Source organism: Anolis carolinensis, chromosome 2, assembly GCF_035594765.1.
Source record: "Anolis carolinensis isolate JA03-04 chromosome 2, rAnoCar3.1.pri, whole genome shotgun sequence".
Lineage (NCBI taxonomy): Eukaryota > Metazoa > Chordata > Lepidosauria > Squamata > Dactyloidae > Anolis > Anolis carolinensis.
Genome location: NC_085842.1, coordinates 197,371,781 through 197,443,869, shown reverse-complemented (window position 1 = coordinate 197,443,869; position 72,089 = coordinate 197,371,781). Strand labels below are relative to the sequence as shown.

The window sequence follows — 72,089 nt, the reverse complement described above, 5'->3', positions numbered from 1 at the left end:
AGTTGACAATTCGCCCATTGGGGTCTTTAACATGACAGGAGCCAATAACATCTGTGTAATAGCCTCCGGTGGCTCAGTGTGTAAAAGCGCTGAGCTGCTGAACTTGCGGACCAAAAGGTCCCAGGTTCAAATCCGGGGAGCAGAGTGAACGCCCACTGTTACCCCAACTTCTGCCAACCTAGCAGTTCGAAAACATGCCAATGTGAGTAGATCAATAGGTACTGCTCTGGCGGGAAGGTAACGGCGCTCCATGCAGTCATGCTGGCCACATGACCTTGGAGGTGTCTACGGACAACGCTGGCTCTTCAGCTTAGAAATGGAGATGAGCACCAACCCCCAGAGTCAGACATGACTGGAATTAACGTCAGGGGAAACCTTTACCTTTAATAACCCTAACGGCGCTAGATTCCACCTGATCTTGGAAGCTCAGAAAGGTCATCCCTGGTTCGTACTTGGATGGGAGACTGTCAATGACTACTAGGTACTGTAGGTGAGATCCACCAAACCATGTAGGTGCTTTTGTAGTACAAACAGGCACTTTGACTTTTATATAGAGAGATGGCGTTAGGTTGGTACAAAGTGATCTCTGGTCCATGAATGCTAATAATACAAGATGTATGCAGTCTTTCTCTTTTATGAGAGCAAACATCAGCCCCAGAAGGAGCCAAAAATTTTTTACTGAGGGAAACAAAACAGAGGGAAAGAGTTATATACAGCTTGCTCATTCTTCACCAAGATCCTGACCAACCTCCCTTGTCGGTTGCTATAAATTAATCTAGGGAAACCCAAGTTAAAAAGTCCCATTCTTTGCAATGGATCCATTCTAATGAGATGGCATGAACATTGGATTTAACTCTTGCATTCCAAAGAGCGATGCATGCACCCTGACCCCCAATTTGGTTGTGGTATGTCTGGCAATATGGCAAGGTCTGCTGACTTATCACTCCTCAAAAGCGAAGGTCAGTCATGTGCTCATCACTCATGGGTCAGGATTGCACACTTTTCCCGAGTCAATTGTCCCTCTGCGTGAGGATATAAAGTGCCAGACTACTCGCTAACATCACAGTTGCTTCTGATTTAACGGCACAGACCTTCCAGACTCCTCGCATCTGATTTGTCACCATGAGTACCAGAGGCTTATCCAAACTCACACCTGCTACTCCAGAAATTCAGGAGATGGTTGATCAGGTGAGTGAACAAGCCTACCAGAAGGTTGAAAAAAGCATAGTTAAATGAAACCGTATTTTAGGAAAACTGGCGAAGTCAGATTGCTGTAAGCCCATCCTAGTGAGTAGTGAGTAAAATGGCATTACTCCTTATAGGTGCTTCCTCTGGTTCAGTGAACCCATCCCTTCTGGAAGACCCTTATACCCCATAAACCTCAAAGGATAAGAGTCATAGCTTTGGAGGTGGTTCTGGATCCTGGTACCTTCTGAACAACTGGAATGCTAGTGCAGACCCTTTCTACACTGCCATGTTATTTATATATTTATATATTTATTTACTTATAGTATTTATATTATTCCCTTCTCACCACAAAGGCAAGTCAGGGTGGATTACAATGCACATATACATGGCAAACATTCAATGCCATTATCAGACATACCACATATACAAACAGACAATAGAGGCTAGTTAACATTTTCCAGCTTCCGGCTTCATGAGGGTATGCTCAATTCCGGCCACAGGGGGAGCTGCTGCTTCATCATCCACTGTGACGCCGATTCCTTTTTGATGGTAGTACTTCCTCAGGTTCTTCGCACACCGCCGCCAGTTTTATGGTGTCATAAATTAAGTTAAATTATTCTCTCCACATTAAGTGGTAGCTAGAATTCTCTACTTACAGACATTGCTGTTTTCGAGCTTCCTAGGTGGGCAGCAAGCTAGACTATTAGCGGTTGGGAGCTCAACCCCGACTTGGGCTTCGAACTAATAACCTCTTGGTCAGTGGTGATTTATTGCTGCTGGCTGGCTACTAACCAGCTGTGCCACAGCCTAGCCCCTGACAATGTGGATTATCAAAGCAGATAATCCACATTATCTACTTTGAACTGGATTATCTGAGTCTAGACTGCTATATAATCCAGTTCAAAGCAGATAATCTGCATTTTATATGGCAGTGTAGAAGGGGCCTCCAGGAAGGCCATTTCCATCATTTGCTTTGGCTAGAAATTATTTTGAGACATTAATGCATTTTGGGTGAGTGCCTTGAGTCCCTTCGGGTGAGTAGGGCAGGAGATAAATGTTGGAAATAATAATAATAAATTAATGTCCCCTGAGGTTTAATGAAATTCACCTTCTAACACTTACAAAAATGGGACAACATCTCACCTCTTTTCCTGACACTGTTCTGTTCTTTTCTGTACAGGAAGTAAAATGTGAAACTATTCTTGTTAATTTCAGACGAAAGGTGAAATAGAAAAGAAGGAAAACAAGACTTACTCAGTTTTCAAGGCTACTGAATACAGGTCACAGGTGGTTGATGGAATTAACTACTTCATTAAGGTTAGTGCTGCCAGTGCAGTTGAGATATCTTCTGAACAACACCTCCTACGATTCTAAAGTAATGAGCCATGGTAGTTAAAGAGGTGTCAAACTGCATGAATTCTAGTGTCGTTGCGCCCTGGGTACATTCATTCCACCTGAATTGCATATTGCTGAAGGTTTCCCTTTTGGTGACTTCAATAGCCTGTATGGCAGTGGTTCTCAACCTGTTGGGTCGTGTTTTGGCCTACAGCTCCTAGAAATCCCAGCCAGTTTACCAGCTGTTAGAATTTCTGGGAGTTGAAGGGCAAAAGATATGGAGGTCAACAGGTTGAGAACCACTTATGTATGGGATGTAAAAGGTGTGTGGGTCGGTCTGGATATGGTTTATGTGCCTGGATGCATCTGGGCTGTTTGGAGGTATATGGGGTGTAAATGTGTGGCACAGGCAAACGAGAAGTGTAGGTGGTAGCGTGTAGATTTGGGGTGTAGATCATAGAATCATAGAATCATAGAATCATAGAATAGTAGAGTTGGAAGAGACCTCATGGGCCATCCAGGCCAACCCCCCCCCCCCCCCCCCGCTAAGAAGCAGGAAATTGTATTCAAAGCACCCCCGACAGATGGCCATCCAGCCTCTGTTTAAAAGCCTCCAAAGAAGGAGCCTCCACCACACTCCGGGGCAGAGAGTTCCACTGTCGAACAGCTCTCACAGTGAGGAAGTTCTTCCTGATGTTCAGGTGGAATCTCCTTTCCTGTAGTTTGAAGCCATTGTTCCATGTCCTAGTCTCCAGGGCAGCAGAAAACAAGCTTGCTCCCTCCTCCCTATGACTTCCCTTCACGTAATTGTACATGGCCCTCATCATGTCTCCTCTCAGCCTTCTCTTCTGCAGGCTAAACATGCCCAGCTCTTTAAGCCGCTCCTCATAGGGCTTGTTCTCCAGACCCTTAATAATTTAGTCGCCCTCCTCTGGACGCTTTCCAGCTTGTCAACATCTCCCTAGATATGGGCTAAATGGGTGCCAGTGCCTGTAGTGTACTGGGTTTGGGTGCTTACAGTTAAAGGAATATGTTAAGAGTGTCTAGAGCCAAATATATCAGAGTTATGTGTGCTTGTGACGTGTGTATATGTGTGTAGTATATGTGGGGATGTGGGTTAGTGAGGGTATGTGTGTGTAAGGAATGGCTGAAGAAAGGGGACGTTACATGGGGTTGAGGGGAATGTACGGTACTTGGTTTAGTGTCCCTCCACTCCAAATGTATCCTTCTTGGAAATATTCATATGTCTTGGGGATCTCTTTCAGCTGAGTCCTAAGACTTGTGGTTGTGTATGCTATTAAGATTTATTGTCGAAGGCCTTCATAGCCAGAGTCACTGGGTTGCTGAGTCCTTCGGGCTGTATGGCCATGTTCCAAAAGCTTTCTCTCCTGATGTTTCGCCCACATCTGGTACCTCACAACCTCTGAGAATGGCTGCCATAGATGTGGGCGAAATGTCAGTAGAGAAAGCTTCTGGAACATGGCCTTACAGCCCGAAAAACTCACAGCAACCCTATGCTGTTAAGCTCAGTAGCTTTCCAGTCCCTGTCCAGTCGTCTGGTCTGGTGAGTGAAACCTAAAAGTAGAGAATCAAAAACACTTAAACAAGACAAATGCTATCAACATGTAGCCTGGCCACTGATAAGAAGATCAGATGAGATGGTCTCACATCACTACAGATTCTTTGTCCTCTAGAAGTTCTCCAAGACTGGGGCAGTCTCTACAGATTGGGGACGTATCTCTGTTTAGTGACTCTTGATTTTGACATTTGGTAACAAAAAAAGCAGTTTTCAGAGTGGCTGATTATTCCTTCATCCCTGCAGGTTGATGGTGGTGGTAAAGAATATCTGCACCTGCGCATCTATGAACCCCCGAAGTACGCGAATGCGGAAGGCGCCCGGTTCAGTGCCCAGATGGAGAGAGGGGCGGGCAGGGAGAGTAGGAGGCAGCAAGATCCAACCCCAAAGAGACCAGGCAAAGACATTTATACAGGAAGCGAAGATTGGCCTCGATTTCAAAAACTACAGGAAGCAAAGCAAGAGAGAGACAGAGAAGAGGGAGGCAAGCAAGAAAGGGAGGGAGGGAAGCCGGGCATTAGTTCTAGGTTTTGGAGATATACCGTATGTTTGTTCTGGATTGTCTTTAAAGGGGAAGGTGAGAAGCAGAAGTGAATGGACCTCAAAGTCGCCAAAGGAGAGAAGGGGAGCCAAGGCTGAGCCTGGGCTTCCAGAGTCGGAAGGGAAGGGAAGGGAGGTGATGCGGGGCCCGGCGAGGGGTGTCTCCTCGGACCATGTACCAGGACTTCCCCGGCCGCTTCGACACCTCCTCCAGGGCAGCCGCGGGTCGCCAGGCCATCCGGACGCCTATCCCAGCCTCACCACGCAACAGGTAGGACCAGCGCCCTCGCCTCCACCGCCTCTGCGGTTCACAATACAAGCGCCTCCTGCCTCCTTCCTTCCCTCCTTCCTTCCTTTCTCCGTTCCTTCTTTTTTTCCCTTCCTTCTTTACTCCCTTCCTTCCTTCCTTTTTCCCTTCCTTCCTTCCTTCCTCCCTTCCTCCCTCCCTCCTTGCCTCCCTTCCTTCATTCCTTCCTTTCTCCCTTCTTTCTTTTTTCACTTCCTTCCTTCTTTACTCCCTTCCTTCCTTCCTTTCTCCCTTCCTTTTCCCCTTCCTTCCTTCCTTCCTTCCTTCCTTCCTTCCTTCCTTCCTTCCTTCCTTCCTTCCTTCCTTCCTTCCTTCCTCCCTCCCTTCCTCCTTGCCTCCCTTCCTTCATTCCTTCCTTTCTCCCTTCTTTCTTTTTTCACTTCCTTCCTTCTTTACTCCCTTCCTTCCTTCCTTTCTCCCTTCCTTTTCCCCTTCCTTCCTTCCTTCCTTCCTTCCTTCCTTCCTTCCTTCCTTCCTTCCTTCCTTCCTTCCTTCCTTCCTTCCTTCCTTCCTTCCTCCCTCCCTCCCTTCCTCCTTGCCTCCCTTCCTTCATTCCTTCCTTTCTCCCTTCTTTCTTTTTTCACTTCCTTCCTTCTTTACTCCCTTCCTTCCTTCCTTTCTCCCTTCCTTTTCCCCTTCCTTCCTTCCTTCCTTCCTTCCTTCCTTCCTTCCTTCCTTCCTTCCTTCCTTCCTTCCTTCCTTCCGTCCTTCCTTCCTTCCTCCCTCCCTCCCGCCCTCCCTGCCTGACTGCCTTCCTTCCTCCCTCCCTCCCTTTCTCCCTTCCTTCCCTCCCTCCTTTCTTTTTCCCTTCTTTTTTCCCTCCCTCCCTCCTTCCTTCCCTCCCTCATTCCTTTCTCTCTTCCTTCGTTTCTCCCTTCTTTCCCTCTTTCTTGATTCCTTTGCTCTTTTCTCCCTTCCCTCTTCACCCCTGCCTTTCTTTCCCCTTTTCGTTTTCCTATCGATTCTCTTTCTTCCCTCTCCTCGCTCTCCCCTTCCTTTCCTCCTCTTCCCAGCTCTTAACTCCTTTGTGTTGTTCAAGGCTTCCAGGGCCGGAATCACTGGCTCGCTGTGAGTTTTCTGGGCTGTATGGCCATGTTCCAGAAGCATTCTCTCTTGATGTTTCGCCTGTATCTATGCCAGGCACCCTCAGAGGTTGTGAGGTCTGTTGGAAACTAGGCAAGTGGGGTTTATGTATCTGTGGAATTTCAACAGAAAGGAGGAAACCATGAAAATGAATAAAATATTTCTACTAGTACTGTATTTTTTTTAAAAAAACCCTCTAAAATCAGGACAGACCTTGCAAAACTTGAGTCCGGTGGGTTGCTGTGAGTTTTCTGGGCTCCATGGCCATGTTCCAGAAGCATTCCTTCCTCAAGTTTCGTCTGCATCTGTGGCAGGCATCCTCAGAGGTTGTGAAGTCAGTTGGATACTAGGCAGTTGAGGTTTAGATATCTGTGAAGCCACTGAAATCCACAAACATGTGGACAATGTCAACAGAAAGGAAGAAACCATGAAAATGAACAAAATCTGAGTGTTTTAAAAAAATCTAAAATTGGGACAGTAAAAAAGAACAACATTCAGAAGACAAGAAATAATCAGGGCCAGCTAACACCTCCAAACAAAGGGTTCCCTCAGGCAGGAACCAGCCAGACCTGTTTATTTACTGTCCTGGTTTTAGAGATTATATGGTTCTGCATTATTCTATCCCAGTAATTATTTCATATTAAAGTAGAATCTCACTTATCCAAGATTCGCTTATACAATGTTCTGGATTATCCAACGCAGTCTGCCTTTTCATAAGCAATGTTTTTGTAGTCAGTGTTTTAAATTCATTGTGATATTTTACTGGTAAATTTGTAAATACAGTACAGTAGAGTCTCACTTATCCAACATAAACGGGCCGGCAGAACGTTGGATAAGCGAATATGTTGGATAATAAGGAGGGATTAAGGATAACCCTATTAAACATCAAATTAAGTTATGATTTTAGAAATTAAGCACAAAACATCATGTTAGACAACAAATTTGGCAGAAAAAGTAGTTCAATACACAGTAATGCTATGTAGTAATTACTGTATTTATGAATTTAGCAGCAAAATATCAATGAAAGCATTGACTACAAAAATGCGTTGGATAATCCAGATAGTTGGATAAGCGAGTGTTGGATAAGTGAGACTCTGCTGTAATTACTACATAGCATTACTGCGCATGGAACTACTTTTTCTGTCAAATTTGTTGTATAATATGATGTTCTGGTGCTTAATTTGTTTAATCGGCTTTTCCTGAATCGCTTCTTTTTATCCAACATATTCACTTATCCTGCCGGCCTGTTTATGTTGGATAAGTGAGAGTCTACTTGATCATCTTATATTATCTGCTTAGAAGTGGATTATATGAGACCCCTTCTTCACAGCTGTATAAAATGCACACTGAAGTGGATTATATGGCAGTGTGGAGTCAAGATAATCCAGTGCAAAGCAGATAATATAAGATTATAAATGGGTTATATAGTTGTGTGGAAGGGCCTTGAGTCTACACTGCCATATAATCCAGTGCAAATTAGATAATCTGTGGAAGAAGCCTAAATTAGGCCTAAATCTGCCTGTCCCCTAACTGAACCCTGGCTGTCCCTTGGCTGACAGGCTGGTTGCTAGGCGACCAAGTGGGCAGAGATTAGCCCTCTAAACTGGCAGCAATTGGATAAAAAACAATTATTGCTCTCCCTCTAATTAGGACTTTATTTTTCTTTTCTTTTTGTTGTATCAACCTTGAGGCATGGATGATGGGTTGTGTTGTCAAATTTTGAGGTTGGGGGGCCTGTACTTTTGTTGTTTTGTGAGTCGCCGTGATGCAATCACTCTTTTATATATATAGACTTAATGTCAGGGGGAACCGTTTACCCTTTACCTTAACTACCACCAATTCCTCAATACTTTATTTCCTATACCACCATACTTCGCCACAGCAACGTGTGGCCGGGCACAGCTAGTAGTGGGGAAAGTAAGCTGGAGGAGAGGTAAGCAGAAGGCTTGCAGCTTCAAAGCCTGGGTGTTTCCTGCCTGAGGGAATCCTTTGTTGAAAGGTATTGATCAAGCCGGCCAATTTGAAACATTCACACTTGCCTCAGGCAGGCAAGCGTTCTTTCTCCCACCCTAAAGATTCCACAGATATATAAACCGGACTTGCCTAGATTCCAATAGACCTCACTACCTCTGAGGATGCCTGCCATAGATGTGGGTGAAACGTCAAGAGAGAATGTTTCTGGAACATGGCCAGACAGCCGGGAAAACTCACAGAAACTCCTTGGTTTCTTTCCTCATGACTATTTTCTTCCTTCCTTCCCACATCACTGTTGCCTTCCTTCCATCTTAACGCAAACTTCTTTCTTTCCCCTTAACTATTTCCTTTTTTTTTCTTTTGCTCCTCACTGTTGCTTTCCTTCCTTCTTAACCCTTTTCCCCTCCTTTCTTTCCTCTTGTTTCCTGATCCCCTCTCTAGTCTTCTCTTCTTTCTTAACACCTTCTTCCCGCTTAACTCTTTCTTCCCTTGCTTCCTTTGCACTTCCCTTCCCTTTAGAGCTGGCATGGGGTACATATATACATATGTGGTGGTCCTGTAAATATGTTCAAAAATTTTGGGAGAACGTTTTTAAAGAAATAAAGGGAATCACCAAAACAGAAATAATAGGAACGCCTGAAATAGCACTGTTGTCATTTATGGATAATATTCAAATATCAAAAGAGTTAAAGGAACTAATCGCCAACTTGGTAACAGCAGCAAGATTGTTAATAGCCAAAAAATGGAAAGGAAGGGAGGAGTGCCAATTGGAAGAATGGTATAAGGAGGTTTGGGATATTGCGATAAATGATAAATTGACATGTAATATTAAAATTAAAAGAGGGTTATTAAAAAAGGATGATTTTGGGAAGATATGGGGAAAATTTATAGAATTTGTATACTTAGAAGGAAAGGGGGAAAAACCTGTAAAAGAAACAATGGAATTTTGGAAATAAATATTGTAATTGGCTGGTCTGGGGTGAAGGGATAGCACTAGGTGAAGGGTCACAAAAGGTAAATAATATGAGTATGTAATATAGTTAGAGAGTGAAAATACCATAGGAGCTATGATATACATGACTCTGCATTGCAAATGGCTGGGAGAGTCTTAATTTTGTTGTTATTGTATTCTCTGTTAAGTGAATGCAGTCTGGCCACATTTTAGCTGGTAGAGATCCATACGATGGAATCCAGGGAGCTGTAGTTGTGCGAGACCTTCCCCAGCAGAGAAGATGATAGACAGGTTTTGCAAAACTAGAGTCTGATGCCGTTTGCTGAGAGTTTTCCGGGCTGTATGGCCATGCTCCAGAGGGAAACAAAGCAGAGGGAAAGAGTTATCTTCGCCAAGATCCTGACCAGTCCCCCTGTCGGTTGCTATAAATTAATCCAGGAAAAGCCATTGAAGTTAATGGTCACTAAAAAGTCTCATTATTTGCAATTGTAATGAATTATTTGCATTTTAATGAACTGGGATTAACATTGGATTCAGCTCTTGCATTTCAAAGAGCTATGCATGCAACCTGCCCCCAATTTGGTTGCGATATGTTTAACAAGATGGCAAGGTCTGCTGACTTATCACTCTCCAAAAGCGAAGGTGAGTCATGTGCTCATCACTCATTGGTCAGGATTGCACACTCTTCCTGAGTCAATTGTCCCTCTGTGTGAGGATATAAAGCGCCAAACTACTAGCTAACATCACAGTTGCTTCTGATTTAACGGCACAGACTATCCAGACTCCTCGCATCTGATGTGTCACCATGAGTGCCGGAGGCTTATCCGAAGTCAGACCTGCTACTACAGAAGTTCAGGAGGTAGTTGACCAGGTGAGTGAACGGGCCCATCAGAAGGCTGAAAAAGCATAGTTAAATGAAACTGTATTTTAGGAAGACTGGCAAAGACATATTGCTTTAAACCATCCTAGTGAGTAGTGAGTAAGGTGGCAGTACTCCTTGTGGGTGCTTCCTCCGGCTCAGTGAACCCATCTCTTCTGGAAGACATTTACACCCCATAAACCTCAACGGATAAGAATCATAGACTGGGAGGTGGTTCTGGATCCTGGTAGCTTCTGAACAATTGGAATGCTAACACAGACTCCTTCTACACTGCTATATAATCCAGATTATCAAATCAGATAATCCACAGTTTGCTTTGAACTGGATTATCTGAGTCTACACTGCCATATAATCCAGTTCAAAGCAGATAATCTGGATTTTATATGGCAGTGTAGAAGGGGCCTCCAGGAAGACGATTTCAATCATTTGCTTTGACTAGAAATTATTTTGAATAATTTATTTATTTACTGTATTTAAATTCCGCCCTTTTCACCCCAAAGGGGACTCAGGGTGAATCACAACGTACACATAATTGGCAAACATTCAATGCCATATACACAAAATGGGACATATACTTACAAAATGGGACAACTTCTCACCTTTTTCCTGACACTGTTCCATTCTTTTCTGTACAGGAAGTAAAATGTGAAACTCTTCATGTTAATTTCAGGTGAAAGGTGAAATAGAACAGAAGGAAAACAAGACTTATTCAATTTTCAAGGCTTTTGAATTCAAGTCACAGACGGTTGCTGGAGTTAACTACTTCATTTCGGTCAGTGTTGCCAATGCAGTCGAAATATCTTATGAACAATACCTCCTATGATTCCAAAGCATTGAGCCATGGTAGTTAAAGAGGTGTCAAACTGCATGAATTCTACAGTGTCGATGCACCCTCAGTGTATTCATTCCCCCTGAATTGCATATTTCTGAAGGCTTCCCTTTTGGTGACTTCCAGATTCTGTATGACAGTACTTCTCAATCTGTGAGTCCCCAGAAATCCCAGCCAGTTTACCAGGTGAAGGGCAAAACATCTGGGGACCCACAGGTTGAGAATCACTGTTGTGTGGGTTGCAAAAGGTGTGTGGATCGGTCTGGATGTGGTTTATGTGCCTGGGTGCATCTGGGCTGTTTGGAGGTATATGGGGTGTGAATGTACTGTATGGCATAAGCCAATGAGGAGCGTAGGTGGCGGCGTCTGGATTTGGGGTGTAAGATATGGGCTAAATGGGTGCTAGTGCCTGCAGTGTGCTGGGGTTGGGTGCTTACAATTAGAGTTAAAGGAAGTGTCTAGAGCCAAATATATAGGAGGTTATGTGTGCTTGTGACGTGTGTATATGTATGTAGTATATGTGGGGATATGGGTTAGTGAGGGTTTGTGTGTGTAAGGAGTGGCTGAAGAAAGGGGACATTACATGGGGTTGAGGGGAATGTAAGGTACAGTAGAGTTTCACTTATCCAAGCCTCGCTTATCTAAGCCTCTGGATAATCCAAGCCATTTTTGTAGTCAATGTTTTCAATATATCGTGATATTTTGGTGCTAAATTAGTAAATACAGTAATTACAACATAACATTACTGCGTATTGAACTACTTTTTCTGTCAAATTTGTTGTATAACATGAAGTTTTGGTGCTTAATTTGTAAAATCATAACCTAATTTGATGTTGAATAGGCTTTTCCTTAATCCCTCCTTATTATCCAAGATATTCGCTTATCCAAGCTTCTGCCAGCCCGTTTAGCTTGGATAAGTGAGACTCTACTGTACTTGGTTTGGTATGAAGATACCAAACGTTCCTCTGCTCCAAATGTATCCTTTTTGGAAATATTCATATGTTTTGGGGGTCCCTTTCAGCTGAGCCCTAAGACTTGTGGTTGTGTACGCTGTTAAGATATATTGTCGAAGGCCTTCTGGTCAGAATCACTGGGGTGCTGTGAGTCTTTTGGGCTGTAAGGCCATGTTCCAAAAGCTTTCTCTCCTGATGTTTCGCCCACATCTGGTACCTCACAACCCCTGAGAATGCCTGCCACAGATGTGGGTGAAACGCCAGGAGAGAAAGCTTTCGGAACATGGCCTTACAGCCCGAAAGACTCATAGCCTCCCTATGCTGTTAAGTTCAGTACCTTTGAACCTCTGGTCTGGTGAGTGAGACCTAAAAGTAGACAAACAAAAACACTTAAGCAAGCCAAATGCTATCAACATGTACCCTGGCCACAGATAAGAAGATCAAGTGAGATGGTCTCATATCTCTTTTAGAAGATTCCATCTCAAGATGGGTTATTCTTTGTCCTCTAGAAGTTCTCCAAGACTGGGGCAGTCTGTACAGATTTGGGAGGAGGTACCTCTGTTTAGTGATTGTGGCATCTGGTAACAACAAAGGCAACGTTTTCAGAGTGGCTGGTTATTCCCTCTTCCCTGCAGGTTGATGTTGGTCATGGAGAATATCTCCACCTGCGTGTCTTCAAACCCCTTTCTCATACCGGTGAAAAGGTCTCTTTGACTAGTTACCAGACGGGGAAGACAGCAAGTGATCCACTGACCTACTTCTAAGAGCCTTCTACTGCCTTGCTCTTTTGCTGTGAACCAGTCGGCTGCAGATCAACAAATGAAGAAAACTAGAAAATGGCCTGAAATACTGTGGGAAATTTGCAGTTTAGTTTTGCGTTCCATGGCACTCAAGGCATTTACATTAGGAGAAGAAACATGTATGCTTAAGTATAATACTGGCAATTGAATAAAACCAGACAATTTTAATACCATTTGCCTCTAGATCTGATTTTAAGCATGGGAGGGATGGATACAGCTCCATGGGTTTTGGAGAACGTTTCCTATTCCATTCTTATCCACCTCAGAGATACCCTCCTCTTTCTTTCCTTTCCTTATCCTTGGCATCTCGTTTTTAAAAACATTCCCAGTGGTTTATTAAATTCTTCCAATGACAAAAAGCTCCCTGGAAAGCTGCACCATGCCCACCCTTGGCATAGGATGAAGATGAGGAAGGCGGGACAAACATTTAAGGAGCATCACTTCTACATCACACTTAAACAAGCATTGTCTTCTATATTTTCAAAAGGAAGGACATTGGTCCAGCATGTCTTGCTACATCCTGTGCTTTTCTTGCATAGGGTGTAGACCTTGAAAAACTATAACTCCCAGGATTGCATAGTATAGAGCTGCCTTTCTTTCTCGCTTCTTTCCTTCTTTTCTCCCTTCCTTTTTTCTCCCTTCCTTCTTTCCGTTCTCCCTTCCTTCCTTCCTTCCTTCCTTCCTTTCTCCCTCCCTCCCTCCCTCCCTCCCTCCCTCCCTCCCTCCCTTCCTTCCTTCCTCCCTTTCTTCCCTCCTTCCTTCCTTTCTCCCTTCCTTCTCTCCTTCCTTCCTTCCCTCCCTCCGTCCTTTTCTCCCTTCCTTCCTTCCTTCCTTCCTTCCTTCCTTCCTTCCTTCCTTCCTTCCTTCCTTCCTTCCTTCCTTCCTTCCTTCCTTCCTTCCTTCCTTCCCTCCATCTTTTCCCCCTTCCTTCCTTTCTCCCTTCTTTCCCTCTTTCTTGATTCCTTCGCTCTTTTTTCCCTTCCCTCTTCACTTCCCTTTATTTCCCCTTTTCGTTTTCCTATCGACTCCTTTCTTTCTTCCCTCTCCTCGCTCTCCTCAAAGGTTGTGAAGTCAGTTGGATACTAGACAGTTGGGGTTTAGATATCCATGAAGCCACTGAAATTCACAAACATGTGGACAATGTCAACAGAAAGAAACCATGAAAATGAACAAAATCTGAGTATTTTTAAAAAAATCTAATATCGGGGCAGTAAAAAAAGAACAACACTTAGAAGACAAGAAATAATTAGGACTAGCCAACATCTCCAAACAAAGGATTCCCCCAGGCAGGAAGCAGCCAGACCTTGAAGCTGAAAGGCTTTTCCATGCTAATCAAGGTGGCCAATTCAAACATTCACACCTGCCTCAAACAGAGAAGAGTTATTCCTCCCACCCTAACAACAGTACTCTGGGGAAGACCCAAATGTTTTAAAAGTTGATGGGCGAAAAGGGGTAGAAACGCCCTCTGTGCGTGGCGATTTTCACCCCTCTAGCCCAAAAACCGAGTGGGGGAGAGGAGGGGTGAGCATCAGAAGCCATTGCACCCAATGGTCCGAAAAATTTCATTTTTTTATAAGGTAAAAGGTAAAGGTTTCCCCTGACGTTAAGTCCAGTCATGTCTGACTCTGGGGGTTGGTGCTCATCTCCATTTCTAAGCCGAAGAGCCGGCGTTGTCCGTAGACACCTCCAAGGTCATGTGGCCAGCATGACTGCATGGAGCGCCGTTACCTTCCCGCCGGAGCGGTACCTATTGATCTACTCACATTGGCATGTTTTCGAACTGCTAGGTTGGCAGAACCTGGAGCTAACAGCGGCCGCTCCCGCCGCTCCCGGGGTTTGAACCTGGGACCTTTTGGTCTGCAAGTTCAGCAGCTCAGTGCTTTAACACACTTCGCCATCGGGACTCCCATTTTTTTTATAAGCGAGACTTAAATTCTATTCATATAGGCGCCCCATTTTTGGAAATGGGGACAAATACAAAACTGATACAAAACGAATCAAACTAAACAAAACGAACAATGATTTCATACAAATGCACTCCATTATTTTACCTCTCAATTAGATTTCGGTAATGCACTCTACAAGGCGCTGCCCTTGGAAAATGCTTGGAAACTGAAGCTAGTACAAAATGTAGAAGCCCGAGTGGTGTCAGGTGTGCATTTTAGACCCATAACATCATCATCATCATCATCATCATCATCATCATCATCATTTCCCACATTTGTAACCCATCCTTCTCACCCCAAAGGGGACTCAGGGTGGCTTCACAGCAGGCAACAATTTGATGCCAACACGTATAAATCTGAAAATAAACAGATACAATTGAAATCCATACAATTGAAACATCAATGATTAAAACACCAATTAAAATCACGCAAATTCAAATCGTAGTCCAAGGCTCGTCCATTTGTTGATCACATTAATTCATTATCATTATTGCACTGCTACAAATTACTGGTTGAATGTTTGGTCCCATAGCCACGTCTTCAGTTTTTCCCTGAAGGATAGGAGGAGGGGGATGACCTGATTTCATTGGGGAGGGAGTTCCACAGACGAGGGGCCACTAGTGACAAGGCCCTGCCTCTCGTCCCCACTAGTTGTGCTTGCGAAGGTGGTGGGACTGAGAGCAGGGGCTCCCCGATGATCTTAACCTCCGAGGTGGGTCATAGAGGTAGATACGTTTGGACAGATAAGCTGGAACTGTTTAGCAAGAACTGCATTGGATTCCAATTTGCTTCTCTTCTCAACTCACTGCAAGTCTTGACCTATAGAACCCTAAACTCATTGGAGCCCAGATGCATGAAGGACCATAGGAGCCTTCCAGAAATCTGAGATCTTGGAGGAGGCTCTGTTGTGTGTCCCAACACTATAGATTGAAGAGTGTGCGTTGGAGGTAGGAAAATCATCCATTTAATTTCAAAACGGAGGGCCCTTCCAGACAGGCTTTATATCCTAGGACAGTGATGGGCAACCTTTTGAGCTTGGTGTGTCAAAATTCGCCAAAAAATCAAACATAACTTAGGTGGTGTGTCACTTCACTATTTCTAATGGCAGGAAACGGCACCCATAACACAGGCCTTCGCCTCTCCCAGCCTCCCTCTCACTTATCTTAGTAATGATGGTCAATTAGAAATCTACGACACTCCAGAACAGTAGATTTGATGGTGGTTGCTGTGGTTTTGTGGTTGCTGGTAATGGCGATCACAAGGCCCCCAGAGATGCGTCTCCTGCGCCATTCCATTGCTCCCTGCTCCACTGGCTAGAAGTGAGGTCAAATATCCCCTAAAGGTCTAACCGGGCCGGGCTGTGGCGCAGCTGGTTAGTAGCCAGCTGCAATAAATCACTACTGATCGAAAGGTCATGACTTCGAAGCTAGCCTGGTGAGCTCCCGACCATTAATAGCCTAGCTTGCTGTTGACCTATGCTGCTCGAAAGACAGTTACATCTGTTGAGTAGAAAATTTAGGTACCGCTTTATGTGGGGAGGCCAATTTAACTAATCTATGACACCATAAAAACTTCCAGCAGCGTGCGGAAAGGAATAAGGAAGTACTCCATCAAGGACTCGGTGAAGCGGCAGCTCCCCCTGTGGCCGGAATCAAGCATACCCTCATGAAGCCGGAAGCTGGAAAATGTTAAATTGCCTCTGTGTCTGTCTATATATGTCATATGTCTAATGGCATTGAATGTTTGCCATATACATGTGTATTGTGATCCGCCCTGAGTCCACTTTGGGGTGAGAAGGGTGGAATATAAATACTGTAAATAAATAAATAACCAGAAGTCCCAGAACTAGACGCTCCGTTGTTTTGGCCTACAGACCTCCAGCACAAAGTATCAACACTACAGCAAATGTTTTACCCTCTGGTACTGAACCTGGCTATGCAAGAGCTGAGGATGAAATATCTTTCTCAGTATGCAGCCCCATACTTCTCTGTATGCAGCTGCATGCGGCCGTGTGTCATCAAAAATGGCTGCGCGTGTCAGTGCTGACAAGTGTGTCATAGGTTTGCCATCAGGGTCCTAGGATCTGATCCCAGGTTTTCTGCTTCAAACTGGATTATATGAGTCCCCATTGCCAGATAATCTAGGATAAGCAGAAAACCTGGGATATAGGGCCTGTCTGGAAGGGCCCTAAGCTGAATGGTAAACCTACTCTCCCAGACACTTGACCTGTTCAGTGGGATGAAGTCTTATGTGAAATTAGATTGGTGGGTACAAGCAACGGCTTCCTCTGTAACAGTGCCCTTTCTATGAAACTCCACACCCGAGGAAGTTAGGCTGGCTCCACCTCTTTTAAGGAGATGGCATTCGGTGTTTGAAATGGCCAGCTTAACTGCTTCAAAACTGGATTCTAGGATTATTTTTAGACTGCTTTTACAAGTTTTTACATCATGCTATTCAAGAAAACACTCCTTACAAAAAAGGTTCTTGTTTTTGCACTGTTTTAATTGGTTTTTTATTTGTCGCCACGAGAATGCAGAAATGCTTTCAATAAAGAAAGGAGAAAAGGAAACTATCCAACTAAAAATGCCTGCCTTCCTCCACAAGACTAATACCTACCGGTTGTTCCTTCCTGGCTGACAAACAGGATTTTTTTACAACCACAGTTCAGTCCTGTTCTGCATCACACCTGCTATCTCAGGGGCAATAATTGATAACTATCTGTAGTTATTTGCAAATAGATTACACAGTTATAAAGATTACGAAAATACCTGACAAAGGAACTAACTCATGAAAACAAATGAAGTTATCAATTAACTTGGATATTTTTAATGTAAAGGGAGAACTTAAGTAAACTAATGTGATGGATGCAAATTGAAAATGTGGCATGAATTTCAGAATCATTTTGTAGGATATGTATTAATTGACTATTCTAACAAGCTAAGACATTTTTTCAAATGATTTAATGTGTTTTTGGAGGTTATTCTTGTTTTCTTGGCAAGGTTTATTCATTGCCTTTCTCTAGTGGTGTAAGGATGTATTTTGCCAGGGTCACTTATTATGGTTCAACAGTTGAGCAGGGATTTGAATCCTGGACTCCCTAAGCCCAGGTTCCACAAATTGCTAAGTATTGAATTCCTGTAATGCTATTTTGGAAACTACAATCTGCTGATCATAAGACTGAAATCACTTGTTTTAGTTTATGACTAAATAATAGTTTGGTCAACAATTTTAAGCCAGCAAGCAGAAGGCAGCTTAGAAGGGTTTTGATTCATATGATCCTCCTGTGTTTTCCATCAGACATCACATATAGGCTGCACATCTGTCACAGGAAACCAGATGTTGTACCTCATCACCCAAGTACAGTGGTTCTCAAAAACCATTTGTTTTTGCCCTCCAACTCCCAGAAATCCTAATAGCTGGTAAACTGGCTGGATTTCTGGGAGTTGTAGGCCAAAAACATCTGGGGACCCCAGGTTGAGAACCACTACCCTAGTACATTTGATCGGTAGGAAAATCAGTAAATTAAAGGAACATGAAAACTGTGACAGGAAACCAGATTTTGCTTTAGAAGACTAGATTCTAAAAGAGAAATGAAAAACAAAAGACATGTATTTGACGGCGCGAATGAGAATGGAGAATTGGCACCTCTGGAGACTCCAGGGAGACATACGGTAATTCTCCTTTACCAAATACCTTAAAAGGGGATGGGATTCAGAGGTTGGAAGGGTTGTGGCATAAAAACAGCCCAGTGGGTGACACATAGCCCTGTGACTGCACTGTATCTACTTTATTTCAAGGAAGAAAAGTCTGGATAAAACTAGAATTTGTTGGGTGCCTTTACTCCTGGATGCCTTTCATTGGTTTTTTTGAGCTCTTCCTACCTTAAGTGGGAGAAGATGCACTGTGACCTATAATACGTGTCCCTTGACATCTCTTTCCATATCACCAGCCTCAAGCCATGACTTCCACTGCCCTCCCTCTATTGAACTTTTACACACTCTATGGAGAGCAGTGTCATTTGAATAAGAGTGAGTCTACACCAGTAGTTCTCAACCTGTGGGTCCCCAGGTGCTTTGGCCTACAACTCTCAGATATCACAACCAGTTTACCAGCTTTTAGGATTTCATAGAATCATAGAATAGTAGAGTTGGAAGAGACCTCATGGACCATCCAGTCCAACCCCCTGCCAAGAAGCAAGAAATTGCATTCAAAGCACCCCCGACAGATGGCCATCCAGCCTCTGTTTAAAAGCCTCCAAAGAAGGAGCCTCCACCACAGTCCGGGGGAGAGAATTCCACTGTCGAACAGCCCTCACAGTGAGGAAGTTCTTCCTGATAGTCAGGTGGAATCTCCTTTCCTGTAGTTTGAAGCCATTGTTCCGTGTCCTAGTCTGCAGGGCAGCAGAAAACAAGCTTGCTCCCTCCTCCCTATGACTTCCCCTCACGTATTTGTACATGGCTATCATGTCTCCTCTCAGCCTTCTCTTCTGCAGGCTAAACATGCCTAGCTCTTTAAGCCGCTCCTCTTAGGGCTTGTTCTCCAGACCCTTAATCATTTAAGTTGCCCTCCTCTGGACGCTTTCCAGCTTGTCAACATCTCCCTTCAACTGTGGTGCCCAGAATTGGACACAGTATTCCAGGTGTGGTCTGACCAAGGCAGAATAGAGGGGGAGCATGACTTCCCTGGATCTAGAGCACCCTTTGGGTTCGTTCGCTTAGCCAATTACAGATCCACCTAACCGTCATTTTGTCTAGCCCACATTTTACTAGTTTGTTTGCCAGAAGATCGTGGGGGACTTTGTCGAAGGCCTTACTGAAATCTAGATACGCTACATCCACGGCGTTCCCTGTATCAACCCAACTTGTAACTCTATCGAAAAAAGAGATCAGATTAGTCTGGCATGACTTGTTTTTGGTAAATCCGTGTTGGCTATTAGCAATGACAGCATTTGTTTCTAGATGTTCGTAGACCACTTCCTTAATGATCTTTTCCAAGATCTTGCCTGGTATCGACGTGAGACTGACTGGATGGTAATTGTTTGGGTCGTTCCTTTTTCCCTTCTTGAAGATAGGGACCACATTTGCCCTCCTCCAATCTGCTGGGACTTCTCCCGTTCTCCAAGAACTCTCAAAGATAATTGCCAGTGGTTCTGAAATAACCTCAGCTAGTTCCTTCAATACTCTTGGATGTAGCTGATCTGGCCCTGGGGACTTGAATTCATTTAGAGAGGCCAGGTGTTCCTGGACAACTTGTTTTCCTATTTGGGGTTGGATTTCCCCCAATCCTTCGTCCATTCCATGTTGCTGAGGTTGAAGATGGCTTTCTTTTTGTGAGAAGACCGAGGCAAAGAAGGCATTAAGTAGTTCTGCATTTTCCCTGTCCCCTGTCGCCATCACCCCATCTTCTCCTCGCAGAGGTTCTATTGCCTACTTGTTCTTCCTTTTTCTACCAACGTAGGCAAAAAAGCCTTTTTTGTTGTTTTTAATGTCCCTGGCAAGCCTGAGCTCATTTTGCGCTTTAGCCAAATTTCTTGGAGTTGAAGGCCAAAATATCTGGGGACCCACAGGTTAAGAACCACTGGTCTACACTGCCACAATGCAGACATTCACATATTCCAGCCAGGCTGACACTTCATTGGCCCAACTGGATCATCAACTGACCTTCTGTGCCGTTGCCACTCCAAGATGGATACTGAGCTTTGTGAAAACCCCTGGTCATCATGTGTGCCCTGTTCTGACATCAGCAGAGGCACCCATGCAACAAGGGAGGAGGAGAAGGAGGGTGATCTCCTTCTTTCTGGTAGCACAGGTGCTTCTGCAGGTTTGAGAATGGGGCACCCATGATGACCAGCAGCTTGGATGCAAATCTGTGTCTGGCTGGGAGTGGTAGCAGAGATGACATGGACACAAATGCATCCTCTTTTCCTGCACTCATCAGAGCAGGAAAAGGGTGATGATGCTAGTGCCCCTTCTGGAATATAGAAATGTCCAGATCAGATTTGATCTAGATACCTTGATAGCCCCCAAGCTTGAAGATTCCAACAAAATTCACTGGTCCTACAGCCTTAAGAGTTCTAGATTGCAGAATTCACTGGACCACCTATAGCAGTGGTTATCAACTTGTGAGTCCCCAGATGTTTTGGTCTTCAGCTCCCAGGAATCCTAACAGCTGATAAACTGGCTGGGATTTCTGGGAATTGTAGACCAAAACACCTGGGGATCCACAGGTTGAGAACTACTGACCTATAGTTTCAAGTTCATAAATTGGAGCCATGGCAGTTCAAAACTCCTTAAGGAGAAGGGAAGGCAGGTACATAAAGTTGTTGACAGAGCTACATAATAACATTCAGTGGCATTTTTTTCTGACTGTATTGACAGGACAAAAAGAGAAACACAAATACACACCAGAACCAAAAGGCTCAGTGATGAACATGTGGTGGGGATAATTACATATTTGAAACGTAGTTTTGTTTTTTGTGTGGAGCATATATACAGACCAGAGTAATTCTAATTTTCCCATTTTTCCTTTTAACATTACCTATTACCCTTTTGTGTCCCTTTTTACATTTCCAGTTGGAAGTTTATTGTATTTTTGATTAAAATTGGCACATCACGTGCCTTATTGGAACCTTTCAATGCATATATATGTCTCCATATCCTATCATTAAATAGTGGGGTATTATCCCTCCTCTGATGACATTCCTGCAAACATAAAATATCAACCTTATTAGCTTTAACCATTTTAATCACTCATAATAAGATTTTTTACATTTACCATCCTGTATTTTCTTTTCCCTATTTGTTTATCTTTCCGTCCGTCCCTCCTCCCCTCAGAGTCCAGTCAACCTGACCCATCCCAAGAAAAACCCATGCACTATTATAGCAGGTTTACTCCTCTTTGTGAAACCTTTTTTTCTTCAGTTGGCATCTGGCACCTAGGCAGACATTTATTCTGCCTCTATTCTGTCTTGGTCAGACCACACCTGGAATACTGTGTCCAATTCTGGGCACCGCAATTGAAGGGAGATGATGACAAGCTGGAAAGTGTCCAGAGGAGGGTGACTAAAATGATCAAGGGTCTGGAAAACAAGCCCTATGAGGGGCGGCTTAAAGAGCTGGGCATGTTTAGCCTGCAGAAGAGAAGGCTGAGAGGAGACATGATAGCCATGTATAAATATGTGAGGGGACATCATGGGGAGGAGAGAGCAAGCTTGTTTTCTGCTGCCCTGGAGATCAGGACGCGGAACAATGGCTTCAAACTACAGGAAAGGAGATTCACCCTGAACATTAGGAAGAACTTCCTCACTGTGAGGGCTGTTCAGCAGTGGAACTCTCTGCCCTGGAGTGTGGTGGAGGCTCCTTCTTTGGAGGCTTTTAAGCAGTGGCTGGATGGCCATCTGTCGGGGTGCTTTGAATGCCATTTTCCTGCTTCTTGGCAGGGGGTTGGACTGGATGGCCCGTGAGGTCTCTTACAACTCTAGGATTCTATGATTCTATGATTTTTTTTCCAGCATTGGAGGAAACCAACCAATATTTTGTCTAAAAAGCATGCTTCCGCCCATTTTTCTGAGGCCAGAAAATCTTGGAGTGTTTACAAAAAGTCAACAATTTGGAGTCGCTCCTTTTTTAATGGTGTTTAATTCTGACTGAAATACGCGAAATCAAGCATCTCTTTTAACTGAAGGATTCTAGTTTTGATGAATTAAAAAAAATCTGAGGCAGAGCATACTCTATGAGACAATCACTTTTTGCCCAGTGAAAATATGGAGCACATTGCTATCTGTAGTCTGTGGTTCTTATAAGACATATTTTGTTTTGGTCTCAGAGTTAAATACTCAAAGGAAAAAGCATGTCAAATTTATCATACAGAAAGATGGAAAGGTCTTATTGGAAGTAGTACTCAGTCACAGGGACCAGGGCTGGCAGTGAGAAATCCTTTCCTGACTGCAACACACAGAATTCCTTACCTAAGGATTCTGGGAGTTATACTCCAAAGTGTAACTTCCTGCAATCTTCTGAGACATATATCTGCAAAAACTATTGGTCCTCTGTAACCAGTGAATTTCCCCAATACAAAAATATTCTGCTGGGATGGGAGTTGCAGGCACAGCTCAAGTGCTTAGTGAGGATATTTATTAGACTATAGTTTCCAGAATCCCCAACCAGAAGTGGGATGGGGAGATTCTGGGAGTTGAAGTTCAAAAAGTAACATTCCCTAATGTCTGCCCTCTTTTATGAATCCAGACATCCTAAGAGTGTGCCTAACAGTGCCTCTTTGGGCATGTGCCTCCTGTATGGATGCACCCATAAATCTCTTGCAGAGTGTCTGACTAATACAGGTCAGAGCCAAGGAAAACCTAGCATGGAGCTGAATGTGAAAAGCACTTGGAATGAATCCACCTTGAAATGTAACACTCGCACATAGTCAAGCTTTGTGCACTTGAAGCCTACCCATTCATCCCTTCTCCTCATTCCATAGAAAAAGTTTGGAAGAAGACAGCCTATTACAAACATAGTTCCATCCCACAATCGCCCTGCAGATATGTTTTTTTGGGGAAAGTCAAATCAAAAGGCTGAGTGAAAGGAAAACATAGTTGGCTCTGGTAGTACGTCCTTGCATAGGAATGGGGAAGCTCCCCCCAGGTCCGCCATGGAGATGCGAACCGCTGCTGCTTCTTGCTGAGAAAATGTCTCTAATCTTCATCCTCCTGGTTGCCAACGGCCCCTGACTCCCAGCGTTCGATTAAGGCACTCCTCTGGCGACGAAGGATTCGAGGACTTTTCTCTGACTGTGGGTTCAATAGGGGAGAGAAAGAAGCCGGGTTAGTGAGCAATATTCCAGGAAGATCCCTGGTTGTTCCTTTAGGAGAGAACAGGATAAAGAGAGAAAGTATTTTTGGATGACAGCTCCCACGTTTTCCAACCAGCATATCCACTGGCCATACTGCCTGAGAATCTGGAATCTGTAGCCCGAAAAGTAACTATTCTCAGGGATGGAGGAAGATTTGGCTCCAGAAACAGATTCAATGCCATTATCTTCTGTAAAGAAAAATGGATTGTATCCATTGGATTGAGCCCATGGCTCACCGTTTCATGGCCAAGGTTCATTTCAGGACATAGAGAATGGAGGCAGAACGATAAGTACTCCCTAATTCACCCCACCCCCCAAACCAACCATCATTTAGTACAAATTCAGGCAGTTTCATTCAACTGGTGGATGGGGTTGTTTTTAACTAATACATTTCATGGTTTAGTTGTAGGTAAAGGAAAAGGTTTTCCCCTGATATTAAGTCTAGTCATGTCCAACTCTGGGGATTGGTGCTCATCTCCATTTCTAAGCCAAAGAGCCAGCGTTGTCCGCCGACACCTCTAAGGTCACGTGGCCAGCATGACTGCATGGAGCGCCATTAGTTATAAGCTATAAGTTAGTTGTAAGCTACCACAATACATGAACTGTTGTTATTTGTTGTTGTTATTATTTAGCATTTATGGAAAAATGTACGGACACGTGCACGGCCACTTGAGGCACATCAACATGGTAGTAAATATAACAGCAGATGTGGGCAACTTGTAGCCCTTTTGATATTTTTGAACAGCAATACCCATCAGTCAAAATCGTAAATAGTGAGGATTGCTGGAATGAGCAGTCTTGAAACATCTAGAGCAGTGGTTCCCAACCTTTTTTTGACCAGGGTCCACTTGACCAGGGATCACTTTGACCAGGGACCACTTTGACCAGGGACCACTCTCCAACATGAGTATCAAAAGGGTTATGAATCAGTTTTTCTTCAACTTTATATTCGGTTTCATTATTTGGGGTGCTGTTTCAGAAAATGCATCGGATGGACCGTATCAGCTCTAGTTTCTGATACAGGACATATACCATCCAGTAGTTGCCATCTGCTCGCCCACAGAAAACCATATTCAATAATCTAGAGCTGATGTGGTCTATCCAATGCAATTTTCTGAATCAGCACCCCAAATAACCCGAGGAATAGGCCTAAAAACAAGGACACCAAGGCGCCTCTGCTTCTAGGTGCCACATGGAACGGCTCAGGGGGAGGGAGGAGGAGGAGAAGCAACAGTCAGGAGGCTTGTTGTTGTGTCTTTCATGGGTTGTCAGCCTCTCCCTTCCCAATATCCCCATTGCCTCAGCACTATAACAGGGTTTCGCGAGATCAGTCGCTCCCATTGCAACGATGTAGTAATGGTGAGGCTGCAGACCATATTTTAGTTCTTTAGTTCCACGGACCACAGGCTGGGAACCACTGATCTAGAGGGTCACCTGTTTTCCCCAGCAAATTAAATGTTTTTCCATGGGTCTTATTCCCATGGCATTTTAGTGCATGGGACAGAGAATGCAGACGAAATTCTTCCTACCTACTAATATCAATTGGAGCACATCTTGCTTTCTCATGTCATAAAAGAGTAACTGAGAACCATATTACATCCTTGCCATAGATCATAAATACTGTATATAGGGAAAAGACAACAACATTGAGCGAAATACAATTCCAAAGCTCTATGACTAGCTTCTAAAATTAAAACCTGGCACAGCAAGACGTTGATATATGCTAACTGGTAATGAAAGCTTCAGAGCATGGCATGATGAATGGTAGATGTGGGGAATTAGACAAGATTCTGAAATGTAAATATATGGAACTGAATGCTAAATATAAATATATGGAACTGAATACCAAAGAGATGGTTCATGCCACCATATTCCCTATCTCTATGTATAGTTGTGAAAGCTGAGCAGTGAAGAAAACTGATAAGAAGAGAATGAACTCATTTGAGATGTGCTGGAAAAGAATGGTATGGATACTGTCAAGTGCTAAAAAAGACCAATACATAGTTCCTAGAGCAAATCAGGCCTGAACTGACCCTAGAAATCATTGTGGGCCATGATATGTATTTTGGTATCATGGTCCACTAGAAAAGACAATAATGCTGGGAAAAGTGGAAGGCAGTAGCACAACAGGAAGACTGCATTCCAGATGGATGGATTCAGTCAAGGAAGCCATGAACGTAAATTTGCAAGCAGGACTATTGAGAATAGAGTGAATTGGAGGTGCTCTCATTCATGGGGTCACCATGAATAAGAGTCATAAATAGATCATGATCCCACCTAGTTTCTGATGGCCCTGTCCTTGTTCTCTTTCCATTGGCAGGTCAAAACCGTTTCGTGTCGCCGGGCAATTCCTAACTGACCAGGGTTGGATTTTTAATGCTAAGAGGTCTGTTTATTAAGCTTTGTATAAAGTCTTTTAACGAATGTTAATACCTTGTATTTTTAATGCTTAATGTTTGAATTCAATTCATTGTTTAATTATTTGTAATTTTTTTATATTTATACTTTTATTGATGTTTTTGTATTGCTTTTCATTTGTAATGTGTTCCTGGTTTGAAAGTGTTATTTCCTGTTTAGTGGCGTGGCACTTTCTTTGAAAGTATTAGTTATATTCTAGAAACTTTGTTTTTATGGCTGCAACAAATTATATTGGATTGGTTGAGACTCTATGAGATATTCATTAAAAACTATAGTAAAATGTGTTGCAGGATGTCCCACAAAAACAACGTTTTTGTGGTTTAATAACTTTTTCCCATGTTCTTATGATAGAACCAATTAGGAAATAATATTTATAACCCAGGAACAAAAATCATGTTACATAGTGTTATTGGTACAAAGACAGGATATAAATGAAGGGGGGGAGGAAGGAGGAGACAAAGTGAGGACATTGTCCCCCCAAATAAAAATGCTCCCACCTCTAAATAAAATGATAGTTCCTTGCCCCAAAATCCTAGCATTGTAATAATTGGAAACCTAAGCTAATCATTTAGAAATGTAGCAATGGTGCTATACAATAGACATGTGAGTTTGAACCATTAAAAAGACAGGTAAAGTGACCAAAGGAATATGAACACCGTGAATATAAAAGTTCTGGATATGAACAATTTTCATTGTTTCTCTGTCTACAATCTTAGAAAATTGGGGGACAGAAAGAATTTGGGGCTGATTGGACTTGTTGACCAAGGTAGATGAAGAGCCAAGGGTTCCCTATATCCAAGCTATTACCTTGCCTCATAATAATGCCATCTCGCTAAGCATAATTTTGCTTCAGCCCATGCATTTGCTCTGTAAAGGGGTATATGTTTTGTATCCCAGATCTGGGACTGATACCTGGTTCTTTGCCCAAGTTTTTGGATTCATAGCTATAATTTCTCTCAGCTCATTTTTGACAAAGTAAAAAGAGAGGGCACAAGATGGAAAGAAAAGACCCTGCTTTTAGATACTATGGAAGACACAGCTCAGGAAAGCTCGGTTTTAGGATGAATAAATTTTCATGACTTCGACACGGCCTGGTTCATGGATTATGCGCAAGGTTTTTGGGCAGATGGATTTATGCGCTTTATATGTTTTAAGTTTTGTATATTGTTTCATGTGTTTTAATGCCTAATTGTTTTAATTGCTCTGTGTTTTTACTCTACTGTATTGTTGTTTTATTGGCATTGAACCTTTGCCAGATCTGTAAACTGCCTTGAATCCCCTCGAGTGAGAAAGGTGGGATAGAAATGACGTAAATAAATAAATAAATAAATAAATTTCCTGTGCTGGATAGAGGATTTAGGTTAGGAGATGCAGTCCAAAAATGAATACTTCTGCACTCTAGGAAAGTCACTTCAAACTTGTAGCAGTAGATTGTGTTGGTATCTTCAAGTCATTTCTCACTTATGGCAATCCTAAAATAAACCTATCATGCTATTTTCTTGGCAAGATTTGTTAAGGTGCTTATGCCTTCCTCTGAGGCTGAGAGAGTGTGACTTGTCCAAGTTCACCCATAGGCTTCTATGGCTGAGCAGACATGTCTCCAGATTCTTTGTCCAACCCTCGAATTCCTACTTTCTGGGTGTTGTTGTATCATCATGGAAATGAAGACGGATTTTTGGCATTTGAAAAGTGAATGGCAGCGTCTGTTTTTAATCATATCAATACACGAGCAAATGAAACAAAAGAATGCTAAACTTTGTGCCAGGATTTGAATAATGGGAAATGTATTCGCGAGGAACCTTTTGAAGGACAGCTGAGCACTGTTATGTACCATTTGCTTGTCTATTTCTATCAGGTAGAAAGGATACAAAATTCAAATGCATTACAATGAGCCTATTGAGGCTTTGTGAAAAAGAAGGTGAGGTATGCAAAGGAAAAGATAAGCAACCCTTTTTTTCACAGGCAGCAAGCATTGTGTACTGTTAAGGGCAGTGGATCTGCCTCTTACTTTGAAGTATCAGGACAGTTTGTTCATAGGCTCAAATTGAAACAGATAAGAATAATTTTGGTACCCTCCTTTAGTTGTTTTGGTGAGGTTGATACAGTTAAACTTATCAGGACAGCATGTTGATTAAAGGAGTTAAATAGTTTGAATTCCACACAAATCCTAAGCATTAAAATACACTGCTTTTACAGGCGTCAGGGATGCAGGACCCCCACAAAAGTGGAAATGCCACAAATTAAACTATTTTTGTACCTGCCAAAACATTCTCTAGAAATCTCTAGGTCTTCCACTGTGATTCAATTGTCAACTTCTGCAAGAAGTCTTTAAGAAGCTCATGCCCCTTCTTTGGGAATATGCTATGAGGCAAGTCAGTTAGTCAAGTTATTAGAATTCAAACTGGAAGGGTCAAAAAGATGGGTTCAAATAGAAAAGGAAGCAAATAGCTGGAAAGGGGGAACATGTATGGGAGAGAGAATAGACTTAAAGAACTTAAAGGTTGGCCCCTGCTTATCAATGTTGTTAATTTGGAAAAAAAATGGCAAAATAAATTACAAATAAATAAAATCGACCCTTTCCCATTAGAAACCTTGGAAAATAAGGACAAGGTATTCAGAAACCTAATAAGGGCCCTGGAAGAAAACGGCATCAAAAAGGTAGGGGGCCTCATGGAACCCAATGGAGAAATAATAAACGGGGACAAGATAAAAGACTAAGGAAGTCAAGGGAACTGGATAGCATGGTTAGGCCTGTCCAGTAGAGTTCAGGCTATGAAAAGGAGAGAGGTAGATGAATCCCCACCAGACAAAAGGAAAGTAGAAAAAGACAAAGGAATTATCGGGCTATTGTACAAGTAACTAATAACCTTATCTTACAACACAAAAACTATCCTCATAGAGTATTGGAAACAAGAAAAAAACTTTAGTGAGAAATTAATCAGGTCTTGGATTGACAACATTCAGAAAACAAAACCTATCAGGATCAAAGAAACCCAAAGGAAAATAATCTCTAAATGGTACAGAACCCCCCTTCGATTTGCTCATGTAACGGGAAATATTTCCATCAAATGTTGGCATAAGTATGGGGGAATAGGTTCATTCTCCCAAAGGAAAACAATCTCTAAATGGTACAGAACCCCCCTTCGATTTGCTCATATAACGGGAAATATTTCCAACAAATGTTGGCATAAGTATGGGGGAATAGGTTCATTCTCCCAAAGGAAAACAATCTCTAAATGGTACAGAACCCCCTTTCGATTTGCTCATATAACGGGAAATATTTCCAAGAAATGTTGGCATAAGTATGGGGGAATAGGTTCATTCTCCCAAAGGAAAACAATCTCTAAATGGTACAGAACCCTCCTTCGATTTGCTCATATAACGGGAAATATTTCCAAGAAATGTTGGCATAAGTATGGGGGAATAGGTTCATTCTCCCAAAGGAAAATAATCTCTAAATGGTACAGAACCCCCCTTCGATTTGCTCATATAACGGGAAATATTTCCAAGAAATGTTGGCATAAGTATGGGGGAATAGGTTCATTCTCCCAAAGGAAAACAATCTCTAAATGGTACAGAACCCCCCTTCGATTTGCTCATATAACGGGAAATATTTCCAAGAAATGTTGGCATAAGTATGGGGGAATAGGTTCATTCTCCCAAAGGAAAATAATTTCTAAATGGTACAGAACCCCCCTTCGATTCGCTCATATAATGGGAAATATTTCCAACAAATGTTGGCATAAGTGTGAGGGAATAGGTTCATTTTCCCACATGTAGAAAAATTGAGAACTATTACAGTAAAATAAGAAATGTAATGGAAGAAATAATAGGGGAAAAATTAAAGTGGGATAAAGCCAGATTCTTGTCTCTCACTAAAGAGGCAATAGAACACAGCAATAACTGGATAGAAATCCTAAAATATATGATAGCCGCAATACAGTCTACGATAGCCCGAGTATTGAGAGACAATACAAGATGGGATTTAGAAACTTGGTGGTCTTATAGGAATATATAATCAATGACTTCATTAACCAAAAAGAAAAACAAGTATATGGACAGTTATATAAAAGGAGACTGGTTTAAGAAATGGTCTATTCTATTTGATAAAATAGACGGAGATGATAGATATAGCACCTTGAACCAGGCTTTCAATACGGTTACATTTGGAATCGCTGTTCCAGGAGGGGGAAACGGGGGGAGAGGGGGGGCACAGGTAATGGAAGATACACATCTAAGAATGTATAAAGTGACATATAAGGTAAAGTTATTTTTGGAATAATGTACAGTATATCGAGATAAGACTTGTATGGCAAAAGTTTGTTAATTAAATGGATGTATCAATAAAAAAACTATAAAAATATAAAATATATAAACTTTATACTTTAAACTTCATTACGGTCCATGGAGTTTAAAGTTTATTAAAAGTTTAAAAAATATATAAAAACATTGCTCAAAAAAAGGAAGCTCATGCAAGAGTCTGGTTTGTAAAAAAGGGGGAAATACTTCCTTTTGATGGATAGATAAATAGATTTGTTTATTGATTAGTCCTCTGACCAAATCAACAGGAAAAGACAAAAGACAAGTATACAAAGACACAATAAACACAAATCTCTTATATAGATATTCACACTGTAGTTGTGGCCTGTAGCTATATGAATCTACTGTGGATATGAGATCACTCTCCTATGAAAAGGCAACAAGAACAGCTAAACTAATCACAAGGGATATTTCTACTAACAATATGAAAGTTTTTAGCCTGTATTGTTATTTTAGATTAGGGTGGGCAAACGTTAGCCTTCCAGATGCCGGGCTCCAATTCCCAGCACCCCTCACCATTGGGTGTGCAGGCTAGGTATGATAGGGGATGCACTCCAAAGAGCCAGCACTTGCACAAGCAATTCTGGACCATAAGGCAGCTGTGGTCCAATTTACACAGCTTATCTTCCTAAGGGAAAAGGGAGCAAAGTGTAATATAGGGTGAGTGTGACTTCATCTTCCATGATAGATCTATGAGTATTTAGGTTAATAGCAGATCTCATAGTCAGCCCCAGAGACATTTATAGTATTAATCCAGAGTGGGCTATACCACCCCCCTAGACTGAATGTGGCCCACTGTAGTTTCTGGTTCTTCTTCCACAGCTAAAGCCACATCACTAACTAACATTTGACAGCTTCACAAACACAAGAAAGGTTTATACAATTATAGTAGATCACGGGTCCTCAAACTTTTTTTTAAGCATCCTGTCCCTTTGGGGAGATAGAGCAGTCTACAAATAACATTTATATAATAATAATAATAATAATAATAATAATAATAATAATAATAATGATGAAATCCAGCATATCTATCTTGTTTGCTGTGTCATACAATAATAATAATAATAATAATAATAATAATAATAATAATAATAATAATACTTCTTTGTGTTGGCCGGAATCACAGGGTTGTTGTGTGTTTTCCGGGCTGTATGGCTTTATTCCAGAAGCATTATCTCCTGAAGTTTTGCCCACATCTATGGCAGGCATCCTCAGAAGTTGTGAGGATACCTTACAACCTCTGAGGATGCTTGTCATAGATGTGGGCAAAATGTTAGAAGAGAATGCTTCTGAAATATGGCCATACAGCCCGGAAAATATATAACAACCCTGTGATTCCGGCCATGAAGGCCTTCGACAACACAAAGAAGTATTATTATTTTATTATGACACAGCAAACAAGATAGATATGCTGGATATCGTATCACAAAATCACAAGTCGAACACTTCCCAAGTGTTGTTGTTGTTGTTGTTGTTGTTGTTGTTGTTGTTGTTGTTATTATTATTATTATTATTATTATTATTATTATTATTATTATTATTTAAGCCAAGGGCCGGTTCATGTTTCCTCAGTCTGTTAGGGGCTGCACTATAGTTTGGAAAAAAGCATGAGCAAATTCCTATGCACACTGCACATATCTTATTGGCTATGAAAAAAAATATGAAAGAACAATACAATATTTGAAACGAAGAACAATTTTGACCAACATAAACTTACTAGTATTTCAATGGGAAGAGTGGATCTGCTTTTGGACAATGAGATAGTCAAGTGAATTTGGATTGTTGTTGTTGTGTGCCTTCAAATTGTTTCTGATTTAAGGTCAACATAAGTCTAAAGTTTAGGGTGGGGACCGGGGAGGACTGCATCCGGCCCGCAGATCTTAACTTGGGGACCCCTGTTGTAGATTGACACTGCTTAAATGTGGTTTCTTTTTAAAAAAAATATTTTTATTTCATCAATCCTGGGCTTTGGGAGGAGCCTCTGCAATTCTCAGGCAGGGAATCATAGAATGTGGCCATGAAGATTCAAAAGGAATCACAAAGCCAAAATGTGTACAGAGGGGGGCGACTAAAATGATCAAGGGTTTGGAGAACAAGCCCCATGAGGAGCGGCTTAAAGAGCTGGGCATGTTTAGCCTGCAGAAGAGAAGGCTGAGAGGAGATATGATGAGGGCTATGTATAAATATGTGAGGGGAAGTCATAGGGAGGAGGGAGCAGGCTTGTTTTCTGCTGCCCTGGAGACTAGGACGCTGCCCACTCTGATGCTGGTGAACACATTTCAATAACCATATTAGGTTTCATTCATATATTTGAAAGCATATGTGGCTCTGGCAAGATCAGCCTCTGCACCTTGCTGCTGGGTCAATGGTTTTTTTGTAAAGGCATTTATCTGCTGGAGAATTGCCTCGTTGGTCCTTTTGTACTCCAATATTAGAGACTGCTTTGCCTGCGAAGTGAGATCTATAGTTGTGCATCCTAGCATATCTGCATGGATTGAAGCTCTCTGCCACAGACATATTTGCGAGTCCTAAGCACAGGCACAGCACAAGTTCTAACTCTGAGATGTAACCACAACTATCGGTCTGATTGTTACCTGGTGGAGCCCATTCACATGGGAAGTCTCAGAAGAGGTTGGTGGAGGCCATGTCACCTCCAGCTTCTTGCAGGAAGGTCTTTCTGCAAAGGAGGGAGAAGAAAAGAGAAAGAGACAGTTACACAGAGCATAATGTCAATAATAACACTGTTTTTGAGCATGGGTACTCAACATGAAATAACTGTGGCCAACCCAATGGTGTCACTAAGAAGGGTGCAAACTGCTTCAAAGGACTGTTTATAGCATTGTTGTGCTGTGTTTCAGCAAAATGTATTTTTAAATAAGAATATCCTTATGCCCAGATATGACAAAAGCATTTTTGTAAGCCCAGATTAAATGTACTTATATCACTATACCTACAGACTAAAACCCAAAGCTGATTTGTTTTTTGAACCTTTTAGTACTCATGCACTGCCATCTTTACGATCCAAATACAATTACACTTCGAATTCTGTAATTTCATCATTTCATTTTGCTCTTTTTGTTGCTGCTAGTTTTATACAGTTGTTAATTTTGTCCTTGGAGCCCCTGCAGTGGGTTAAACTGCTGAGCTGCTGAACTTGCTGACCGAAAGGTCGGCGGTTCGGCCACATGATCTTGGAGGTGTCTTTGGCTTAGAAATTTAGATTTGTATTGTCGAAAGCCTTCAACAATACAAATGGAGATGAGTACCAACCCCCTGAGTTGGACACAACTAGACTTAATGTCTGGGGGAAACCCTTACTTTTACCTCATTTTGTCCTTTCTTCCTGATGTTTTACCGACAATATTGTGGTCTGGTACTGAAGGAGATCAGTGTGGCTGACACTGTGAGTTAATACACTGGGTGAAACCAACCCTAGTGATCGGACCAAGCTACTCGTATCTAGGATTGATGGAAGGCGTTTCAGTTTTGAGGGTGTGTAACCTAACCTTTGACACATCAGCCAAGAAATCTAAAAAGAGTCATGCAAGTGTCTGGGATCTTTGTCTGAGTCACAGAGACCTGCCCCACTGAATCTCAGGATCTCTCCTGCGCTTTACTCACACCTACTGAGGAAAACCTGGTTTCTGTTTCTGTCTGGCCTTTGTTAATGTTCAACCTTATGTGTGTAACTGTACTCAGGTAAATAAATTACCACCCATTAGGTACACATTGGGAAACTGTTAACTGCCAAGTTCTCATCCTGTAACTGGAGGCCTCACCTATGTATTTATTTTAGATCCAACACGAGGTCAAGGCTTCGGAAGGTCACATTGAGCTAGAACCAGGTAGGGAAAAGATACTTGAAATAATTACACTATGTAACAAAATTTGAAAAAGAAATCTGTTCCTGGTTTGAAAGTGTTATTTCCTGTTTAATTATGCTGTACTTACTTTGAAAGTAGTTGTTATACTCCAGAAACTGTTTTGTGGCTACCACGAACTACGTATGCTGAAGTGATTGAGACTTTATGAGATATTCATTGAAAAACTATAGCAAAATATGCTGCAGGATGTCTTACAAAAACAAAGTTTTTGCAGTTTAATAATCTTTTCTCATGTTTTTATGATAGAACCAATTACGAGATAACATTTATAACCCAGGAACAAAAAATGTGTTACATAGTGTTATCATCACTAATGTGATGAACACAGTGGGTTACCACATCTGAAGTGTTTGACTCTGGAATTTAATCAATGTAATGAAGTGACAGGGTAACCCATTGATAGATATAACCCACTGGGTAATCCATTGATATCAGCTTGATATCTAACTGGGGATTTGAACCCAGCTCTTCCCAGAGTGTGTGACACCTTAACCGATACAGTACTTTGTGCATTTGTGTAGAAGAGGCAAGGAAATGAAGTGTTAGACCTCAATAAGTCAGCTAAAGCCTTCTCTAGAAACATTTTCATTGAGTGTCTTCTAGACAATAAAAACCATTGTTGGTCCATTTTGGTACAGGGACAGGGCCGGCCCCACCATGGAGGCCACGTGAGGCCGCCGCCTCGGGCGCAGGTCCGGGGGGGTGCCGTCAGGCTGGGCGGGAGGCGGGGCACCGCCCTGACGGTGCCCCGCCTCCCGCCCAGTGCGCCCTGGCCTGGCTGGCCTTGCCCGGCCGGCTGCCGGCTGGTTAAGGCCAGCCAGGCCACAAGGCTTGCCCGGCCAGCTGCCACAAGGCCAGGGCGTACTAGGCGCGAGGCGGGGCACCGTCAGGGCGGTGCCCTGCCCCCCCGCCCAGCGTGCCCTGGCCCCGCCTCCCACGCCGCATGGGAGGCGGGGCCAGGGCGCAGGAGGCGGCGCCGGTGGGGGGGGGTGCTTTTCAGCACCCCCGCTTAACATTAAAATTTATCTCTGGCCGGCCCTGTACAGGGATAGAAGCTGTATTAACAAATCTTTCTGTTCTGTTTAAGCCAGAACAAAAGGTGTCAGATCTGCCTGAAAACTCCAACTTAGCAACAACATACTTTATTAGCTCCCTAAAGATCAAGTATCCCAACCTTGAAGCTGGGTATTCCTGGGAGACTGAAACTATTATCCTACAGGTTTCTGTGTATTCTATGCTTTTACTGCCTGATCTGTACACATCTATTTTCTTTATGAGCCAGCAAACCCAGTCACTGGCTCAAGGTCACCCATAAAATGAATTCATAGCTGAATGGGATTTGATTTGTCAGACCCAGTATTTCCGTTCAGCTGGAGACCAAACTGGTTTCCAGACAGTGCTGAGGCCAGGGCTGGGTGGATATGGCAAAATTCAATGCAAGTGCAAAATGCAACATTTGGCACCAAATGCCCTGGATTCCTGGGTTTTGCTATTATCGAGCTTGGCAGCATGCAAACTGAAAAGATCCTAATGAGGCTATTCTGAAAGTGGAGAATTTCCAAGATCATTTGCAGTTTTGCAAGAGGAATTAATAGAGATTTATCTCATTGCAAACAGGCTTTATATGTGTTGCAGGATAGAATCCCAGAAATACCACAATTTTGGCTTTGGTGTTAGCCACCATTTCTTCTTCTTTGGAGATACAGTGGGCCTTCAGCTATGGTTGGTTGAGTTTGTGGATGTAGAATCTGTGAATACGGAGGGCTGACTGTATTTAATGAGATGTTGGATGGCCATCTCTAAGGAGGGCTTTGGTCATGCATTCCTACATGCGAACAGTGGTTCTGAACCTGGGGTCCCCAGATGTTTTTGGCCTCCAACTCCCAGAAATCCCAGCCAGTTTACCAGCTGTTAGGATTTCTGGGAGATGAAAGCCAAAAATATCTGGGGACCCCAGATTGAGAATCACTGATGCAGAGGATGGCACTAGAGATATCTTCCAACTCTGTCATAGTTTGATTTTATGACCCTTAACTGAACTTCTGAAGGATGTCAGCTTCAACGAAACAGTCAGTGTTTTGATCTTAGGGAAGCACAGGAATGCTTGAGAAAAGAGAAAATTACTATTTTGTACAACTTCAAGAACACTCCTCCCCACTCCGCCCCCACCCCAAGATATAATGGTTGCGGTGTTCCAAGACATATCGTTACCAAAAGTAACATTTCCAAGCCAAGAATGTGCGGGCAATAGCTATTCAAATCTCAGAAACTGGAGTAGTAGCTGGGCTGAGGTCTTCAGCCATTAAAAAAATAGGTGTTATATACCCCACTTGTTTCCTGACTCCATAACAAATAATAATTATATGGAAGAACGAAAAGGACAGCTTAAACCAGTCGGTATAAGGGTAGGACTACACAGGCATTAAAACCTGGACTTAATCTGATATGATTCCTGTCTGTCTTCACAATGTTCCTGTGCTTTTGGTGAATATTGTAGCTTATCGTTGGTTAAACCAGGTTTGTCCCACTTGAGGCAAAGTCAGGAGACACCAAATTGGGAGGGATAGCTAATACTCCAGAAGACAGGAGCAGAATTCAAAACAATCTTAACAGATTAGAGAGATGGGCCAAAACTAACAAAATGAAGTTCAACAGGGACAAATGCAAGATCCTCCACTTAGGCAGAAAAAAAATGAAATGCAATGGGGGATGATGCCTGGCTCGACAGCAGTATGTGTGAATAAGATCTTGGAGTCCTTGTGGACAACAAGTTAAACATGAGCCTACAATGTGATGCGGTGGCAAAAAAAAAAGCCAATGGGATTTTGGCCTGCATCAATAGGAGTATAGTACCTAGATCCAGGGGAGTTATGCTACCCCTCTATTCTGCCTTGGTCAGATCATACTTGGAATACTGTGTTCAATTCTGGGCATCACAGTTAAAGGGAGATGTTGACAAGCCGGAATGTGTCCAGAAGAGGATGACTAAAATGATCAAAGGACTGGAGAACAAACCCTATGAGGACTGGCTGAAAGAGCTGGGCATGTTTAGCCTGCAGAAGAGAAGGCTGAGAGGAGACATGACAGCCATCTATATATACGTGAGGGGACGTCATGAGGAGGGAGCAAGCTTGTTTTCTGCTGCCTTGGAGACTAGGACGCAGAACAATGGCTTCAAACTACAGAAAGGAAATTCCACCTGAACATTAGGAAGAACTTCATGTGAGAGCTGTTCAGCAGTGGAACTCTCTGCCCCGGAGTGCGGTGGAAGTTCCTTCTTTGTAGGCTTTTAAGCAGAGGCTGGATGGCCATCTGTCGGGGGTGCTTTGAATGTGATTTTCCTGCTTCTTGGTAGGGGGTTGGACTGGATGGCCCGTGAGGTCTCTTCCAACTATGATTCTATGAGATACACCAAAGTTTGCTTAAATCTCCAGAATATCCCACAGCTTTAGGAAATGTAGATAGTTGGATCAGGTCCTAATCAGACCAGGCTACTGCCCACATGGGACATCTGTCATTGTTTGCCTGTGCTCATCAGTGCAAGGAAAGGAGGGTGGCTCATGACTGTGTCACTGCTGTCACTGCGCCCAACTGGCCACAGAGCCCCCAAGTGATCTCCGAGCCATTACAGTGGCCCATTCTGACATCAACAGCAGTGTCTGAGCAACCAAGAAGAAGGTGAGGTGGTCACACAGGTGTGTCTGTGTGTCAGAATGGGATACCACAATGGCCAGGAGCTCGCATAGTACGTTGTGGCTGGATGGGAGTGGTGATGGCAACTTGGGTCCTTCCACATAGCCATACAACCCAGAACATCAAGGCAGAAAAACCCACAATATCTGTTTTGAAATGGGTTATCTGACTCCACACTGCCATATATTCCAGTCCAAAGCAGAAAATGTGGGATTTTATTCAGCTACATGGAAGGGACCACCAAAGGTCAGGTGACAATCCAATGAGGTTGATGCAGTCTCGGCCTGGCTGGTCCATAGGGGATCTAACCTGTCACTGCAGCAGGTTCAGTAGAGAGTGTGTGGCCACTTCTAGGGCCAGTCCAAAGCATTTCTGCTCCAGACTGGTTACTGATTTAAACAGCCAATGTAGACCTGCCCTGGAATAGGTAAAAGGTAAAGGTTTTCCCCTGACGATAAGTCCAGTCGTGACCAACTCTGGGGGTTGGTGCTCATCTCCATTTCTAAGCCAAAGAGCCGGTGTTGTCCGTAGACACCTCCAAGGTCATGTAGCTGGCATGACTGCATGGAGCACTGTTACCTTCCCACCGGAGCGGTACCTATTGATCTACTCACATCTGCATGTTTTCGAACTGCTAGGTTGGCAGGAGCTGGGGCTAACAGCGGGCGTTCATTCCGCTCCCGGGATTTGAACCTGGCATCTTTTGGTCCGAAAGTTCAGCAGCTCAGCGCTTTAACACACTTTGCCACTAGGGGCCCACATAGCAATCCCTACACTTTATAGAGTTCTATAAATGTGGAGCCCCGGTGGCGAAGTGCATTAAAGCACTGAGCTGGAGACTGAAAGGTCCCAGGTTCAAACCCTGGGAGCGGTGGGAGCGGCCGCTGTTAGCTCCAGCTCCTGCCAACCTAGCAGTTCGAAAACATGCCAATGTGAGTAGATCAATAGGTACCACTCCAGCGGGCAGGTAACTGCGCTCCATGCAGTCATGCCGGCCACATGACCTTGGAGGTGTCTACGGACAATGCCGCCTCTTCAGCTTAGAAATGGAGATGAGCACCAACCCCCCAGAGTCAGACATGACTGGACTTAACGTCAGGGGAAAACCTTTACCTTTAACCGTATAAATGTGTAGATGTTATAGAGCTATACATTTTCTGTGACACATTTTTTTTTCCATTTTCAACTACAGGCAATGAATAATCACATGTGTGAGTAGGGAATGTTACACATGCAGATGCATAAAGCCCTTGTCCAGTCCATATTTCCAGATGTACCTCTATACAAAGTAGGCATAAATTTGGTATTTTGCTATGTGTGCACTGTGCACCACACATGGATGTATAAATATGTCCAGTTCATGAATCAGGGCATCCCACTTAAATTTAGGCCAGTGGTCTGTGGTGGGATCTTCCAGCACCATGTGGGGTTGGATTTGGACACGCACATGTATTTATTTACATGTATGAAGAGTGTTATTGCCCCACATAATATGTGTAATATGAATGTACAGGAAAGACAGGAGACATCTAAGGCACATTCACCAATTTTCCAAGGTTCAAATAACATTTGATGATGCCAGTTCCATGTGTTTAAACATAGAGCTACCTCAGTGAGGAAAAATAAAGTAAAATTTTAGCAGCAACAAAGATGTTTGAGAAGTGTTAAGCTTCCTAGCTTGAGCCTGACACTTTATGATTCATAGTGCAAATTGATAGCTGTTCATACTACACCAACTTCCCCAACCTTTTTTGTATTTTTGTCCTGCATTTTTCACCAATACCTCTTGATGTTATTTCTATTTTAAAGAAGAAACTGTGAGAGAAAGTCACTACCTCGAAGCATGCAGTTTAAAAGATCCATCGCATGAAGTCTGAAATTCACCGAACTGGAACAGACGTACAGAAGAAGCCTATGCTTGGATTCTCTGAAATAACTCTCCAAGTTTACAGGGATTATGTTTAGGATTTGTTCTTGAAATGTGCTGTAAACGTACTGCAGAAACCCCATAGTTTAGCTGATGCAGCAGTCCAAAGGCCAGGAGAAAAGAAAGTGCCTTGAAAGAAGTGCCTGCAGTTTTAAGACCACCACGTCAAGGATGGGAACTCTTTGGCTGTCCAAAAGTTTTGGATAGCTATTCCCATCATTCACTACCCATTGGCCATGTTGTGTGAGGCTGTGGAAGACGTAGGCTAAACATCTGGACAGCAAGAGTTTTCTTTCCCTAGACAACTTTAGTCAATAGCAGACTGGTGGTAGAAAGCCTAACTTTTTGATACTTCAACCTTGTGAACACTAAATTGGGAGGTATGCTATGCTCCACTGGAAAAGACAGCATGAATGCTGGACTAGAACTGGAAGGCCAAGGTTCAAATCCTCAGTCAGCCATGGAAACCCACTGAGTGGCCTTAGGCAAGTCAAACTCTCTCAGCCTTGGCAAGAAAACACCATGAGAGAGTCACCCTAAATTAGAGTCAATTTGAAGGTAAAGTCAGACCCTCCATTTCTATGGATTCTGCATCCACAGCATATTTTAAAAAAATCCAAAAAGTAAACCTTGGTTTGCAGTTTTATATAAAGGTACATTTTACTATTACTATGGGACTAAGCATCAATGGATTTTGGTAAATACCAAGGAGACACTGTAAATATCAATAAGTTCAATTGGACACAATAACACTGGGATATGCCCTTGGTGGTGCAGTGGATTAAACCACTGAGCTGCTGAACTTGTTGACCAAAAGGTCAGCAGTTCAAATCTGGGGAGCAGAGTGAGCTCCCGCTGTTAGCCCCAGCTTCTGCCAACCTAACAGTTTGAAACATGCATATGTGAGTAGATCAATAGGTACCTCTCTGGTGGGACAGTAACAATGCTCCATGCAGTCATGCCGGCCACATGACCTTGGAGATGTCTACAGACAATGCTGGCTCTTTGGCTTAGAAATGGAGATGAGCACCAACCCCCAGAGTCTGACACAACTAGACTTAATGTCAGGGGAAAACCTTTACCTTATTCTTCGGGTATCCAAAATAATGGCAGTGCATGATAATGGTTTGAACAGAGCATCATTACATATAGTGTGCAGGAATAATTATTAAGGTGTGACAGAACTGTGGGGCTGGGTTGACCCTATTGAACCAATTTTACAAAAGGCAGACAGTGTTTAGAGCTGTTCTTCTTTGGATTACATCTTCTAGAATGCCCCAAATTATCTGAATGTGCTACTTTGGCTGTGGGATTCTAGGAGCAGCTGTCCACAAAGTAACTTTCCCAAAACCTGAAAATATGGGGAAACAGAGGTGTGTAGGATTTGCACACCCCTGTTAAAACTATTTTCCTTATCAGGGGCCCTTCAAATCCACTGGAGTTTGGTTCCAGGACCACCTGTAGATACTAAGATGTGTAAATGCTCAAGCTTCATTATCTAAAGTGACACATTAAAATGGTGTCCCTTATATAATATGGCAAAATCAACTTTTGCTTTTTGGAATTGTAAAAAAATATATATTTTCAAGCTGTGGATGGTTGTATTTGTGGATACAGAGGGCCGATTATAAGTTTTTCTGTCCTCAGCCTTCAGGTATTTGCTGCCTGGGATCTTGGGAATAAACTTACTTGGAGTACAATGATTTCCATTGGCAACACTGAAAATATTACTGCCTCAAGGATTTGTTTAAGTTGTTTGCACAACCTGGCACTTAGGTGTATGTGTGCTGTACAATGTGAAATAAGCACTTGTAAATGATAGGCTGCACAGAAAATCAGCCACTTCTTTGGATGCCTTTCATTCCTTGCTTCACTGTAAGGTTGCTAGATTTAATAAAAGACAAGGCTGCTGTGCCTTTAATGGTTGTGTAGAAGAGGAAATTATCACAAAAGCAACACTGCTGAAATTCTCTTGAGCATCGCTATTGAAGGGTTGGGAGTCCTATCCCTTATTTCAGGTTTACATTTTTTCTGCCATTACATAGATCATTCCAGAATGAAAGAGGTCCTAATGGGTGAGAGGAAAGGTACATTGCTCCCACATATTATTTCTAGTACTTAACTATATGCGCTGGAAAACCACAATGAAGGCTTCACTGTTATTGAAACTTGCACCACTAGATGCAGAACTAATCTTAAGAAATGGGACTACAAAGTGGAGTCCACGACATGCGAGTGTGAAGAAGAGCAAACCACAGACAACCTATTACAATGCAGTCTGAGCTCTGCCACATGCACAATGGAGGATCTTCTCAGAGTGAGAAGTGGCCAGCTTCTGGTCAAAGGAAATCTAGTACAGTGTAAGTTTTTAACTTTGTTTTTGTTTTTAAATACATTATAACTGTATCCTCATTTCACTTCTGACCCAATAAATAAATTGAAATTTGCAACTGGTATCTAAAGGTATGTTAACCCTTGAACATAAAGGCTTTTCCTGGGAAATGTATATTGTTCATAGTAGATCAAACATTTTGAGCTTCTTTTTCACGCTATATTTATAGCACCTGTATACTGCTTTAACCACCATGGCTCCATCCTGTGGAATCTTTGCTTTGTCAAGCACTAGAACTCTTTGGCTGAGATTTTCAAATACCTCACAGATCCCAAGATGAAGCCACGATATTGATAATGAAATGCTATAACTGTGTCTTATGGAAGAGACCCAAGGCTGGTTATATACTGTGGAATTAATGTAGTTTGACACCACGTTAACGACCATGGCTCAGTGCTATGGAATCTTGAGAGTTGTACTTTGGTGAAGCACAAGCACTCTTTGGCAGAGAAAGCTAAAGAGTTTGTAAAAATACAATTCCCGTGATTCCAGAGCATTCAACCATAGCAGTTAAATGGATGTCAAAATGCATTAATTCTACAGCATAGATACACTTTACGTCTCTTCGTAGCTCTCTAAGCCAGTGGTTCTCAACCTGTGGGTCCCCAGATGTTTTGGCCTTCAACTCCCAGAAATCCTAACTGCTGGTAAACTGGCTGGGATTTCTGGGAGGCCAAAACACCTGGGGACCCACAGGTTGAGAACTACTGCAGTCTAAGCCAATGTCCATTGGCACAGTTGATGCCAGAAAATCTCCTAAATCAGAGTGGACTATTTCTAGCCCTTCAAGTATTGTTGGACAATAGCCTGTAGTGCGGTATCATGGAAACTGCAGTCAAAAAAGTCTGGAGGGTCGCAAATTCTCTCCTATATGAAGGCGTTCTTTTCACCTGTTTTGAAATTTACTGCTGCTTTTTTTCATTAGGTGGCCATGAATCCCCCCACCCCCATGACATGCATACCAAGAGATTAAGGGCCCTTCCACACAGGCATATAACCCAAAATATCAAGGCAGAAAATTCCACAATATCTGTTTTCAACTGGGTTATCTGAGTCCACACTGCCATATATCCCAGCTCAAAGCAGATAATGTGGGATTTTATTCAGCTGTGTGGAAGGAGTCTAAAATAGGCCATTCCCTCCCCCCCCCCCCCAGTTTCATTCACCCACATCCCGCCTCTCCACAACCACTCACCTGGCTGTGTTGGGGCCTCCTTCTCCCCCTGCTCTGAGGTCTCTGATGCCTGGCAGGGTGAAACGGAGCCATACAGGCTGTACCTCTGCCTCTGCAGCTCCCGCTCTCGTTCTTGGGCCTCCAGAACTTCCTGCTCCAGCAGAGACTGGGGACTTTTGGCACGCAAGCAGAAGAAGGGGTTGCCTGTGGGGCTGGCCCTCCCCGATGGGGGTTGCTGAGGTCGGAGCAGAACCTCTGAGTCCAGGATGACCATATTGGTGGCACGGCTGGCCTCGGCAAAAGAAGGCCCCTTTGTCCCTTCGGCACTGCTACATGCCGGCTTCCTGGGGGTGAAAGACTCTGGGTTGGTGTGCTGCTCGAACATCATCTTCTTCTCCTGAAGCTCCTGTGGTGTTCCCCGGTCATAGGCCCCCCTCACCTTGCCCAGCTGCACCAGGTCCTCTTCCCGCCGACATTCCCGCTGGATCTCTCGCTGCATCTGGGCCCCGGCCCATTGCCGCTCCTTCTCTTTGGGCAATGTCCCGCTTTGGTTCAGAAAAGGTCTGATGCGCACCTCCACATACTCCTGGGTGCCCCGAAGGCTGGCCAGACCCCGCTCCCGGCGCAGAAGCTCTTCTCGTTCCAGATGGAGACGGATCTCCCGCTCAATTGGGGTCTCTGGATGGCCGGAGGCATTCCTTATCCAGTTTGTGGGGCCATCTAAGCTGCCCATTGTAGAAGGTTCGTCCGAACTGGGTATGGTACAAGTTGACTCCGCAGCACTCAATGCCTCTTCACCTTTTGCAGGATCTCTAGCATCTAGCAGCATTTGTTCTGCAGAGGTTGGATCAGAACCATCATGCGTTGGAACGGCAACGGGAAATGCAGCCCTGGTCATACTTTGAGAGCCTGCCTGATCCCTGGCTTCATGTGGATCTTCCGTGCTCGCTAGAACCATGGTCTCTGCTGGACAAACTGGATCAGTTTCTGTTGATGGACTTTCTAAATGCGGAGGATCGCTGGCCAGGTTTTCCACCTCTGAGAGATCCTTTACCCCCTCTGGTTCTCTGATGGCTTCTTCAGACCCAGCGTCCCCAGTTGCTTCCTCACTCTTGTTCTCAGACTCCAGCACAGCTTCAGCTCTAGCCTCACTCTGGGGTTTGCTGTTGTTGCCAGCTCTACTTGGCTCACAAAGAGCCAGTCCTTCCTGGTCGCATGCAGCAGGCAGGCCCTGCTGGGCAGGTCCAAAGATCCCGGTTGCCACAGGAGACTGTGTTGGCACAGCCTGGGCAGCCGTGTCGGAAGAACCTGTGCCTGCTGCCATCTGCTGGCAATGTGGGTCAGCATCTGGCAGAGAGTCTGCTAACGCCACAGAAGGTGCCGCTGAGGTACAAGCAGAGTCTTGGGCAACTTCCTCCTCTTTTGCCAGGAGATTGTTACCTGAGCCAGTCTGTAAAGACTGTTTACTCTCAGATTCCTCATCCTGTTGTGGTTGCGGTACCTGTTCAGTTGCTGCCCTTTCTTCACTGTCATTCTCTGTACTTCCTTGACAGTCTGACTTCATGTCTTTGTGAAGATTTTCAGGAGGACATGTCTCTTCAGACTCAATTGGAGAAGCAGGACTGGGAGACAGATTGCTAGGGAAGCCAAAAGAGTCTCCATCTCCTGGGTCCTTGGGTGAATATGTGTCCATCAACGATCCCTTGGGAGACTCGGATGAAGACACAGCAGCACAGTCAATTTGGCTGTTCCCCTGGCTGTCCATATCTTGTCTGGGGCTACTGGCAAGTTCTGGTTTCTCTGGAGATCCTGGACACATCTCAGGTGTTTGGTCATGCCTATCTCCCACGATTTCACTTCCCTCATTTTCATCCAGATGACTTGAGGGATTATTAGACTTCTGTTGCTCTGGAGGAACATCTGAGGAACTGTGATGGTGAACAAGAGGGTCACTGTTTGTGTCTTGGATAATTTCCATCTGTTCCAGAGAATCAGCAGGCACAGTTGGATCTTCGCTATGATAGTGGTGTTGCTTGCCCTGCTCCTCTTCCTCAACCTCTTCCTCTTTCCTCTCCAACACTGAGTATCCCATAATACTCTGTGGCTCTGAGAAAACATCCAGTTGCTCAGTGTGACACTCAGGATGGCTGCCATCTTCCTCTTCAACCAACAAGTTCAAAGTATCTTCTGCTTTCAGTTGTTCTGTGGAGAGTTCTGCTGTTGTCTCTTGATGAGCAGAGAGGCCATCATCCTGCTCTTGGCTTGACTGGTTCACATCATCTGCTATTTTAACGTCTTCAGAAGCCATGGTGAGAGAAGGGGTGGCCTTCTCAACTTCATCATCATCCTGTATTGAGGAGGGCGACTCTTCCCGTGCCTGGTCTTTGGCAAGGGAACTGTTGGTACCATCCAGTGGGGCAAGCAAAGAATCCTCTGGTGTAGTGGTTATGGAGAGATTCTCTGCCATGTCCTTGCTCTCCACCATGTCCCCAAATATGCCCACCTCAGAGCTCTCCTGGTTTCTGTGGCAAACCCCGGTAGCAGGGGGAGGCAGTGACAAAGTCTCAGTAGTCATCTGGGGGATGAAATGAGACTTGTCTTAGGTCCAACACACCTGTAACAAAAACATATTTTTAGGTCGTTTCACACTTTACAAAGGTCACCTTAATAGCAAGAAGAATAATGAGGCGATGGCTCCCCCTCCTGGCAATGCAATGAAAGAATGTTAAAGGGCACAGATGCCAATAGAGCGGTGGTTCTCAACCCCTGGGTCCGCAGATGTTCTGGCCATAGCTCTCAGAAATCCTTACAGCTGGTGAACTGCCTGGGATTACTGGGAGTTGTAGGCCAAAACACCTGGGGACTCACAGATTGAGAACCACTGCTCTATAGGCATAGAGCAGGGAAGCTCTGGCCCCATCTACACTGCCATATAAATCCAGATTATTTGCTTTGAACTGGATTATATGACAGTGTGCTTCATCACACTAGAGCATGGATCCACTTTAAATCCGGTTTCTGCCTCCTGCAGAACTCTGGGGTTTGTAGTTTGGTGAGGCCCAGGACCTGAGCTGTTTAAAGGCCCCTCCCTAAAATAGATTTAAAGTGGATCCAAATTCTAGTGTGATGAAGCCCAGTTTAGACTCATATAATCCAGCCTAGGGGATAAAAGCCTTGTGACTTGAAGGTTGGGTTGCTGACCTGAAGGCTGCCAGGTTCGAATCCCACCCGGGGAGAGCGCGGATGAGCTCCCTCTATCAGCTCCAGCTCCATGCGGGGACATGAGAGAAGCCTCCCACAAGGATGGTAAAACATCAAAAACATCTGGGCGTCCCCTGGGCAACGTCCTTGCAGACGGCCAATTCTCTCACTCCAGAAGCAACTCCTGACACGGAAAAAAAAATCCAGTTCAAAGCAGATAATGTGGATTATCTGATTTGATAATCTGGATTATATAGCAGTATAGAAGGGGCCTCTAAAGATCACAGAACCCTGAAGCTGGAAGAGACCCTCCAAAGACCATCCAGACCAACCCCCTTCTGCCATGCAGGAATGCACAATCAAACCACTCCTGACAGATGGTCATCCAGGCTCTGTTTAAAAACTCCAGAGAAGGAGGCCATATAATCCAAATTATCAAATCACATAATCTAAATGATCTGCTTTGAACTGGATTATATGAGTCTACACTGCCATACAATCCAGTTCAAAGCAGATAATCCGGATTTTGTTTGGCAGTGTAGAAGGGATCGGAGACTTCACCACACTGCGAGGCTGCATATTGTTGAGAAAGGCAATCTTGCTCTTGATTTCTTGAAAAAGGCATTTCCCCTTTATGTGGGCAAGACTTGTAGGGAAACCTAGGTACCAAATGGTGGGTGGAAGCACTGTGTGAGCAAATATTTTTTATATCTCCTTTTTTGACTTTAACCATTTCTAATTCACACTGAGGGAGTGAATTAGAAATGTTCTAATTCATGAAAGGGATCTAGAAAGTAAACCACAAGCTGAAGATGAGTCGTCAGGGTGAGGCAATAGCTAAAAAAACCAATGTGATTCTAGGCTGCATCAATAGAACTACAGTGTCTAGAACAGTGGTTCTCAACCTGTGGGTCCCCAGATGTTTTGGCCTTTAACTCCCAGAAATCCTAACAGCTGGTAAACTGGCTGAGGTTTCTGGAAGTTGTAGGCCAAAACACCTGGGGACCCACAGGTTAAGAAACACTGGCCTAGATGGAGAGAAATAACACTATGTAACAAAATTTGAAAGAAACATCTGTTCCTGCTGTGAAAGTAATGTTTCCTGTTTAATTGTGTAGTACTTACTTTGAAAGTAGTTGTTATACCCCAGAAACTTCATTTTTGTGGTTGCCACAAACTATGTTGAATTGGTTGAGACTCAATGAAATATTCATTGAAAAACTATAGCAAAATGTGCTGCAGGATGTCCCGCAAAAACAAAGTTTTTCAGTTTAATACATGTTTTTATGATTGAATCAATTAGGAAATGACATTTATAACACGGGAAATCATGTTACATAGTGTAATAGTCCCGTTCTGTTTTGCTTTGGTCAAATCTCACCTAGAATACTGTGTCCAGTTCTGGGCACCACAATTCAAGAAGGATATTGACAAGCTAGAACATGTCCAGAGGAGGGCGACTAAAATGGTAAAAAGTATAAAAGCCAAACCCTATGAAGAGCGGCTTAGGGGGTTGGACATGTTTAGCCTGGAGAAGGTTAAGAGAGGACATGATAGCCATATTTAAATATTTGAATGAATGTCATATTGAAGATGCAGCAGAGACTAGGACACAGAACACCGGATTCAAACTGTAGGAAAACAGAGTCCAACTAACATTAGGAAGAACTTCCCAATGGTAAGAACCGTTTTTACTAGAATACACTGCTTCAGAGTATGGTAGAGTCCTTTGGAAAATTTAGAAGTTGGATGGCCGTCTGTTGGGAATATTCTGGTTGTATATTCATGCACAGTTGCACTGGATGCCCCTTGGGGGTTTCTTCAAATTCTGCATTTCTATGATTTTATAGGGGCCTCTGGTGGCACAGTGTATTAAAGCGCTGAGCTGCTGAACTTGCGGACCAAAAGGTCCCAGGTTCAAATCCTGGGAGCGGAATGAGCGCCCGCTGTTAGCCCCAGCTCCTGCCAACCTAGCAGTTAGAAAACATGCAAATGTGAGTGGATCAATAGGTACCGCTCCGGCGGGGAGGTAACGGCGCTCCATGCAGTCATGCCGGCCACATGACCTTGGAGATGTCTATGGACAACGCCGGCTCTTCGGCTTAGAAATAGAGATGAGCACCAACCCCCAGAGTCGGTCACGACTGGACTTAACGTCAGGGGAAACCTTTACCTTTACCTATGATTCTATAATTCTAATCTTCCCCCCCTCAACATGGCCCAACCATCCCTGTCTACGATCATTGGATAATTTGCCCTGTCTTTTTCAGTTGCTCAGGGCCCTTCCACACAGCCATATAACCCAGAATATCAAGGCGGAAAATCCCACAATATCTTTGAATTGGGTTATCTGAATCCACACTACTATATATTCCAGTTCAAAGCAGATAATATAAGATTTTATTCGGCTCAGTTACCTATTTGGCCTCTTAATTTCATCATGACCCACTGCGTACTTGTTTTAGGAGTGATGGTCACAACTGAATGAATGAAGGTGCCTTGCATGATAGTAATTCAGATTCCTATTATGGTTTAATAGAGCCAATGTTCGCAGGATCAAAGCATAGTACAACAAAATTCAAAATTCACAAAAGATCATTATTGGGCCTACTAAAATACACAAAATACTTTAAAAGCATGGCACATTTTGATTTACATATTCAAGGACATCATCTGCCACCTATTCCTAGGGCCTTTCTGCTCCCTCTAAGCCAGTGATTCTCAACCTTCCAAATGCCGCAACCCCTTAATACAGTTCCTCGTGTTTGTGTCGCCCCCAACCATAACATGATTTTTGTTGCTACTTCATAACTATCATTTTGCTACTGTTATGAATCAATGTAAATATTTGATATGTAGGATGCATTTTCATTTGTTGGACCCAATTTGTCACAAATACCTAATACGCCCAAATTTGAAAACTGGTGGGGTTGGGGGGATTGATTTTGTCATTTGAGAATTGTAGTTGCTGGGATTTATAGTTCACCTACAATCAAAGAGCATTCTGAACTCCACCAACGATGGAATTGAACCAAATTTGGCACACAGAATTCCCATGACCAACAGAAAATACTGGAAGGGTTTGGTGGAGATTGATCTTGAATTTTGGAGTTGTAGTTCACCTACATCTGGAGAGCATTGTGGACTCAAACAATGATGGATGCGGACCAAACTTGGCATGAGTACACAATATGCCCAAATGTGAACACTGGTGGAGTTTGAGGAAAATACATCTTGACATTTGGGAGTTGTAATTGCTGGGATTTATAGTTCACCTACAATCAAAGAGCCCCTTGGACCTCACCATGATAGAATTGGGCCAAACCTTCCACACAGAACCCCCATGGTCAAGAAAATACTGGAGGGATTTAGGTTCCTAAGACCATCAGAAATATGTGTTTTCTGATGGTCTTTGGCGACCCCTCTGAAATCCCCCTCACGACCCCCCCCCAGGGGTCTCGATCCCCAGGTTGAGAAATGCTGCTCTAAGTTTAGCTGAAATATTCACAAAAGCTGTGGGGAGGTGAGCAATGAGAGAGAAAATGGGTTTTCTAAGCTGCAAGATAGGTCTTGTGTACTTTCACGTTGTTTCTAATCTATAGTAACCTTAGGGGCCCTTCCAGACAGGCCCTATATTCTAGGATCTGATCCCAGGTTTTCTGCTTTAAACTGGATTATATGAGTCCCCACTGCCAGATAATATAGGATAAACAGAAAACCTGGGATCAGATTCTGGGATAGAGGGCCTGTCTGGAAGGGCCTTAAGGCAAACCCATCAAAGAGGAGGTTTTTTTTTTAGCAATGTTTGTCCTGAACAGGTTTGCCACTGCTTTACTCTGAGGTCGAGAGAGTGTGACGTGCTCAACATCACCCAGTAGATTTCATGCTAAAGCAGGGATTCGAATCCTGGTTGCAGACAACTACACCACATTGACTCTCTGTGGTATCTTTGTGGCAATGCAAAGTATTTGGAATCGTGTGAAGAGGAATGGGCAATTAAGATTAATTAGCTTTACAAAAGACATGTTCCTAGTGGAGAAGAAAACTGCCCAAACCAGTTTGTCAGCATGGATTAACACAGCTGCCTGCATTTTTTAACTTTCCTTGGAAGTGTATGTATAAAGCCCAACTTTTTATATCCAGATTTTCGAAAATCTGTTCTTTTATTGTTGCAAGGTCCCTTCCATACAGCTGAATAAAATCCCACATTATCTGCTTCTGGTGGCTCAGTGTGTTAAAGCGCTGAGCTGCTGAACTTGCAGACCGAAAGGTCCCAGGTTCAAATCCGGAGAGCGGAGTGAGCACCTGCTGTTAAGCTCCAGCTTCTGCCATCTAGCAGTTCGAAAACATGCCAATGTGAGTAGATCAATAGGTACCACTCCGGTGGGAAGGTAACACAGGACATCATGCTGGCCACATGACCTTGGAGGTGTCTACGGAGAACGCCAGCTCTTCGGCTTAGAAATGGAGATGAGCACCAACTCCCAGAGTCGGACACAACTGGACTTAACATCAGCGGAAACCTTTACCTTTACTTTATCTGCTTTGAACTAGAATATACAGCAGTGTGGACTCAGATAACGCAGTTCAAAGCAGATATTGTGGGATTTTCTGCCTTGACATTCTGGGTTATATGGCTGTGTGGAAGGGCCAAGTCCACACGGCCATATATCCCAGTTCAAAGCAGATAATGTGGGATTTTATTTAGCTGTGTGGAAGGGCCCTGAGATTCAGTCTTCAAGCTCTTCAGTTAAGTGGTTGTAGTAGCATTCACACCATTCCACTGCTACAGAACAGAACTGTGGTCTGAGCGCCCTTCCACACACCCCTATTATCCCAGAATATCAAGGCAGAAAATCCCACATTATCTGAGTGTGGATTCAGATAACCCAATTCAAAGCAGATATTGTGGGTTTTTCTGCCTTGATATTCTAGGATACAGTGCTATGTGGAAGGGTCCTCTAATTTTGATTGCACTTTGCTTTTACTCTTGGCAGGCTGCAATGTTGCTTCAAGATAGAGGAGGCGGAGTAGAGAGAACTCAACATAAAGGGTAAGATTACAGGGCCCACTCTCGGGTTAGATAAGATTGCTAAAACACAGTTCCCAAAACGAACAAAGGTACTCTTGAAGAGTGCTTGTTTTGGTAACTCCTTTGATCTCATAATAATAATTACACCAGCCTTTTCATCACAAATTACCTAGTGCCAGTAAACTGTCCAGAAAGTAAAGTGATCCGGAATGTTATATGAATAATTTGTTTTTAAAATGAAGCAACGAGATGGAAAGCAAGCAGGGAATGAGTTCCCTTCTCTCTCCAGAGATGGAGAGGGAAGGTTGCCTGCGCTATTGGAGAAAAATCAGGAGAGTGATGCATGGAGAGAAAGAGCAGAACGCGCAAAGTCAACTGGAGTGAAGCTGTGAACAGAGACATGCGGACTTTCCCACCCTTTTGCTGCCTTGCAGGTCACAATACAGAATGAGAAGGCATCTCTTTGCTTTAGAAAACAAAAAGCCAAATAGCTAGAATCTATATTTCTGGAACTTGTAATGTGGACAGTGTTTATCCCAACTCTATAAAGAAGAAAAGATTCTGAAAAGACATGTGTCCTATCGAGACATGTGTCCCATAGGCAGAGTTGCTGGTGTCCTGCGGCGGACAGACAAAAGAAATTAAAAACAGAACGGGAAGCACTGTTGACACAGCTCAAATCCCTGCCATGCCACAATGTGACTGTATGTGCCCCTGACCCGTTCCTTTCTCTCATTCCACCCACCTTCTTCCCATTATCCTCTGGATTAGCCAGAGGTTCCTGCCTACTCTTTTCACTCACCTCTTCATCCCTTCTCCCCTTGCTTATGTGGATGCCCACAGACTCTCGGCTTCTCCTACCTGTCCGTAGTGGTGACTTGTTCCTTCTCTCCAGATCCTGCCCGCCGCTGCCCAGACTCCTGGGCCCCCCTAAGTCTGTCCCGACAGGACAGGACTGCTTTTTCCCTCTGCTTTCCCTGCGCTTTATGCTCAGCCACTGAGCCAATTACACGCCCAAGGCTAATCTGCTGGCAGGACACAGCCCTGCTTCAGTAAAATGACAAAAAGAGTTGCCAAGAAAATGCACAGCCCTGGGGCCACCCCTCCCCGAAACGCAGTCGCACCAACAAAAAGCACAGGCGGCTGGGAAGATTAAGCTGTGTGCAAAGGGATGCTGTTAGGCACTCAGGAATTCTTAAAGTCTACCAGTGACAAATTCGCAATGTGAAGAGGAATGGAGCCTCCATGGACAAAGGCAGCATATCTCTTATTACTGAAGGTTGTATTCAGAAGGAAGGCCTATTTTCCTTCCCAGTTTATGAGCTTTTCTGGAGATAGTTGGCCAGGCTGCTGTTGGACATAGCTCATACGATTCTGTGCACTTGCAGCAGACCTTGGGAAACTGTGGCCCTTCAGGTTTTGTAACTCCATTTTCACCAGCCCTTGCCAAACCATATCCTCCAATTCGGCAGGGACAGCTTTATGTCACCCTGCTTTTTTCTAGCCACCTGGCCTGGTCTATGATTGGGAGGGATAGCTAATACTCCAGAAGACAGCAGCAGAATTCAAAACGATCTTAACACATTAGAGAGATGGGCCAAAACTAACAAAATGAAGTTCAACAGGAATAAATGCAAGATGCTCCATTTAGAATCATAGAATAGTAGAGTTGGAAGAGACCTCATGGGCCATCCAGTCCAACCCCCTGCCAAGAAGCAGGAAATCGCATTCAAAGTGATGACCGTCACCCCGACTTTCAAATTGAATTGAAAACGCAGCGGAGAGTTCCGCCGGTCACCCACCAAAGGAACGGAGCGGGACCGCAACAGACTATTATTAAAAGACTTTTTTTTTCTTCATTTTCCTCTTCCCTGAACTGTGTAACAAATCCCCCCAATAAAAGTAACATTTATTTTAACAGTAACACTCTCTATCTGGTTATTTTGTATCTTTCCCTAACTCCTTCCTTCGCATGAAATCTCTCTCTCTCTCTCCCGCCCCTTTAACTCCGGTTGAGGTTTCTCTGCCATAGATTAACATGGCGGTCGATATAAATTGGCTCATATCTCTATCAAAATTACCCCTAGAACGCTCCTCTTTTAGTCCTAACCCTTTCTAAGGCTCCTGACTCGAAGACAACCAGCAGAACCGGAATCGGTCCAGTTTTCGGCACCTCAACAGCTGACTGTCAAACAGGACCGACGGCTCCTTTCAAGCCAAGCTGCTGCTTTATCCCGGGTTTTCCTCTCCCCGCGACTCACGGAATGGTTTTCCCTAGCCCCTTTCTGTGAGTTGGGGATGGGGGGGATCGCTCTCTCGCTGGGGAGACATAGTTCTCCAAGGACCCTCATCCTTTACAGCTGCCGGGGGGTGCCCGGACGGGTGCCCTCCACGTTTTCATTCATACCTTCATGATTTTATGAAGGAGAAGAACATTCTTCCCCAGACCAACCCCTGGACTTATGAAATCCCATACTTCCAAAGACTGCAACCCACATGTGCCTCTTCCCATGCCATCTCTATGAATTCCTTATGAACTCTTTTTCCTCATGTATTTGTGAACTTCCATATTCTATGTACTTGGACACTCTCATGACTCACTGCTGTATGAACTTCTGATCGTTGGGCTAACCTCATGAATTGTGAAATCATACTGTTAGAACTCCACTTCTATATTGGGTTCCCCAGATGTTGTAAACTTCGTTTTTATCAAATGTTTTCTATTGTTTATATCATTCATGATTCCCCTTTATGCAATGTCACCCACCTTTATGGATTCTCCTTTATCTACCTATCTGCCTATATGTATTTATACTCTTTGGGATCCCCGGAAAATATGTGTTTTTCCCAGCTGGGTTTATGTTCCAACTTTATTTTAATTTTCATTTTATCCCATATAATTGTCAAATCATGAAATCAAATGGGAAATATTATGACCCCAACGTGAACCTTAGCCCCATGACTCAGACCTCCCTTCCCAAAAACAAAAGGATAATCTGCCACAGTTTAATCCAATCTCATTCCGATCGCATGGACAATATAGGGTTTAGAGTCACCAAATTCCTAAAGGTGACTCGCCCCCAAGGCAAACATTGTCATATCCCAGGCCAGGACGCCGCAGGAAGGCACCCTGTGGGGCCGTCAATGACGGCCCATCACCACCCATCACCACTTCCCGTCTGACACCCCAAAGATATATCTAAAATCTGTGAACGTGACAGGACCCCGGACACCCTTGATGGGTGCCATTAATTCCTTTAGAAATCGGCTGGGCCAGAATTAATCCGATGTTTCCTGTCCGGTCACCTCATTGTTTCTATAGCTCCCGCCTCCTCCTCTCTGATTGGCCCGAGGGGGGACAAAAAACGGCTCCCCATTGGGCCAGCAGGGCAAGGCGGGAAACGAAAGCCCGCCTCGTTCAACCTCTCAGCCTATCCGCGATCAGATGGGCAGGGAAGCGGGGCGGGAAATTCAAAGGGCTGTCAGACCGAAACATTGTATAAATATGACTTTATTTGAAACATATGTTACGCTAGTAGATTGAATGATCGCTATTAGCGTCCTTTTCAGCTGAATTGCTCAATAAAAACTCCTTGGCGGATTTTCCTTCAACTTGGCGGACCTTCTTCATTTCAGGCTTCAGGTTGTATTGCGGCTTATATTCTTCTTTTGGCTTCGCCAAGGTCCGTTCCCTCAGGACCGGATCGGCTTCCTTCTAAAGGGGCCCGATCCCCCAAACGCGGTCGACAACAAAAGCACCCCCGACAGATGGCCATCCAGCCTCTGCTTAAAAGCCTCCAAAGGAGCCTCCATCACAGTCCGGGGCAGAGAGTTCCACTGCTGAACAGCTCTCACAGTGAGGAAGTTCTTCCTGATGTTCAGGTGGAATCTCCTTTCCTGTAGTGTGAAGCCATTGTTCCGTGTCCTAGTCTGCAGGGCAACAGAAAACAAGCTTACTCCCTCCTCTCTATGACTTTCCCTCACATATTTGTACATGGCTATCATGTCTCCTCTTAGCCTTCTCTTCTGCAGGCTAAACATGCCCAGTTCTTTAAGCCTCTCCTCATAGGGCTTGTTCTCCAGACCCTTGATCATTTTAGTCGCCCTCCTCTGGACGCATTCCAGCTTGTCAACATCTCCCTTCACTTAGGCAGAAAAAAATGAAACGCAAAGATACAGAATGAGGGACGACGCCTAGCTTGACAGCAGTATGTGTGAAAAGGATCCTGGAGTCCTCATGGACAACAAGTTAAACATGAGCCAACAATGTGATGTGGCAGCTAAAAAGCCAATGGGATTTTGTCCTGCATAAATAATATAGTGTCTAGAAGTCATGCTACTCCTCTATTCTGCCTTGGTCAGACCATACCTGGAACCACACTGTGTCCAATTTTGGGCAGCACAATTGAAGGGAGATGTTGACAAGCTGGAATGTGGCCAGAGGAGGGCAACTAAAATGATCAAGGGAGGACAAATCCTATGAGGAGCAGCTTAAAGAACTGGGCATGTCTAGCCTGCAGAAGAGACGGTTGAGAGGAGACATGATAGACATGTATAAATATGTGAGGGGAAGTCATAGGGAGGAGGGAGCTAGCTTGTTTTCTGCTGCCCTGGAGACTAATGTTGCCAGGTATTGCTTGTTACCTGACTGCATGAGAAGCAACAGTGGCTGAAATCCCTTCTGCAAACAACCATGAGAGGGATGGGGACCCTCTAGTTTTTACTCTGACAGCCCTAGCCAACATATCCACCAACAATGGTGATGTAAGAGTTGCAGTCCAACAACACCCTATAGCAGTGATTCCCAACCTGTAATCGATACAGGGAACGCTGTGGATGTAGCCTACCTGGATTTCAGTAAGGCCTTCGACAAAGTCCCCCCACGACCTTCTGGCAAACAAACTAGTAAAACGTGGGCTAGACAAAACTACGGTTAGGTGGATCTGTAATTGGCTAAGCGAACGAACCCAAAGGGTGCTCACCAATGCGTCGTCTTCATCATGGAAAGAAGTGACAAGTGGAGTGCCGCAGGGCTCCGTCCTGGGCCCGGTTCTGTTCAACATCTTTATTAACGACTTAGACGAAGGGTTAGAAGGCACGATCATCAAGTTTGCAGACGACAGAAAACTGGGAGGGATAGCTAACACTCCAGAAGACAGGAGCAGAATTCAAAACCATCTTGACAGACTAGAGAGATGGGCCAAAACTAACAAAATGAAGTTCAACAGGGACAAATGCAAGATACTTCACTTCGGCAGAAAAAATGGAAATCAAAGATACAGAATGGGGGACGCCTGGCTTGACAGCAGTGTGTGCGAAAAAGACCTTGGAGTCCTCGTGGACAACAAGTTAAACATGAGCAAACAATGTGATGCAGCAGCTAAAAAAGCCAATGGGATTCTAGCCTGCATAAATAGGGGAATAGCGTCTAGATCCAGGGAAGTCATGCTCCCCCTCTATTCTGCCTTGGTCAGACCACACCTGGAATACTGTGTCCAATTTTGGGCACCGCAGTTGAAGGGAGATGTTGACAAGCTGGAAAGCGTCCAGAGGAGGGTGACTAAAATGATTAAGGATCGGGAGAACTAGCCCTATGAGGAGCGGCTTAAAGAGCTGGGCATGTTTAGCCTGCAGAAGAGAAGGCTGAGAGGAGACATGATAGCCATGTACAAATACGTGAAGGGAAGTCATAGGGAGGAGGGAGCAAGCTTATTTTCTGCTGCCCTGCAGACTAGGACATGGAACAATGGCTTCAAACTACAGGAAAGGAGATTCCACCTGAACATCAGGAAGAACTTCCTCACTGTGAGAGCTGTTCAGCAGTGGCTCTCTCTGTTCTGGAGTGTGGTGGAGGTTCCTTCTTTGAAGGCTTTTAAGCAGAGGCTGGATGGCCATCTGTCGGGGGTGCTTTGAATGCGATTTCCTGCTTCTTAGGGGGGGGGGGTTGGACTAGATGGCCCATGAGGTCTCTTCCAACTCTACTATTCTATGATTCTATGATTCATGGACAACAAATGGTACCCAAGAACTAAAACATGGTCCACAGCCTCACTGTTATTACACCGTTGCATTGAGAGCCACTGGTCTGGGGAGAGGACAGGCTGACTACCCACTAACAGCATCCCTTTGCACAAGCCTCCTGACTACTGCTTCTCCTCCTCCTCCTTGCCTTTGGATGATGTGTCTCATATTAGAATGTATTTTAATTATGTTTATGTCTGTTTTAATTTTTATAATTCTATTTCATGTCTGTGTTTTATGCCTAAGGCACTGTATAAGTGCCGTTTGTAAGCCTCCTTGAGTCCTCCTCAGGGTAGAGAAAGGCGGGATATAAATATGATAAATAAATAAAATAAATAAATAATTGAAATTTGTCCAATATCTCAATTCAGGACTAATGGTCTCCTGTATTTAACACTATACATCCATAGCATTGTGATTCTACTCTAACTGCCATAGCAACATCCTTTGGAATCCTAGGATCTCCAGTTCAGAGAAGGGTATTATTTAGACCCTCCTAGAGAAATTACAAATACTAGGATTCTACAGACATTACTGATACTTACATTTTATTTATTTATTTATTTATTTACAGCATTTATATTTACATACTCTCCTAACATTTCACAAATGGAAACAGGGACATGTGTGGGCTGAGTAAGAGAGTGGTCAGGATTACAAAAGTTGTTCACAAGGAAGAACATGCATACCGGGAAACGAAGCAGTTAGAGAAGGTCAATTAATTACAGCAATTAATGTATTCTATATTATTATTTCTAAATGTGCTTCTGGATATATAAATTAGCATATGTGTGCTCTCTTTGGTTCTCTTCCTTGGGATGAGTTTTCTCTGTTCTGATGGCTCTTAAATGCATCTTTATCCAAGAGCGGCAGAAGAATTTTCTTCATGCACCTCATATACTTAAAAGGCTGGAATGTGCTGTCTTAGCAGCATTAAAAGGAGACTAGACAAATTCTCAGAGTATCCATCTTCTAGTGGTCATTATTCCAAGATCAGCTGCAAAATGCTTCTGAATACCAGTTCCTGAGGACTAGCTGTGTGAGAGGCTGACTGATCATCTGCCACTGAATGGACAGGTTGGTGTGGTATACCTTCACCAGCTTTCCAGTTTTGACAAAGACAGTCCTGATTAATCCTCCGTCGTCCCACTTTTTCAACTGCTTTTCCAGACCTCTGTCCTCAGATTATTTCAATTGCTACAGATTGAATTAAAAGCAGATGAAAGTGTAGAATCTTTCCCTTCCCAGTAAGTACAGGCAAGAGTAAACTACTACAAACTTTCCTAGCTTGACTGTTCTTTTTAATCTGCCATCGTGACCACACTTTAATGTTGCTTGGCCACAAATGTCTCAGCTTTCATTTGTAAAATTTTGGCAGACACACAGACGGGGCTCTCCCACTTTCACAGAATGGCGGCTGCAACCAATTCTCATTGGGGAAATAAATATTTTTGAGATTTCAATTTGGTACAGAAAAGGGGCAATAGGGATTGCTTTAAGTCATTTGTTTTTTTTTTTCAGAAGCTTCTTTACTACTTTAGAAAAAAAAATCCTGCTTGCTATTTTTCTGCTGAAACTTCTCCCCTTCCTGGAAATTTCTTCCAATGAGATTTGAAACTTGTACAACAATGGTTCACAACCTTTGGGCCTCCAGGTGTTTTCAACGTCAACTCCCAGAAATCCCAGCCAGCTTACCAGCTGTTAGGAACTGTGGGAACTGAAGTCCAAAACACCTGGAGCCCCAAAAGTTGGGAACCACTGATATACAATATGACCTCCCTGTATCCATGGATTTAATGTCAACTGTTTCACAGGGGCACCATGAGTCGCAAAGTACTGTAGAAAGAAGATCGAATGGCAAAACATTAAACATTTCACTTCCCTGCATCACTTTCCTAGCCCCATAGTGCTTTTTCATGAGAGGAAGAATGGCATAGCCCTCCCCGCCTTTTGTTATATATCTTTCTCATTCCTTCATCCTTACTGTTTTGATTTTGTTTGACTTCATACTCTTTAGCTGAGGCACAGACAGATCAGCATCCAGTGGTTCCCAACCTTTTTTTTTTTTTAACCAGGAACCACTTTAAACAGGGACCACTCGCCAACATTAGTACCAAAAGGGTTACGAATCAGTTTTGGTAAACTTTAAATTCAGTGTGGTTATTTGGGGTGCTGATTCAGAAAATTGCATTGGATAGACCACATCAGCTCTAATTTCTGATGCAGAACATATGCCATCCAGTAGTTGCCATCTGCTTGCCCACAGAAAACCATATTTAATAATCTAAAGCTGATGTGGTCTATCCAATGCAATTTTCTGAATCAGCATCCCAAATAACCCCAGGAACAAAACTAAAAACGAAGACACCAAGAAAAAATTTTTTGGTTGGGCTGTGCTATTATTTGTAGTAGTAATGCTGAAGCCATGGACCATATTTCAGTTCTTGTGGACCACTGTTGGTCCATGGACCACAGGTTGGGAACCACTGATCTAACAGCTGAGAGACCAAGAGAATGAAATATTTTTTGAAACATCAAATTCCTAAGAGTTAATTTCAAAAGAATCAAGAAGTTCTGAATTTTCTCACCCTTCCCGATTTCTAGAACAGAAGAGTCTCTTTAGCCCTAAGTTTGGGGAGATGTTAAGTGCTTTAAAACTTAACACTTTGTGATGTTAAGACTGAATAATAAAGGGGCTAATTATCTGTTAAGGCTTGGCTTTCCAGGTGTTGCTGGACTCTAAATCCCATCAGCTATAGTTTGGAAATTATAGGTATTAGGTAAAGGTAAAGGTTTTCCCCTGACATTAAGTCCAGTCGTAACCGACTCTGGAGGTTGGTGCTCATCTCCATTTCTAAGCTGAAGAGCTGGCGTTGTCCATAGACACCTCCAAGGTCATGTGGCCGGCATGACTGCATAGAACGCCGTTACCTTCCCACCAGAGCGGTACCTATTGATCTACTCACATTTGCATGTTTTCGAACTGCTAGGTTGGCAGTTACTGGGACTAACAGCGGGAGTTCATTCCACTCCCGGGATTTGAACCTGAGACCTTTCGGTCTGCAAGTTCAGCAGCTCAGCGGTTTAACACACTGCACCACCACAAGGTGTTGCTGGACTCTAAATCCCATCAGCTATAGTTTGGAAATGATAGGTATTAGAGTCCAGTAATATTTGCAGTGCTGTGAGTTATTTGTCTACAGTATAAAATCTAAATGATGAGGGACAAGCTATATTTTTGTTACATAGAGTTTTTGAGGCAAGAAGTGCCTTTACTGAGTTGTTTCAGTGCTGCTTGAAAGATTTACTCATTGCAAGGGTCGAGGAGCAATCATATTCCCATTTTGGGGGAAAGGACTCCAGAAAAGCTACTCTAGCTATATCAGTTTATTACATTTCTTCTCATTCATTCATGGCTTTCTTCTCTTCACTTTATGTGTAAAACAGTACTGCAATATAGGATCAGGTTCAAAAAGAGTCTGGTCCAAAGCGATCCAGTGAGTTTCATACTTTGGTCCAGTACTCAGCCCAGTACTCTTACCACTCTCTATGCAGGGGGCTTGGATTCCAAGTGAACACAAAAATGAACTTGAAAAGAGGAACTGGGCGACAAAGATACTCTGTATGGTGCCAGCAGGATGTAGTGGCATAGGTTTTGGACAAAGACCCTGGGAAACCAGTCTTCAAATCCCATCTTATCCATGGAAACTCACTGGATGACTTCGGACAAACCACAATGTCTCAGTCTTAGAGGAAACAAGGGCAAGCCCTCTTTGGACAACTCTTGCCAAGGCAACCTCATGATAGGGTTGTTTCAGAATCACTGTAAGTCAGAAATGACTTGAAGCCAAATAGTAGTAGTAGTAGTAGTAGTAGTAATAATAATAATAATGTATTGTACCCCACCACCATCTCCCCAAAGGGACTCGGGGCGGCTAACAAAGCACTTCGCACTTAAAATAAAAAAGTGCCGCACTTAAAATAAAAAATAAAAGCAATTACATAGACATCAAAACAATAAAAACACAAGCAGATATCCATAAAACATCACATAATAAAATTAAAATACCAAATTCATAAAATGCAGCCATAACTGTGGATCAAACTGATTGTTTGCAATTAATGAACCCAGTGCCAAAGAGAGGCCACCAAGTCATTATGATAACTCTTAAAATCTACACAAAATCAAAGGCTTGTTTTAAAAGCCATGTTTTTAGACTGGATCAGAAAGAGGCCCCTGGTGGCACAGTGCATTAAAGCGCTGAGCTGCTGAACTTGCAGACCAAAAGGTGCCAGGTTCAAATCCCGGGAGCGGAATGAGCACCCGCTGTTAGCCCCAGCTCCTGCCAACCTAGCAGTTCAAAAACATGCCAATGTGAGTAGATCAATAGGTACCGCTCCGGTGGGAAGGTAACTGCGCGCCATGCAGTCATGCCGGCCACATGACCTTGGAGGTGTCCATGGACAACGCTGGCTCTTCGGCTTAGAAATTGAGATGAGCACCAACCCCCAGAGTCGGTCACGACTGGACTTAACGTCAGGGGAAAACCTTTACCTTTACCTACCCAGAAAGTTTGAAGAGAGGGGGCTAACCTAATCTCTCTAGGGAGGCCTTTCCAAGCCAGGAGGCCACCACCGAGAAAGCTCTCTTTCTCGTCCCCACCAACCATTTGAGATGGTGGTGGGACCAAGAGAAGGGCCTCCCTAGCAGAAGGACTACAAGTGGCCTGGGAAACATGTTGCAATGCCACAATATAAACAATGATTAATTTCATCAAGTCTGAAGAGGATTCTGTATTGAAACACATAGTCTGCAGAATTACTATATATGCTCAAGTATAAGTCTAGAGGTTTTAGTCAAAAATTAATGCAAAAAACCTCCTAGGTTGACTTGTCCACAGGTTGACGTAAGCATTGTATTTTAACTCTTATTTAAAAAGGACTCATTCTTCTCTCTGAGTTGAATGGCAAAATGGAAGTGCTTAGTCCATCTCAGGAGAACCTAAAAGAAGTACTGGTTCCTCTACTTTCTCTACTGGCTACCCCTTCTGGCCTTTTGAATGACTGCATGGGAACTTAAGAGTAGCAGCCAGAGGTAGTGGTCCTTTGAGGTGGCGTCAATGCTTTCCCCTTGATGTGAAATGACCCTTGATTTATCCAAGGGTCATATCAAAATCCATAATTTTGACTCCCAAACCTGCCCTCAACTTATACATGAGTTGAACTCATACATGAGGATATTCCAGCATTTCTCAACCTAAGGGTTGGGACCTCTGTGGGGGTCGCGAAGGGGTACCAGAAGGGTCACCAAAGACCATCAAAAACACATTTTTATGATCATTTTAGGAACCCCTTTGGCAGAGAAGGCTGAAGATCTTTCTGACTGTCATGAGTGCTCAGTGTAGGAAGTTTGGCCCAATTCTATCATTGGTGGGGTTCAGAATGCTCTTTGATTGTAGGTGAACTATAAATCCCAGCAACTACAACTCTCAAATGCCAAGGTCTATTTTCCCTAAATTCCACCAGGGTTCACATTTGAGCATATTGAGTATGTGTGCCAAGTTTGGTCCAAATCCATCATTGTTTGAGTCCACAGTGCTCTCCAGATGTAGATGAATTACAACTCCCAAACTCAAGGTCAATGCCCACTAAACTCTTCCAGTATTTTCTGTTGGTCATGGGAGTTCTGCCAAATTTGGTTCAATTCCACCTGTTGGTGGAGTTTAGACTGCTCTTTGATTGTAGGTGAACTATAAATCCCTACAACTACAACTCCCAAATGACAAAATCAATCCTCCCCACCAATTCCACCAGTTTTCAAATTTGGGCGTATTGGGTATTTGTGCCAAATTTGGTCCAGTGAATGAAAATACATCCTGCATATCAGATATTTACATTACAATCATAATGGTAGCAAAATTATAGTTATGAAGTAGCAACGAAAATAATATTATGGTTAGTGGTCATCAAAACATGGGGAACCGTATTAAGGGGTCATGGCAATAGGTAGGTTGAGAACCAGTGGGGTATTCGGTAAGTGGAAAGATTTCAGGGTTGTCCTAAAATGTTTCCTACTGACCGACCGCATTAAACTCCATCAGCATACAGCCTCAGGATCTTCCCTGGTATCTGCTGAGATAGATGCCTTGCAATGTGGGAGAGGTGTGTGTGTTGATGTGTGTGAGTGTGAGAGAGGGAGGAGGAGAGAGCAAGGAGCGAGAGCTCAGGTTCTGTTGTTTGATGGGATTAGAGGACGCTCAAGGACTTGAATAACTGCAATCAGACTGAGAGGCTTTGCCCTGCCACCCTTCCCAGCCCGGCACAGACTGGATCCGCCTGCCACGCTGCGCATAGCTGGATGGAGGGGGTGGGAAGGTGCCAGGCTCAACGCAGCACCTTCCTGGGATCCAGGCATTGCAAAGTCACCTCGTGCCCCAAGCATGTTCTAATTGCCCAGGCTGGAACCGGATTAATCCAGCTTCTAGAGCCTGTAGCAATGTGGGGAGGAAATGTTCCTTCAAAGGGTTTCACGTCACCCAGGAGAGATTGGGATCAGTTCTGTAAATGGAAAGTGGTGGAAAGCAGACAGAGAAAGAGAGAGTGAGCCCAAGGTCACCTGCAGTGGGTACAGCCCAAACAACATAAAATTGCCCATGAAGCCATTGCGGGTCAAGCCAGAAAAATAGTTGTGTGACCAAATCTTCCAGAATCCTCCAGACCATTGCCAAGCTACCTGGGGGACTCAGGGGATGATGATGATAATATTTTGTTACCCAGAGGAGGAGTTCTCTCTGTCAGCTCCAGCTACCACCCTAGCTCCTCCGGTGGCCTAGGGGATAAAAGCCTTGTGACTTGAAGGTTGGGTTGCTGATCTGAAAGCTGCCAGGTTCGAATCCCACCCGGGTAGAGCGTGGATGAGCTCCCTCTATCAGCTCCAGCTCCATGCGGGGACATGAGAGAAGCCTCTCACAAGGATGGTAAAACATCAAAAAACATCCGGGCGTCCCCTGGGCAACGTCCTTGCAGACGGCCAATTCTTTCACTCCAGAAGCAACTCCGGTTGCTCCTGACACGAAAAAAAAAAAAAAAAGCTCCAGCTCTCCATGCGGGGACATGAGAGAAGCCTCCCACAAGGATGGTAAAACATCAAAACATCCAGGCGTCCCCTGGGCAACGTCCTTGCAGACAGCCAATTTTTTCACACCAGAGTCTACTTGCAGTTTTTCAAGTCTCTCCTGACGCACACAAAAAAATCCCGCCTCTCCTCGAGGTGTGGATTAAAAAGGAGATTTTTCCAGGCTCTAGATTAAATAGTCCCCATGTTCTCTCATATACAACCTAATAAATAGGCAACCTGGGATGGATTGTGATACTGATATTAATCCTAGTGCTGCCAGATTTCCAAATAATGATAAAGCATAGTCAAAATTCACGCCATGCAGGACTGACAGTCAGGAAGAAGCAATTATGCTTCCAAAATACCAAATGAAAGTACAGTCCACATATGCAAGTTGGACGTTTGCAAATATTATTATTGATGGATTTGGTTAAAATGATCTCTCCAGCGATCTCAAGTTCTCCACTGCAATTCTATGGTCAACTGTCAGTGGAAGTTGACCATACAACAGGACCATAGCCAGAAAAAAATTTGGGGGGGGGGAGCTGAAACCTTTTTTTAGCAGAGCATGCAAAGTAGTTCCATAATGCAAAATAACTTAGGAATCTGGCTCCATCGATAAACTTCAGTGGACACTCAAGACAGATAAGCTTCAGTGGACACTCATGGGGATTTGGTTAATCAGTTAAAATTCTTGAGTAAACCAGGTTTAAAAAAAAAACCTGAAAATTCCCCCCCCCCCCCCCCCCCGGCTACAGCCCTGCCATCCAGAGTCATGTTTGAGGACCTAGAGCAGGAATGTCAAACTCATTTTGACCGAGGGCCACATCAGACTAATGTTTACCTTCAAAGGGCCATTTGTAATTGTAAGGCTGTATAAATGTAGCTATGTAGCCCTGGCATTGAAAATCTCGTAGGCCACATAAAATGACATGGCAAGCCAGATCTGGCCTGTGGGTCTTGCATTTAACACAGGTGCTCTAGAGATATCAAGAGATATTTTTTAAAACCAGCTTTTTAAATTCATAGTTGTATTGCTTTTGCAAGAGTCCTGTGCCCCTAATCCTAGGAAATGTAGAGGGCTGACTGCACCTATTTCCGTTAATGTGTTCCTAAGTTAATGTTCTTAAGTTACATTATGCACATATTTCTATCTTTATGAAAGAACCAAACTGCAAAATATCATTTTTTTAAAAAATGGCATTTAATTTTGTCTATGTAAATTTAAAAGGCAAAGCTTCTATCTTTCAAATTGAGGATATCTCTTATAATGTTGTGTGGTGAATGCTCCGTCTTTGGAAGCTTTGAAACAGAGGCTGGATGGCCATCTGTTGTGGGTGCTTTGAATGTGATTTTCCTGCTTCTTGGCAGGGGTTGGACTGGATGGCCCATGAGGTCTCTTCCAACTCTATGATTCTATGATTCAATGAATGGATAATATCTGTCAGACCTTTAAGGGGCAAGCTTTCTGACCCTCAAAATAAAGGACATTTGGCAAGCCTAATCAATAAATATATACAATCCTGGGATGTAATCCTTAATTCATACAGTGCTGAAAACAACATGGTCCTGAGGAAATGAAGCTCTTTTGCTCAATACACACAAACACAGAGAGAATGCCATATGGAAACCTGCCCCGGACTGAGGACAAAACTGTGTTTGTAGTAAACAAACCATCGTAAACAATGATCTTTTTCAAAAAGTGAGGAGTAGTTAATCTTCTAGTAGACCAGGTTGATATTCAGAGTCGAGGTGGTATCTTTCAGGCCAGTAAAATTTCATTTCACAAAAGGTTTAACCCGCTGTGCCACAAAAGTCCCAATGTATATCAGCTGCAATAGCTGCTGATATATTTCTGGATTTGTTTCAAATACTTGATAACACCTCTGCTGAGACTACCCATATTCCAGGATTTTCATCACAGGCCCCTTCTACACTGCCATATCAAATCCAGATTATCTGCTCTGAACTGGATTATATGGCAATGTAGACACATAGAATCCAGTTCAAAGCAGATAATCTGGGATCAGGCCCTGGAATTTATTTATTTAAAACATTTATATTCAACCCTTCTCACCCCGAAGTAGATCCAGCCTCAGGCTTTCACTGAGTACCTTCTCTGAAATTCAGGACAATGACAGCTGAGGGCCCTTTCACACAGCCATATAACCCAGAATATCAAGGCAGAAAATCCCACAATATCTGCTTTGAACTGGGTTATCTGAGTGCACACTACCATATAACCCAGTTCAAAGAAAATAATGTGGGATTTTATTCAGCTGTGTGTAAGGGGGCCTGAATCTTAGGATAAATTACTTTTATGTGATGAATGGAATTGAAATTTTATTACCTCTCTTTTACTGCACTTCACAAGATGCGCTGAAATCTTTCAATGCCATTTTCAGTGATGGAATGTAGCCCTGTGACTAACATCAACACCAATTTTCTCCTACGGTATATTTTTGCTTGATGAAGAAGGCAGCGAATCTTTGAAAGCTTGAATAATATATTTTATGTCTGGGTTGGTCCACTAAAGCTATAATTTGAATTGTATTATATGGCCAGTGTAGGTGGGGCCTCAGCTGTGCTTCCCTGTGACCACCCATGGCTTTAGTTATTTATGTGTGTCATTACGCAGTCAGGCATCTCCTCACAGGCATTTGATAGAATAGAATTGACTAGTTTTAAAATACAGGTAGTCCCCAAATTACAAACATGATAGGTTCTGTAGGAACAGGTACAATACATATATATGTGTGTGTGCGCGTGCATTTATATATGTCGGAACAGGTACATTTTTAGCATAATTCCAGCCATATATATACATATACCTATACATATATAGAGAGATAGAGCTTTGGATAGCATAGGGAAGAGCTAACACCCCTGTAGTGTTTGTTTTACTGTCTGTGCCCCTGGTCAGAAGACTTCACCTTGCTTTCTGTCCCTGTGGTTACTGGATTTTGAGAAATTTGGGTTGTTGTGGAAACAAGAATTGGAGATAAAGCTTCTATTGAGACACCTTTCCCCATGATAATGGAGTGAATTTCCCTTTCTCAGGTAGATTTCTCTTGCTTCCTGTTGTCTCACCTCCATTCTTAACTATGAGTCATTTTAAGTCGGGTGTTTGCAACTCGGAGACTGCCTGTATTGTTCTTCAGCCACTTAATTATCATTATAAATTATTGTTGTGTTTGGTAGTACATATTAAGACAAAAATGGCCCTCTCTGAATTTGATTACAATCACGCTAACCTTTAAAAATAGTACTGTATTCAAAAAGATAGCTGTGCTAATCTATGTCAGTATATAAACATATCTTGTAGTACCTTTGATACAAACTCTCTAAAAGATGGGTTGCTGTGAGTTTTCTGGGCTGTATGGCTGTGTTCCAGAAGCATTCTCTCCTGACGTTTCGCCCACAACTATGGCAGGCATCCTCAGAGGTTGTGAGGTCTGTTGGAAACTAGGCAAGTGAGGTTTATATATCTGTGGAATGTCCAGGAGAAACAACTCTTGTCTGCTTGAGGCAAGTGTGAATGTTGCAACTGGCTACTTTGATTAGCATTGAAAAGCCTTGCAGCTTCAAAGCCTGGCTGCTTCCTGCCTGGGGGACACCTCCTGCAAGGCTATTCGATGCTAATCAAGGTGGCTAATTGCAACATTCACACTCACCTCCAACAGACAAGAGTTCTTTCTCCCATCCTGAACATTCCACAGATATATAAAACCCACTTGACTAGTTTCCAACAAACCTCACAACCTCTGAGGATGCCTGCCATAGATGTGGGTGAAACGTCAGGAGAGAGTGCTTCTGGAACATGGCCATACAGCCCGGAAAACTCACAGCTACCCAGTGATTCCGGCCATGAAAGCCTCTGTCAACACTCTCTGAAAGATGTTGTACAAGTAGGACAACCTTTCATATATTATGGAAAAAAGACATCCAGTATAAAAAGACCATATAGACTTCAAAACCTTATGACACACACTTCTTTCTCTCCGTCTTAAAGCTTTTGAAAATAGATTTGTATTATTAGAAACAGGTGCAGCACTTCAATTCAGATAAGATAAATATTTTGTGGGACAATGCAAAACAATCAAGCAAATATGTGAATACGCTAGCAAACTGAAACACCCTGTGCAAGTCTAAAGGATGAAAGCCACCAGTATAATTTAAATAATGTGATGCATGGGACATATCACAATGAGTTCATCCAAAGTTTGATATGGCCCTTTGATATTCTATGGGAAGATCATAATTAATTTGACCACGATAATAATAAATGGGTTTCAACTACAGTAGTCTTGCTTATCCAACACAAACAAACCGGTAGAACATTGGATAAGCGAAAATGTTGGATAATAAGGAGGGATTAAGGGAAAGCCTATTAAATGTCAAATTGCGCTATGATTTTACAAATTAAGCACCAAAACATCATGTTTTACAACAAATCAACAGAAAAAGCAGTTCAATACACGGTAACATACTGTATTTATGAATTTAGTACCAAAACATCGCAATGTATTGAAAACATTGACTACAAAAACACTGACTACTAAAAGGCAAACTGTGTTGGATAATACAGAATGTTGGATAAGCAAAGGTTGGATAAGAGAGACTCTACTGTGATTTCAAAGACGTGTGATCCTTGAGGAATCTGAGAGTGCATCTATTCTACACGGTAGAATTAATGCAATTATGTCCTGCTTTATGTGCTATAGTTTAGTGCTATGGAGTTCTGAGATTTGTGGTTTGGTAAAGCGCCGGCCGTCTTTGGCAGAGAATGCTAAAGACCTTGTACAATTACAGTAGAGTCTCACTTATCCAACATTCGCTTATCCAACGTTCTGGATTATGCAACGCAGTCGGCCTTTTAGTAGTCAATGTTTTTGTAGTCAATATTTTCAATACATTGTGATGTTTTGGTGCTAAATTTGTAAATACAGTAACTACTGCATAGCATCACTGCATATTGAATTACGTTTTCTGTCAAATTTGTTGTATAACATGATGTTTTCATGCTTAATTTTTAAAATCATAAGCTAATTTTATGTTTAATAGGCTTTTCCTTAATCCCTCCCTATTATCCAACATATTAGCTTATCTGACATTCTGCCGGCCCGTTTATGTTGGATAAGTGAGACTCTACTGTAGAAGTGTCATGATTCCATGGCAAGGAGCTATGTTAGTTAAAGTGGTGTCAAACAGCATTAAATCTACCTGTAGAGGCATCGTAAGTCAGCAGGCTAATTTCTCAGTGTTGAAAGTCTGAATGGGAACTTCCATTCCTCAGCTATTTGTAATCCAGCATTGTTCCAATTAGAATCATGCTAATCCATGACTCACCCAGGGCTATGCTCAAGGATATTATTCAAGAAGGATAGATAGGGCAGGGGGGTGGGATGGGGGGAATAGAAAACACCATCAAGCTTATAGGAAAAATAAGAACAAAATGCTATGTTAACAATGAATCACTGTATGTCAGTGGCCAGAGAAGAAAGGCACACGGCATAGACAGAACACCAGTAATATTTAGGTCATTTTGAGAAGTAGAAAAAAGCCTCTATACCTTGAGAGCAAAAAGTTACCGTGCATAGCAAGTCGCCGATAATGGTTTCTCTCTTCCTCTTCTCCGTTGCCCTGTCAAGTCAAGCTAGAAGAACGTGGTTCTATTTCTGTCCTGCTAATCGCCAGCCTTGCCTTGCTGGGCCCAGTGTTTGGTACACAGCCTCCTTTAAGGCTCTAAGCTGCTTAATATTCCTGGAAGAAAAGCAAGGGATGCCTCAAGGAGGGGCTTCTCATCTAGAGGTGGGACCTCAAGGCTCCATTAAGACTTTAAGACATCCAATTGTAAAAAGTTGCAAATAATTAAACTATTACGGTAGTGGTTGTTGTATGTTTTCCGGGCTGTATGGCCATGTTCTAGAAGTATTCTCTCCTGACATTTCGCCCACATTATGGCAGGCATCCTCAGAGGTTGTGAGGTATGGAGAAACTAAGCAAGGAAGGTTTATATATATCTATTGAAAGTCCAGGGTGAGAGAAGAACTCTTTGTCAGTTGGAGGCCAGTGTGAATGTTGTAGTTAATCACCTTGATTAGCATTGAATAGCTTCATCTCCTGGCTTCTTCCTGCCTGGGGGCATCCTTTGTTCAGAGTTGTTAACTAAGTCCTTGCTTAGTTTCTCCATACCTCACAACCTCTGAGGATGCCTGCCATAGATGTGGGCGAAACGTCAGGAGAGAATACTTCTAGAACATGGCCATACAGACCGGAAAACATACAACAACCCTGTGATCTCGGCCATGAAAGCCTTCGACAACATATTACAGTAGTTTTTTTTTTAAAATAAACCTTCTGTCACATGCTAGATAACCTCCTCGGAAAATATAGGTTCACGGTTTTGGGGTATGCCAGGATTTATCCATGAGCCTGGGAGCTCAGGTCTCAGTAGCAATTTTGAGTGTATTTATACAGTGAAAGCTAGTGCACCAGTTGGATCCATTCCTGGAGAAGCTGGATCTGGCCACAATAACATGCATTAAGGTAAAGGTAAAGGTTTTCCCCTAACATCAAGTCTAGTTGTGTCCGACTCTGCGGGTTGGTGCTCATCTCCTTTTCTAAGCCGAAGAGCCGGTGTTGTCCGTAGACACCTCCAAGGTCATGTGGCTAGCATGATCGCATGGAGCGCAGTTACCTTCCCACCGCAGCAATACCTATTGATCTACTCACATTTGCGTGTTTTCGAACTGCTAGATTGGCAGAAGCTGGGGCTAACAGCGGGCGCTCACCCTGCTGCCAGGATTCGAACCGCTGACCTTTTGGTCAGCAAGTTCAGCAGCTCAGTGGTTTAATCCGCTGCGCCTCCGGGGGCATTGGTTACATCCAATTTGGATTAATGTTATGTACTCTAAATGGGCCTGTCTTTGATAAGTGCTCAGAAACTTCAGTTGGCCCAAAGAGCAGCAGCCAGATTGTTAGCTGGGGCTGGCTAGAGGGAGCACACAACGGGCCCTTCCAGACAGCCCCAAAGATGCGGGATCTGTCAGGCTTTACCTGCAGCATGGATAATAGAGTGACAGCACTTCCTGTGGTCGGAGTCGAGCACAGCCTTCATATGCTGGAAATAGAAAACATGGGGAAAGCCTTTACCTCTGTTTATGTATTGTCTGTCCTTGTTAATTGTATAATGGCATTGAATGTTTGCTGTAAATATGTTCTGTAATCCACCCTGAGTCCCTTCGGGGAGATAGAGCAGAATATAAATAAAGAAGAAGATGATAATGATGATGATTATTATTATTATTATTATTATTATTATTGGAAAAACAACAATTTCCAACGCTTTACTTATTGCATGGGATGAAGTCTTAGGTGCAACTGTGGATATCAGTCCTGTGTACATGTTCTGTACTGTACTTCTTGTGTGTTAAATATGATCAATATTGTAGGGAGGCTAGAGATATACCGTATATACTCAAGTATAAGCCGACCCGAATATAAGCTGAGGCACCTAATTTTACCACAAAAAACCTGGGAAAACATTGACTCCAGTATAAGCCGAGGGTGGGAAATTTCAGAAATAAAAATAAATACCAATAAAATTACATGAATTGAGGCACCAGTAGGTTAAATGTTTTTGAATATTTACATAAAGCTCAAATTTAAGATCAGACTGTCCAACTCTGATCAAA

The 72,089-nt window shown here is 43.3% G+C and overlaps 2 protein-coding genes across 3 annotated transcripts; one reads left to right on the top strand and one right to left on the bottom strand.

Moving 5' to 3' along the window:
- The first annotated feature begins 4,361 nt into the window (after positions 1-4,361).
- On the top strand, positions 4,362-12,590 carry LOC100558850 (cystatin-A). Its single transcript, XM_003216765.4, has 4 exons — positions 4,362-4,910; positions 9,728-9,826; positions 10,506-10,607; positions 12,253-12,590. Exons 2-4 carry the CDS (start codon positions 9,761-9,763, stop codon positions 12,379-12,381), a joined length of 297 nt encoding a protein of 98 aa, XP_003216813.2. The 5' UTR covers positions 4,362-4,910; positions 9,728-9,760; the 3' UTR covers positions 12,382-12,590.
- A 9,380-nt stretch (positions 12,591-21,970) lies between these two features.
- misp3 (MISP family member 3) lies at positions 21,971-70,134 on the bottom strand. Of its 2 annotated transcripts, none has more exons than XM_008103720.3 (4): positions 69,965-70,134; positions 43,043-45,635; positions 32,546-32,628; positions 21,971-23,151 (listed from the first exon to the last, which is right to left on the bottom strand). In XM_008103720.3, the coding sequence occupies exons 2-4, from the start codon at positions 45,594-45,596 to the stop codon at positions 23,056-23,058; spliced, it is 2,733 nt and encodes a 910-aa protein (XP_008101927.2). In that variant the 5' UTR covers positions 45,597-45,635; positions 69,965-70,134; the 3' UTR covers positions 21,971-23,055. The 2 variants fall into 2 exon arrangements, with proteins under 2 accessions (XP_008101927.2, XP_003216814.3); XM_003216766.4 differs by lacking the exon at positions 69,965-70,134 and adding an exon at positions 52,116-52,303.
- Between the last annotated feature and the right edge of the window lie 1,955 nt (positions 70,135-72,089).

Excerpts from the sequence above, each read along its gene's own strand:
- LOC100558850 (XM_003216765.4), top strand. The coding sequence starts at position 9,761 with ATGAGTGCCGGAGGCTTATCCGAAGTCAGACCTGCTACTACAGAAGTT. Across the intron at positions 9,827-10,505 it reads TTCAGGAGGTAGTTGACCAG|GTGAAAGGTGAAATAGAACA; the intron begins GTGAGTGAACGG and ends TGTTAATTTCAG. Across the intron at positions 10,608-12,252 it reads GAGTTAACTACTTCATTTCG|GTTGATGTTGGTCATGGAGA; the intron begins GTCAGTGTTGCC and ends TCTTCCCTGCAG.
- misp3 (XM_008103720.3), bottom strand. The coding sequence starts at position 45,596 with ATGACTACTGAGACTTTGTCACTGCCTCCCCCTGCTACCGGGGTTTGC. Across the intron at positions 32,629-43,042 it reads GGAGGCCCCAACACAGCCAG|AAAGACCTTCCTGCAAGAAG; the intron begins GTGAGTGGTTGT and ends CCTCCTTTGCAG. Across the intron at positions 23,152-32,545 it reads ATGTGAATGGGCTCCACCAG|TCAGAGAAAAGTCCTCGAAT; the intron begins GTAACAATCAGA and ends TTGAACCCACAG.